The sequence below is a fragment of the Pinus tabuliformis genome, chromosome 3_2 (genome assembly GCF_031772625.1).
Source record: "Pinus tabuliformis cultivar Carrire ecotype Pingquan chromosome 3_2, CPIR1, whole genome shotgun sequence".
In the NCBI taxonomy this organism is placed as follows: domain Eukaryota; kingdom Viridiplantae; phylum Streptophyta; class Pinopsida; order Pinales; family Pinaceae; genus Pinus; species Pinus tabuliformis.
In genome coordinates this window covers 906,157,014-906,229,102 of record NC_142302.1, presented here as the reverse complement: position 1 = coordinate 906,229,102, position 72,089 = coordinate 906,157,014, and positions in this window count along the sequence as shown.

Sequence of the window (72,089 nt, the reverse complement as noted above, 5' to 3'; positions counted from 1 at the left end):
AATGTGTTAGGGAGGAGGAAGTCTTTGATATCCTCCTCACCTATCATGATGGGCCTTGTGGAGGTAATTTTGCAGTAAAAAGAACTGCCTTCAAGATATTGCAAGCAGGCTACTACTGGCCCACTCTTCATCAGGACGTGAGGAGATACACGAGCCAGTGTGATCAGTGTTAGAGGATGGGGAAACCCACTCCAAAGGATGAAATACCCATGCAAACTCAAGTGACCTTTGAGCCATTTGAGAAGTGGGGCATGGACTTTGTGGGGCCTATCAACCCCCCTTTCAAGCATAATCAATACATTATTGTGTGCACTGACTACCTGACAACGTGGGCAGAGACAAAAGAAATCAAATCAGCAACATAAGAAAAAGTAGCTGAGTTTTTGAGAGAAAACACATATTCTACAAGTTCGGGTATCCGAGAGAGTTGGTCATAGACCAAGGCAACCAGATCACTTCTAACCTAATCGAAGAATTTCTCACACATCATAAGATCAAGCACAGGACTTCCACCCCTTACCATCCACAACCCAATGGGCAAGTGGAGGTTACTAACAGAGCATTGGAAGGGTTCCTAACCAAGGCAATGAGCAGCAGTAGAAAATACTAGGCAGACAGATTAGTTGAGGCCACTTGGGCCTACAACACAACATGGAAGACCACCATCGGGTTCACACCCTATGAAATGGTCTATGGGAAGAAGGCTTTGTTGTTAATAGAGTTTGAATTCAATACCCTAAGGATGGCAGCTTATCTGGATTTAGACCTCATCCATGCAGAGAATGAGAGATTACTTCAGCTCAATGGATTGGATGAATACAGATTGCAAGCCCTTCTCCATACATAGGTAGTTCAACTTCAGAGGAAGATATGGAATGACAGAAACATCAGGGAGAAGAAACTCCAAGAGGGAGATTGAACACTACTCTATGATTCAAGAGACAAAGATTTCAAAGGCAAGTTGAGGACAAGATGGCTGGGACCCTACACTATGGAGAAATGAAATGACAATGGTTCAGTTCTGATCATAACCATTGATGATGAAGCCATTCCCATGCTTTTCAATGGACATCGATTGAAAGTCTACAAGAAACCCCTCTCCAAGCAAGAGTATATTGAATATTGAATAAAATAGTGATGGTAGTGGAGCATGTCTTAGCTTCCACTTCACCCACTCATTGAAGAAAAGAAAAAATAAAAAAATAAGGACTCAAGTGAAAATCTCCATGAGGTGCTTGAGTCCCATCCTTGGGTTGAAAACCTATTCTGAGGTGGCCCAGTGATGTCAAAAAAAAAAAGAGGAAAAAAAATAAGATCCCTAGGTGAAAACCTCCCTTGGAGGCACTGAGGGCAGGCAATTAAGGTGAAAACCTCTCTGAGGCGCCCTAGTTGTTTTCAAAAAAAAAAAATGATTTTCTATTACATTGTAGGTTTGCAGGAGGACTACAGGGAGCAGAAGAAGGTACCAAAGGAACCTTGACATTCATACCAACACCCATGTCATCTTCTCCACACCTTCCTCCATCATTTTTGGCATCTCTTTCACCCCACTGCACCTTTTTCTTCCAAAACTGTGTTTTCTACAGGAGGCTCTGTGTTTTCTACAAGAGGCTCCCTTAGGAATTATAGAGAGCCAAAAGTGTCTACAAAAGGCAGTTTGAGGGACAAAGAAGCTTCATGAGGAACCTATAATCCCTCTTACCACCTTCAAGCCTCCTTTCCATCATTTCCAAGCCTACATCACACCCCAAGCATCATTTTTTTTCCTGTCCACTAAAAAAACACAGAAAAAACAATTTTTCAGTTTTGAAAAAAAATAAAAATAAATGAAAGGAGAAAAGGCACCAATAACCTTACCTGAAGCTTACCTATTACCCCTCCATCATTTATCTACACCTTTGGCATCATTCTCGAGCTCCAAACACAAGATATAGTTGATGTTTCAAGGTGAGAAGAAGCTATAGGACCTCTTGTAAGAATTCCTGTAGCAGCTGATCTCATAGAAGTCCAACACCAACAGCAAGAGAGTGCACATCTGCAGGTTGAAAAGGCACATGCAGCTCAGCTCCAGCATAAGAAGAACATGCAAAAGTACACAACCACACATTAGCTAGCAGAGACAACATGCATGAAGGAAAGTGTAGGTAGGCAGCAGAGAAAGCCACAACACCTCACAACAAATACACTCGGATCACAGGCAAGTAACTAAATCACTCCTATATTTGCATTTGCGTAAATAGGAGTCATACGAAAGGCAACGAGATGGTTGAGATTGAACGAGGGAAAGGTGGCTAGTTAACTTGGCCCCTTTATTTAGTTGACTCTACTTATCTGAGATGTCACCCACACGTGCACAAAGTCAACTCAAGCACAAGATGCCAAGGACAGGTAGTGGGAGGAAGTGTGAACTCCGATGCAATAATGAGGGATGATTACGAGGAGGGGCCATGATGACCAAGTAGCTGGGGACCAACGGTCCGAATATGGCCAACATACACCTTGCCAGCTCAGCACTCATAACCGAAAATAGCCATAAAAAGCAATGAGCACTCCTCCCCGCACATTCTCACCACCTTTTCTTCATTTTCTCCTCGTAACTCAGCCACAGTAGTCTTCTTATGCCTCCACAGCCTCATAACCACCATTCTCCATCGACTTCTTTGCTATCTTTGCTCTCAGCGTTTTCTACACGATCACCTACAGGAAATCTACAGGAGAGACAACGGACTTCTATAGGAGGGGTAGTGATTCATTTTGAAGGGAGAAACCACGATTTTTGTCACAAATTCTAGTTTGGAGAGGTGGGATTCATACATGCCCCTTGTTGAATATCAATATATGAAAGAAGTGGTCTCAATTTGAAGATGAAATAAGTCTTTAGGAGGGCAGAAAATACATAAAAAATTTCTATTTATTTAAAAAAACAGTCTCCTCTGCTTTTTTATTTTTCTCAAAACTCTTTGTCTCCGCCCCCATATTTGGGTTTTTAAAAAAAGTACTAGTATGACAGGAGGGTTTATTAGAAAGGATCCCACTAACTCCACTAGGCTCCATGCACATCCTCAAGTGGTGGACATATTCACAAGGGCAAACTGGATGAATTTCTTTGAGAAATTTCGAGGGTTTGATGACGAAATTGCCCAAGAATTTTCTCTCTCTCTGGTCCCTCACACAAGAACTCATGCCATTGTAACCATTAGATGCCTCTCCATGGAAATAACCCCTGAATTCATCAGTAGGGTCACTGCCCTTCCTCTTGGGGTGCCTTGGACTAAATATGAGAAACCAATTGGCCAGGCTGCCAAGAAGAAATTTTTCCAAAATAATGAAACACTTGTTGAAGATAAAAATGGAATTAGAAGGGCTAGTATACCATATCCCTGGGATGAGGTTAGCTACCAAGTAATCAAATACATTTCCTGTGAGGGGAGGCACAACATTGTCTATGGATATCATTTCAGAATCCCCCATGACTTGAGGTGTGGCATGGATACTCCAGCACCTCAAAAGCTCAGTATCCCTTACTTTCTCCTTCAGTCCCTCATTGACTCTAGCACCAAAGTACAAGCAGGAAATTTAGGGCAGTTATCTCACCATGGCTTAATCAAAATCCTAGTAGAGGAAGCCCTTCATACCTTTACACTCCCTATAGCATGGGAAGTTTTATGAAATATGAAAGCTGAGGATGACATAAAATCATTAACCTATGATGTTAGTCCTACTGGTACTGAGGAGGAAGAACAAAAAGGAGGAGAAGATGAAGCCAGTGGTGACATAGCAGAGCAAGAGAGGAGGGAGGATTGAAAATAAATAGAGGAGGGAAAATTTGAAGAGACAGAAGAAGGAGAAAAGGAGGAGGAGGAGGCAGAGAAAGGAGAAGAGTCCCCTGAGACTTTGGAAAGAGAAACATCAGCTTCCCTCACTGCCCTTAGTACACCAATCAAACCATAGCAGAAGAGGAAAAGACAGACCTCCATGTATTTCAGGGCGAGGAAGAGCACAAGAATTAAAATAGGCAAACCTCAACCCTCTTCAAAAGTTCCCATTATCATTGAAGATTCACCATCTGCCAAGGTGAAAGAATCCCCCTCCAAGACACCTATAACATATGAAAGAGGGACTCCAAGATCTTCTACATGGAAGGGAAAGGCAGTACTACAGGATCCAAAACTAGACCTACAGGAGGCTCAGACAGTCCTACAGGAGACACTGTCCAAACTACAAGAGACCCAAAAGCTTGAGAAAGAGATAGAAGGATAGCCATAGGTGAAGGAGGAAGTACAAGAGCTACAAGAACCTGACCCCCAACCTAGTCTTGCCTCCTATTACAATCTACTTGAGGGAGGTAGGATGATCCCACAGAAATTTGTAAACACATAGGTAGATGCAGATAGCCAAATCCAATGGAGTTGATGATGTTGGCCATATGGAAAACAAGCTCGGGGAAATGGGCAGAGAATTGAGTGCTCTCAGAGACAGAGAAGCCATCACAAGGAGCCACCTTGAAAATGAGAATGAAATCCTAAGGAGGCGGCTGCAAGATAAAGAGACTCAGCTGGCATACATGGCCAACTTATCCATGGAAGCATTACAATGTGAACAACAGCCAAAGCTTATGGCCTCTATCTGAAGGACCAATGGCTTCAATTCCAAATAAATACTTTGGCACAAAGAGGCACAATGCCTTTCCAAGAATATAGGCAGTTCATGGAGTTGTGTGACCAAAGCACCTCAGAGGATAAGGTAAAGATGGCAGAGTTCTACCTACACAACATGGCTCTCACATACATGAATGTGTGGGACCCCAATGCCAAGCTAGGGTACTTGCAACTAATTGCCATGCCCTCATGGATGAACCATGAAGAATTGAGGGTAGAAGAAATGAAAAGATTGATGATAAAAGAACATAATGAACCATTAATGATAAGAGATGAGCCATTAGATCCCATGGCACTCATCAGCACACAGAACCTTCTTACCAATGACCTTCGGATTGCCCCTAGATATCTGGGCCAATCAGGCACAAGCCATTGCAAACTTTGAAGATATGGAAAGGCTACTTGGGGATGACTGTGTGCATGCATGCATGAGAAGATGGAACACCTTACCTCACAGTTTTTAGATCAGGGAATATCATTCCCCCATGAGGCGGAAGGAGGCATTAAAAAGAGTGCCAATGTACAAGTGCTCCATGCAAAAGCTGAAGGTCAACTGGATTGGCCTCAAACTGAGTCCTCCACTCCTATTAGGCATGCTGGAAGGTAGAAGAGAAGAAGAAGAGGAGGAGCAATGGAAGGACATAGACAAAAAGGTAGGAATTTATGGAGAACATGAGCAGACCATAGCAGAGGCCTGGGAGGCTAGGGAGGCCACCAGGGCCATAAAAGATGAGGAGATTGACTAGGTTACTCAGAGGATGAGCAGCACCTTTAGTAGGGGATGATGATGAGCCTCATAAATGGGTAATTATATGGGCTCATTTTACCTCAAAACCTAGTCAAATCAACCATTCTCTTAGCTTATTGTATGATTTTATGTTTATATTTATGCTTATAGAGTGAGTTGAGTTAGTTATCATGCCGTGTGGTCTAACATGTATTTAATGTAGATTATTGATGGATTTTGAGGTCAAAGTCAAGGATTTAATGACCAACGTGCAGCAATAACTCGAAGTAGATAGAGGAGAGGACTTATAGGAGGGAATCCCCCTCATTTATTACTCCTCACTTCGAAATCCCCTTCATTCAACTCGGAGTACAAGCATCTGAATCATGCACTAGAAGCCAACCGAGAAAGTGGTGGACCACTGATAGTTATCTCGAGTTTTGGGAGAAAATCCTCCCTAATTTTAAGGAAGATGTTGGTAGCTTCAGATGTATAAGTAGAGAGGCCTAGGGCCTCACTAGGGTTGGATTTTTTTTGCTTATGTAAACTCTGCTCAGATTTCGAGCTTATTATTTTGTGACAGTTTCATGTAATCTTGCTATTGTTTTGATAATGAAGATAGAATCCTTTTTGAGCTAGCACTAAGTTATGTTAGAGGGATAAAGCTCTTGGGTTAGGGCCCAATCCAAGCAGCCAAGCTCTCTTCACTTGTATTTGTATGCTCTACTTCAGTTTGTAGATTAATTTGCTGTTAGATGTATTTTTCTTTTATGGTTAAGAATAGGTTTCTTTTGATGATTTAGTAGTTTGCTTCCATTTGTGCTTTCTATAGCAGGTTAAGCAGTGATCAGAAAAGATTCAAAAGGCTAGCAATAGTGCCTTGGCCTCTCTTCCTCCCTTTGGGACCATGATTTGAGGCAAAGACTCTCTTGCTGCCCCCAAAACATAGATTTTCTCATTCTTAGGACTTCTAGTGTTTGCAGCTCTTTAGTAGGTTAATAGTCCAGTTTTTCTTTGCTTCAAATTTCCTTTATCATGTTCATTTCCTAATTTTCAATAGTCCTCTTTCATTATTTCTTTTCTTGCAGCATTTCTCAACATTTCCTTTCATATATCATAGTTTAGACCATTTTTATGCAAAAATCTATTTTTCCTAGATGCACTCATTTCATTTATTGATTTTTGTGGTTGACTGTCAGTTCCTTTGTAGCAGATCTCTTCCAGCAGTAGGCCAGCTTATCAGCAATTACATCCTCCAACTGATCCATGCCCTACAAGTCTCCCAAACTTCACCTCAATTCTACCCTATTTTCCTTTGCTTTCCATAGAACTTCTTCCTCTCTCCTTGAGCAAACCCAATCATCTCTCCCTCTCCTGGTGATTCATGGTAGACCCTAGGCATCCTAACACCTCATTCCAACCTTCATCCACCTTTTCCATCCACTCTCACACCCTAAAAATAGCGAAAATTTCTCTCGACCTCCTCCTGTAGGACTCCTATAGTTTCCCTGTTTTCCTCCTATAGTTTCCCTGTGTCCTCCTGTAGTTTTTCCTGTAGGAATTATTTTGAAGGATGAGTGTGAGAAAAGCCTCCAGAAGGCCACCTAAGACCTCCTAGTACCCATCCACACCATATTACATCCTCCCAAGCTCCAAAACCACCCTTTAACGCCACCTGTTCGCTGCCACACTCACACACAATAAAGTAGATGCATGTCAAATTCACATAAAAATACAAAAATATGTTTATTGCTTATTTAGTTCCAGAAATAGCATGGTTAGATGTTGTTTACTTTCTTGAGTAGGAATGGCATTTCTTTCATAGGTTTTTGTAGTGTTTTTGGCAAAAGCAGGATTAGCCTGTTAATTAGGGTTTACTAGGTCTTGCTTTACATTACAGTGTTTTTCCTTTCTGCAAGTAGAATAGCTTCTGTAGGGTAATATTTCTATCCTTTCATCATACATAAAGCTTCTTCTGAAATCTATAAAAGTTGGCTTGAGCTCCTAGTGATCTTGTGCCAGATGACCAAGTGACAACATGCAGTGAGAACTAGTACTTGTGCATACAACACCGACGCTTCCAAGTTTGTTACAAACTACCGGGTTGATAAAAGTAAAGTTGGCAGCCCAGGTAATCCCATGAACCAGCGCAGTGTTGCGTCCTTGAGAGTAGAAGGGAACAGTTTCAACATTTTCTCGTCTTCTGCATAGTCATAAGTTCGACATATGACAACAAACTCGAACAAGAAGGTGTCAGGATCTTCTGTAGTCAGACCATGGAAGTGAGGTAGGGCTGAAGGAATTATATTCTTCATTTTGGTGTCTCCATTGGTCTCCCGAATGGGAAAGGTACCCTATATTCTTTCTCCATTTCCCCTAGCATTTCTGTTTTCAGCCATTGGCTCCAGAGGAATGTTTTCTTCTTCTTCTTCCCCTGTAGGTTCTTCAAATATCTTTGGTTGTTCACCTAAGGGTTCTTCTTGATCACAGCCACCAAAGAAGAGAGAAGGTTAGCTGTGTGAAGCAGTGGGGATGTTGAGCAGAAATTTTCTTGAGTTATCTCTATTGCTACAAGGCATGAAAGGAAATCTTTTTGGTTGGTTTTTTGTTTCGTTTTCCCCACACTGATAGTACCTGCAGAAACTAAGATTGTGATTGAAAAATACAAATTGCAACTAGCTGAAATGAACTTGCTGAATGGAAATTTGTAGAATTGAAAAGGAAAGCAAGGAAATGCAGAACGAAAAGAAAGGAAATGACTAGTCTACTTTTGCCGAAACGAAATTTGTAGAATTGAAAAGGGAAGCAAGGAATGCAGAACTTGAAAGAAAAGAAATGACTAGTCTACTTTTGCTGAAATAAACTATTAGCACAATGTTACAATAGGAAATAGAAAAAATAAATAATCACAGAATACTCTAACACTTCCCCGGCAATGGTGCCAAAAAAATGGTGCACGCCCATATTGCAGCAAGAATTCTATAACTTTTGGGCTGGCAATTTTACTTTTATCAACCCGGTAGTTCGTAACAAACTTGGAAGCGTCGGTGATGTATGCACAAGTACTAGTTCTCACTGTAGGTTGTCACTTGGTCAGCCGGTGCAAGATCACTAGTAGCTCAACCGAACTTCTATAGATTTCAGAATAATCTCTATGTGTGATGAAAGGAAAGAAAGATTACTCTACAGAAGCTATTCTACTTGCAAAAAGGAAAAAGACTGTAATGTAAAGCAAGACCTAGTAAACCATAATTAACAAGTTAATCCTACTTTTGCCAAAAACACTATGAAAACCTATGAAAGAAATGCCATTACCTACTCAAGAAAGTAGAAAACATCTAACCATGCTATTTCTGGAAATAAATAATCAAAAAACATATTTTTGGATTTTTATGTGTTTTTATCTGAATTTGACATGCATCTAATTTATTGTGTGTGAGTGTCGCAGCGAACAAGTGGCATTAAAGGGCAGTTTTGGAGCTTGGGAGGATGTAAGATGGTGTGTATGGGTCCTAGGAGGTCTTAGGTGGCCTTCTAGAGGATTTTCCCACACTTTTCCTTTAAAAGAATGCCTACAGGAAAAACTACAGGAGGACACAGGGAAACTACAGGAGGAAAATAGGGAAACTACAGGAGGGCTATAGGAGGACGCTGAGAGCAATTTTCAATGTTTTTAGGGTGTCAGAGTGGGTGGAGAAGGTGGATGAAGTTTAGAATGAGGTGTTAGGGTGCCTAGGGTCTAATGTGAATAACCAGGAGAGGGAGATATGATTGGGTTTGCTCAAGGAGAGAGGAAGAAGTTCTATGGAAAGCAAAGGAAACCACCGTAGAATTGAGGTGAAGTTTGGGAGAGCTGTAGGGCATGGATCAGTTGGAGGATGAAATTGCTAATAAGCTAGCCTACTACTAGAAGAGATCTTCTACAAAGGAACTAATAGTCAACCATGAAAATCAACAAATGAAATGAGTGCATCTAGGAAAAATAGAGTTTTGCATAAAAATGGTTTAAACTATGATATATGAAAGGAAATGCTGAGAAATGCTGCAAGAAAGGAAAGCATGAAAGATGACTATTGAAAATTAGGAAATGAATATGATAAAGGAGATCTGAAGCAAAGAAAAACTGGACTATTAACCTACTAAAGAGCTGCAAACGCTATAAGTCCTATGAATGAGGAAAATCTGTGTTTTTGGGGCAGCAAGAGAGTCTTTGCCTCAAATCATGGTCCCAGAGGGAGGAAGAGAGGCCAAGGAACTATTGTTATCCTTTTGAATCTTTTTTTATCACTGCTTGACCTACTACAGAAAGCACAAATGGAAGCAAACTACTAAATCATCAAATGCAACCTATTCTTAACCATAAAAGAAAAATACATCTAACAACAAATTAATCTACAAACTGAAGTAAGGCATACAAATACAAGTGAAGAGAGGCTTGGTTGCTTGGATTAGGCCCCAACCCAATAGCTTCAGCCCTCTGAGGTAACTCAGTGCTAGCTCAAAAATGATTCCATCTTCATTATCAAAACAATAGCAAGATTGCATGAAACTGTCACAAAATAATAAGCTCGAAATTTAAGCAGATTTTACATAAGAAAAAAAAATCTGACCCTAGTGAGGCCCTAGGCCTCTCTACTTATACATCTGAAGCTACCAACAGCTTCCTTAAAATCATGGAGGCTTGGCTCCCAAAACTCGAGATAACTATCAATCATCCTCCACTTGCTTGATTGCCTTCTAGTGCATGATTCGGCTGCTTGTACTCCGAGCTGAATGAAGGGGAATTCAAAGTGAGGAGTAATAAATGAGGGGAATTGCCTCCTATAAGTCCTCTCCTCTATCTACTTCGATTTATTGCTGCACTTTGGTCATTAAATCCTTGACTTTGACCTCAAAATTCATCAATAATCTGCATTAAATACATGTTAGACCACATGGCATCATAACTAACTCAACTCACTCTATAAGCATAAATATAATTAGAAAATCATACAATAAGCTAAGAGAATGGATGATTTGACTAGGTTAGGAGGGGACATGATGACAAAGCAGGTGGGGACCAACAGTCAGAATATGGCCAATGTACACCTTGCCAGCTTAGCACTCATAACCAAAAATATCCATAAAGGGTAATGAGCACTCCTCCCCGCGCATTCTCACCACCTTTTCTTCTTTCTCTCCACGTAACTCAGCCACAACAGTCTTCTTGTGACCCCACAGCCTCGTAACCACCATCCTCCATCGATTTCCTCCATATTTTTTCTCTCGGCATTGTCTATAGCAATACCTATAGGAAATTTACAAGAGCACCTACAGGAAATCTACAGGAGGGAAAACGGGCTTCTACAGGAGGGGCAGTGAGTCATCTTGAAGGGAGAAAACTCGATTTTTAGCACGCATTTCAGTCAGGAGAGGTGGATTTCATGCATGCCCCCTAACTCCACTACTTGAGGATTTTCATGATTGCCCAATAATTTTCTCTCTCTCTAGTCCCTCACACAAGAACACATGCCACTATAACCATTGGAGGCCTCTCCATTGAAATAACCCTTGAATTCATCAGTAGGGTCACTACCCTCCCTCTTGGGCTGCCTTGGAGTAAAGATGAGAAACCAATTGGCCAAGCTGCCAAGAAGAATTTTTTCCAAAATAATGAAACCCCTATCGAAGATAAAAATGGAATTAGAAGGGCTAGTATACCATATCCCTGGGACGAGGTTAGCTACCAAGTAATCAAATACATTTATTGTGAGGGGAGGCACGACATTGTTTATGGATACCATTTTAGAATCCTCCATGACTTGAAGTATGGCATGGATACCCCAGCACCTCAAAAGCTCAGTATCCCTTACTTTCTCCTTCATTCCCTCATTGACTCTAGCACCAAGGTACAAGCAGGAAATTTAGGGCAGTTAGCTCACCATGGCTTAATCAAAATCCTAGTAGAGGAAGCCCTCCATACCTTTACACTCCCTATAGCATGGGAAGTTTTCTGAAATATGACAACTGAGGATGACATAAAGGCATTAACCTATGATGTCAGTCCTACTGGCAGTGAGGAGGATGAAAATCAAGGAGGAGAAGATGAAGCTAGTGGTGACATAGCAGAACAACAAAGGAAGGAGGAAGGAAAAGAAACAGAGGAGGAAAAGGTTGAAGAAACATAAAAAGAGACAGAAGAAGGAGAAAAAGAGGCACAAAAGGCATAGCAAGGGGAAGAGTCCCCTGAGACTTTGGAAAGAGAGGTAGCAGCTGCATAAAAAGAAGAGGAAAAGATAGACCTCCATGGATTTCAAGGCAAGGAAGAGCACAAGAATTAAAACAAGCAAACCTCAACCCTCTTCAAAAGTTCCCATTACCATTGAAGATTCACCATCTACCAAGGCGAAAGAATCCCCTTCCAAGACACCTATAACATATGAAAGGGGGACTCCAAGATCTTCTACATGGAAGGGAAATGTAGTACTAAAGGACCCAAAACTAGACCTATAGGAGGCTGAAACAGTCCTACAGGAGACACTTTCCAAACTACAAGAGACCCAAAAGCTTGAGGAAAGGATAGGAGGATAGACAGAGGTGAAAGAGGAAGCATAAGAGCTACAAGAACCTGACCCCCAGCCTAGTCTTGCCTCCTATTACAATCTACTTGAGGGAGGTAGGATAATCCCACAAAAATTTGCAATTCCACTGTTTTTCAAATTGGAGAAAGAAAGAGTGAGAACACATAGGTGGGTGTAGATAGCCGAATCCAAAGGAGTTGAGGATGTTGGCCATATGGAATCAAACTCAGGGAAATGGGAAGAGAATTGAGTGCTCTTAGAGACAGAGAAGCCATAACAAGAAGCTACCTTGAAACTGAAAATGAATTACTAAGGAGGCAGCTGCAAGATAAAGAGACTTAGCTGACATACATGGTCAGCTTATCCATTGAAGCATTACAATGTAGAACACCAGCTGAATCTTATGGCCTCTTTCTGAAGCATCAATGGCTTCAATTCCAAGTAAAAACTTTGGCACAAAGAGGCACAATCCCTTTCCAAGACTACAGGCAGTTCATGGACCTGTGTGACCAAAGCACCTCAAAGGATAAAGCAAAGAAGGCAGAGTTCTACCTACACAATATGGCCCTCACAGACATGAATGTGTGGGACCCCAATGCCAAGCTACGGGATCTGCAATTAATGGCCATGGCCTCCTGGATGAACCATGAAGAATTAAGGGCAGCAGAAAAAAAAAAAAAAAAAAAATAATAATATATATATTAATGATAAAAGAGCAGAATGAACCATTAATGATAAGAGCTGAGCCATCAAATCCTATGGCACTCATTAGCACACACAACCTGCTTGCTAATGACCCTCAAATTTCCCCTAAATATCTATCCAATCAAACACAAGCCACTGCACACTTTGAAGATATGCAAAATCTACTTGGGGATGACTGTGCGCATGCATGCATGAGAAGATGGAACACCTTACCTCACAATTTGCAGATCTGGGAATACCATTCCCCCATGAGGCTGAGGGAGGCATTGAAAAGAGTGCCAATGTACAAGTGCTCCATGCAAAGGTTGAAGGTCAACTAGATTGGCCTCAAACTGAGTCCCCCACTCCTATTAGGCATGCTGGAAGGCAGAAGAGAAGAAGAAGAGGAGGAGCAGTAGAAGGTCATAGACAAGAAGGCAGGATTTTATGGCACACATGAGAAAACCACATCAGAAGCCTAGGATGCTAGGGAGGCGACGAGGGCCATAAAAGATGAGGAGCTTGACTAGGTTGCTCAGAGGATGAGCAACACCTTCAGTAGGGGGGTGATGATGAGCCTCATAAATGGGTAATTATATGGGCTCATTTTGCCTCCTAACCTAGTCAAATCAACCATTCTCTTAGCTTATTATATGATTTTCCGATTATATTTATGCTTATAGAGTGAGTTGAGTTAGTTATGATGCCATGTGGTCTAACATGTATTTAATGAAGATTATTGATGGATTTTGAGGTCAAAGTCAAGGAGTTAATGACCAACGTGCGGAAATAACTCAAAGTAGATAGAGGAGAGGACTTATAGGAGGAAATCCCCCTCATTTATTACTCCTCACTTCGAATTCCCCTTCATTTAGCTCGACGTACAAGCAGCCGAATCATGCACTATAAGGCAACCGAGCAAGTGGAGGATGAATGATAGTTATCTCGAGGTTTGGGAGCCAAGCCTCCCTGATTTTAAGGAAGTTGTTGGTAGCTTTAGATGTATAAGTAGAGAGGCCTGAGGCCTCACTAGGGTCAGATTTTTTTTCTTATGTAAACTTTGCTCAAATTTCAAGCTTATTATTTTGTGACAGTTTCATGTAATCTTGCTATTGTTTTGATAATGAAGATGGAATCCTTTTTGAGCTAGCACTAAGTTACCTCAGAGGGCTGAAGCTCTTATGTTAGGGCCCAATCCAAGTAGCCAAGCTTCTCTTTACTTGTATTTGTATGCTTTACATCAGTTTGTAGATTAATTTGTTGTTAGATGTATTTCTTTCATGGTTAAGAATAGGTTTCTTTTGATGATTTAGTAGTTTGCTTTCATTTGTTCTTTCTGTAGCAGCTTAACCAGTGATCAGAAAAGAATCAGCTCAAAAGCTCTTCTGCTCTCTCTATACTCTAATGATAAAGCTCATGGACTACCTAGGCCTGAATATATAGGCTACACAAGTCATCCAAGCTCCTATTTCCTTGCACAGTTTTGATTGGGGTCCAATGGCATGACATGTGTGAATTAGCCACATTATACCTGTTGTAACCTCATGTCCAACTACGCAATCCATAAGGAATAATATTCCTTCTGCATGCAAGGAATATCCTAGCAACTGATAGTACATTGTCCCTCCATTTGATCTCAACTGGGTCTTTGTCTGAACTGACATGCTTGAGTTATCCATGAGTGAATCTTCAGTTATCTGAAAATACCAGTTGTTACATGCACCCCCATACTTAAAGAATTAACTAACTGAACTCTCATTAATTTAACAAACTGTTAAATTAATATAATTGGACTTGACTCAGTTAACTAAGCCAACTAATTACAACTCATAATTACAACTCATCCTCATCCTTTAACTGATGGTTAAATCCCTCAATCAAAGGAGAAACTATTGCATGTCCTCACACAGACTTCAAGTTCATAATTCCTTAACTAATTAACTCAAACTGAATTAATTAATTAATTTACAAACTGCTGTTAATATCAAATTCGAATTTTACTTCCTATTTTTAGTCCAGGGACTGACTAAAATGGGAATCCATCCTGAACTGCTAAAAATAGAATTTTATTTTTATCACTTCCATTTTTCATTCCCTGTTGCTTAATTCGGCACTGGTACCCAAACTTCTATTTTTAGCAGTGCTATTTTTAGCACTTCTATTTTTAGCATTTCTTGTTGCCATTTTTCAACACTCCCACTCAACAATAAAGTCTTCCTCTCAAACCCGGTCTTGTACCTTCAGAATGTTCTACATGCAACACATCTACCAAGTGTGGTTGCTCCAACAACTATCGAAAAAAAAAATCTCCCAACTGACCTCTCTGTTGGGCTAGAAACATACTTTGATGCTGAAGCTCTACCTGCTACTGACAAGTGCTCCCTCTCTGACCTCTACACTACTACAACATCTCCATGCATCTCGCACTATTGCACACCTCTTTGTGCTACCTTGCACTGGTGCAACTCACTTGTGCCTCTTGCATTGCTGCAGCCTGTTAGCTCTACCCTGTCCTGATATTTCCTGCACTGCAGCTCTCTCTTCCGCTCCATCTACATTTATCTCTACCCAATCAGTTAGTCCTGCTACTCCTCATCGAGGCTCCTGTAGCAAAGTCGAATCAAAGAGGTTGGGTACCTCAAGGATCATGCCCCTCCTCCTTGGGACGATCACTCCACATCACCCCACCTCCTACTTGGAGGTATGGCTGTATGTGATCCCTCTACCCACCTGGCTCGAAATTTCCCCCTTCTGGAGGTCTCTACATGAGTGGATGTCTCTACTCGATCTCCTCTTATCTTCCCCTGTTGTGGCTACTCCATAACCGCCTAAAGCTGCTACACCAATCGTGGCTCCTCCACAATCGTCTGAGACTTCTTCTGGCGCTGCATGTTGAGAGGTAATATACCCTCCCTCTCAACCACCAAGTCTCCATCAATTGCCTTGCTCCTCAAGGCTTTGCATGCATCTTGGACCTCAAGAGCATACAGGTTCTTGACCCGTGAACAGATTTGCTTCACCTGTCTAGTGATGATGTGTCTAAGGAAAACCTTTCCCTTACTAAAGACTACATCGTAGCCTCTGTCTTCCAGAATCATGATCGACACCAAGTTTCTCTTTAGTCCTGGTATATACTTGACATCAGTCAAGGTAAGGAAAGCTCCATGATCTCTCTGAAAAATAACCGTGCCTACACCTGAGACACTGTACTTTTCATCATTACCTATCGCTATGAGTATCTGGAGATCTTTCTCCTCCAAATTACTGAACAAACTCTTGTCGCCGGTCATGTGGAAAGAAGCTCCACTGTTAAGAAACCAACCAATTTCCACCATGGATGAAACCATGCATGCGAAGAGTGTGAAATCCAACTCGAACTGTGAAGAAAGTGCCTAACCTTCAGATCCTTCCCTGGATCCCTTCTTGGATCTCCTCAGTGGACAATTTGTAACAAAATGGCCCACCTCATGACAATGAAAGCATCACACTTTCGATTTTTCAAACTTCTTCTCACCATGGGAAGAACTGGACTCGGAAATAGAAACCTTCTCCTTCCCCTTCTTCTCCTTACTCGCTAAGGCACAATTTTCTTCATTACCCATGGATGAAGAACCATCTCTAGTGCTTCTTCTTATCTCCTCCTGCATCAAATCTAACCAAAGTCATTCCCAATCTGGCAGTTTATCTCTTCCATTAACCGAGTCCTGGTAGCTATGCCAGCTCTTAGGAAGACCGAGGAGTGCAAGACTCACCATGTCATCATCAGCTATCACAATCCCTACACTTCCAAGCTCATCCCTGCATGAGGTGAGCATGTTCAGATACATAGAGATCATGTCACCCTTTTCACACTTGATCTTTCAAAGTTTTTCCTTCTGTGCTAGCTTCCTCTGATCACTACTATTCTGATAAAGATCTTTCAATGTTTTCCACTTCGAAAACGGAGTCTCCTTCCCATGGAGGCTCGAGAAAATGTGATCTTGAACTCCCTCCAGGAGGATTATCCTAGCTCTAGCCACACACTTCTTCCATTCCGCCAGTTGAGTAGCATCAGTTGGCTTCAGGACTTCTTGATAAATGAAGTCCTTAAGGCCATTATCTTCTAATACTACCTCCATGCGATCCTTATAGGCAATATAATTCAAACTGCGATCAAGGGCATATTCGAGTCTCAAACCATAGAACGCCATCGGTGAAATAGATGTGATAAGAACTCAATTCAATATTCAGAAACCAGAAACTTCAACTTCTCCCTTCTTGTATACTGTTCTTCCTTGATCACCTGTGCTTTGATACCATGTAAAATTTTCTCTACAAATCAGCTAGCTCACTGATATCATGTAGAAATTTCCCCGGTAGATCAAAATGATATATACAATGTACTAAAGCATAATACTAGATCTACATCTACCATAAAATTTGCGGAAGCTAATCAACCATGAGCAACATCAAGCATGAACACATATAACTGATAAGAAGGAATCAATCACACATAACATAGAATAATTTATCCGGGAAAAGCACCAGCCTAAAACACCATCTCTGTATTATCAATCAAGTGGAAATACTCAACAACATACAAAAAGAACCAGCTCAAAAGCTATCCTGCTCTCTCTGTACTCTGATGATAAAGCTCATGGACTACCCAGGCCTAAATATTTAGGCTACACAAGTCCTCCAAGCTCCTATTTCCTTGTGTAGTTTTGATTGGGGTCCAATGTCATAACATGTGTGAATTGGCCACATCATACTTGTTGTAACCTCAGGTCCAACTACGCAATCCATAAGGAATAATATTCCTTCTGCGTGCAAGGAATATTCACAAGGAATATCCTAGCAACCGATAGTACATTGTCCCTCCATCTGATCTCAACTAGGTCTCCCTCTGAACTGACATGCATGAGTTATCCATGAGTGAATCTTCAGTTATCTAAAAATACCAGTTGTTACATGCATGCAAGCATTAACTAACTGAACTCTCAGTAATTTAACAAACTATTAAATTAATCTAATTGGACTTGACTTAGTTAACTGAGCCAACTAATTACAACTCATAATTACAACTCATCCTCATCCTTTAACTGATGGTTAAATCCCTCAATCAAAGGAGAAACTATTGCATGTCCTCACATAGACTTCAAGTTCATAATTCCTTAACTAATTAACTCAAACTGAATTAATAAATTAATTTACAAATTGTTGTTAATATCAAATTAGAATTTTACTTCCTATTTTTAGTCTAGGGACTGACTAAAATAGTAATCCATCCTGAACTGCTAAAAATAGAATGTTATTTTTAGCACTTCCATTTTTCATTCCCTGTTGCTCAATCCAACATTGGTACCCAAACTGCTATTTTTAGCAGTGCTATTTTTAGCACTTCTATTTTTAGCATTTTTTGTTGCCATTTTTCAACAAGATGTATTTCTTTCATGGTTAAGAATAGGTTGCTTTTGATGATTTAGTAGTTTGCTTTCATTTGTGCTTTCTGTAGTAGGTGAAGAAGTGATCAGAAAAGATTCAAAAGGCTAGCAACAGTGTCTTGGCCTCTATTCCTCCCTCTAGGACCATGATCTGAGGCAAAGACCCTCTTGCTGCCCCAAAAACATAGATTTTCCTCATTCATAGGACTTCTAGTGTTTGCAGCTCTTTAGTAGGTTAATAGTCCAGTTTTTCTTTTCTTTAGATCTTATTTATCATGTTCACTTCCTGATTTACAATATTCCTCTTTCATGCTTTCCATTCTTGTAGCATTTCTCAGCATTTCCTTTCATACATCATAGTTTATACCATTTTTATGCAAAACTCTATTTTTCCTAGATGCACTCATTTCATTGGTTGCTTGATTTTCTTGGTTGACTGTCAGTTTCTATGCAACATATATCTTCCAGCAGTAGGTTAGCTTACCAGTAACCACACCCTCCATCTGATCCATTCCCTACAGGTCTCCCGAACTTCACCTCAATTCTGCCTTAGTTTCCTTTGTTTTCCATATAACTTCTTCCTCTCTCCTTGAGCAAACCCAATCATCTTTCTCTCTCCTGGTGATTCATGGTAGACCTTAGGCACCCTAACACCTCATCCCAGCCTTCATCCACCTTTTTCACCCACTCTCACACCCTCAAAATAGTGAAAATTGCACTCGGCCTCATCCTATAGGCCTCCTGTAGTTTCCCTATTTTCCTCCTGTAGTTTCCCTGTGTCCTCCTGCAGTTTTTCCTGTAGGCTTTCTTTTGAAGGCCGAGTTTGGGAAAATCCTTCAGAAGGCCACCTAAGACCTCCTAGGACCCATCCACACCATCTTGCATCCTCCCAAGCTCCAAAATCATCCTTTAATGCCACCTGTTCGCTGCCACACTCACACACAATAAATTAGATGCATGACATCAAATTCACATAAAAACACATAAAAATCCAAAAATATGTTTTTTGCTTATTTTCTTTCAGAAATAGCATGGATAGATGTTGTTTAATTTTTTGAGTAGGTAATGGCATTTATTTCATGGTTTTCATAGTGTTTTTTTGGCAAAAGTAGAAATATATTGTTAATTAGGGTTTACTAGGTCTTGCTTTACATTATAGTCTTTTTCCTTTATGCAATTAAGATAGCTTATATAGGGTTATCCTTATTTTCTTTCATCACACATAAAGATTCTTTAGAAATCTATAGAAGTTGGCTTGAGCTCCTAGTGATCTTGCGTTGGCTGACCAAGTGACACTGCAGTGAGAACTATTACTTGTGCGTACAACATTGACGCTTCCAAGTTTGTTACGAACTAACGGGTTGATAAAAGTAAAGTTGGTAGCCCAGGAGTTGCAACATTCTTGCTGCAATACTGGTGCTCACCACTTTTTTGGTGTCGTTGCCAAGGAAGCTTCAGAGAATTCGGTGATTACTGCTTTCTTCTATTTCTTCTTGCAACATTCTGCTAATAGTTTATTTCAGAAAAAGTAGACTAGTCATTTCTTACTTTCAGTTCTGCATTTCCTTACTTTCCTTTACAATTCTGCAAATTTCATTTCAGCGAAAGTAGACTAGTCATCTCCTTTCTTTCAGTTCTACATTTCCCTGCTTTCCTTTTCAATTCCACAAATTTCCATTGAACAAGTTCAATTCAGCTAGTTGCATTTGTTTTGTTCACTCAATCTCAGTTTGTGTAGGTACTATTAGTGTGGGGAAAAAGAAACAAAAACCAACCAAAAAGATTTCCTTTCGTGCCTCATAGGAATAGAGATAACTTAGAAAAAAAAATTCCCAACACCCCCACTACTTCACACAGCCAACCTTCTCTCTTCTTCGGTGGTTGCGATCAAGAAGAATGCTTAAGTGAACAGCCAGACATATTTGAAGATCCTATAGGGGAATAAGAAGAAGAAAACATTCCTCTGGATCCAATGGCTAAAAACAGAAATGCTAGGGGTAATGGAGAGAGACTAGAGGGTACCTTTTCCATTCGGGAGACCAATGGGACACCAAAATGAAGAATATAAGTCCTTTAACCCTACCTCATTTCCATAGTTAGACTACAGAAGATCCTGACACTTTCTTGTTCGATTTTGCTGTTGTCTGTTGAACTTATGACTATGCAGAGACGATCAAAAGTTGAAACTGTTCCCTTCTACTCTCAAGGATGCAGTATTACGCTAGTTCATGGGATTACCTAGCAATAGCATCACAACTTGGGCTCAGATGCAGCAAGCCTTTAAGAACAAGTATTGAGACTATTGTAGGTCAAAAGATACTAAAGAGGAAATCTTCTAAGTGACTATGGGAAGTGATGAGTCTGTGGAAGACTATGAAGAGAGGTTCCAACTTAATTACAAAAGGGTTGGGGGTACACTTGACCCTGAATCTCTAAAGTTGGTCCTGCTCAGGGGAATTCGGGAAGACCTTCTAGACACCCTCCATCTACTGGCCGGGGGAGACATCTACCAACTAGCCTATGAGGACATAAAGACTATTTTTAGAAACCATTCTAGAGTAGCCAAAAAGAAAGTTAGGGGGAGTCAACCCATAGCTAGTGCCTCTTCTTCCAATTCGTCCATTAAAGATGAAATTGGAAACATGTTGGAAGACTTCAAAAGTGATATGCTGCAGAATCTTGCCATGCAAATGGATATCTTACATATCAAAAGGAAACAAGAGGAAGCAGAGAGGGCTTTGGCCATATTTTGTCCTAGATGCACCACGAGGCATCCTAGGAACGAATGCCCATTGAACTCTATATAGGTTTGTTCAGTTTGTGAAGAAAATCATTCTACAGTCAGGTGCCCTTCCTTGCCCGAACTTAAAGTTGTATACCAAGGGGCTGAAGGAGTCAATTAATAGATCTATTACGTAAACCAAAGAGGGCCACATGGACCTAGACCATACCAGCAGGGGATGCAAGGGACATCTAGGCATACTACAACCCCAACTAGGTCACCTCCATACCTTCTTGGGGCCGCTCTGCTCATCTTTCCTGGTCCACACCTCCTCCTTGGTCCTTCACATCTCAATATCATGCCAAAAAACCACCCATTCCTTTCAATCCTATGCTCAGCCACAACGTCAATGGAATGCAACTCATCAGGGGTGGAGGCCCCAAAACAACTCTCTTCCCGCTCTTCTACCTCCACCACCTGCCCAACCACAACCTTACCTTCTGCTCCACCAAGGCAACTGCAAATGCCTGCCTAGGCAAATCTGAACTCGAACAACAGACAGGCTTAGCTAGTGTATAGTGGGGAACCATCATGCCCAACTTATGCTGTGGAGATTCCAGAAATCAACTTGCGATATAGGAAAGTTCTCCCAGATAGCCAGCCTCCACCCAGGGAGGTTGAGGAAGATAAAGAGGAAAGTGAACCTAAAGCAAATCCACCTTTTCCTAAGAGATTATCCATGAGAATCCAGCCTACCCCAGAAGAGACTCAATTCCTGGGAGAATTGAAACACATATGTGTGAAGATACCACTTCTCCAAGCCATAAAAGATGCGCCTATCTACAATAGGTTGATCAAACAGAAGCGCTTTAGGCATCCAGGAAGGCGCAAGAGAGATGCTCCAACCATCAATGTCATAGGACAACTGCCTGACTTAATGTTGGGATAGATAATTTGTCCAAAATATTTGGATCCTGGAAGCCTAGTAGTTGATCTCCACATCAATGGCACCATGGTCCCACATACCTTTACTGATCTGGGAGCTGCCATTAATGTGATGACAAAGGACACAATGCTCAAACTTAACCTCCAGGGCTCCTTGAGGAAGACCACGATAGTTCTGCAACTCACAGACCGCTCCACCGTGACCCCTGAGGGGATTGTAGAAGATGTGATGGTCTCCATTGATTCTTGGGAATACCCTATTGATTTCTTGCTTCTCCAGCCAAAGGCAAAGCTCATTGGGTATCCTCTCATTCCAGGAAAACCTTGTTTGGCTACAGTCGATTCCTACATCAGCTACCGAGCTGGGAACATGACCATAAAGAATGGGCACATGTCCAAACAGTTAACCATATATCCTCCTACCCAACCCCTTCTAGAACATGATCTACCTCTCTGGTTGGAGGAGGAGGATGAGGATGAAGTTTATTCTACACCGCTTTGTGCATTAGAACTCGCCATGGGGGAAAAACCGCAAGATGAGGATGATATGATTGAAAATTTGATTCAAAATCCACCTCCTAGTGTATCACCATGAAAAGATATAGTAAGAAAAACCCAAAACAAACCCTCAACTGATCTCTATGTGGCGAAACCTACTTCTATCCATGCCAAAAATATAGATTTCGGCCCAGAAAGAACATTGAAAATCAATCCAGCCTTATCTACTTCCCAGGAGAAGGAACTATGGAACCTATTGAGAAAACATCTAGATGCCTTCGCTTGGAGTTATAAGGAGATGAAGGGAGTGCACCCTTCATTATGTACTCATCATATATACATCAAGGAAGATTGCAAGCTAGTCAGGCAATCTCAAAGGAGAATGAACCAAGCGCTTAAAGATATTGTTAAGGAAGAACTGCAGAAATTGCTTGATGCAGGGTTCATCTATCCCATCTCTGACAGTGAACGGGTCTCTCCTTTGGTGCCAGTGCCAAAGAAAAATGGTAAGTTAAGAATCTATGTCAACTATTGGGAATTGAACAAAGCCACTAAAAAGGACCATTTTCCTTTACCTTTCATTAATCAAGTGTTAGATGGTCTGGCAGGGAAAACGTTTTTCTCTTTCCTAGATGGGTTTAGTGGGTACAATCAGATTCAAAGCAGCCCGGAAGACCAAGATAAGACCACTTTCACTTGTCCTTGGGGTACCTTTGCATACTAGGTCCCTCCTTTTGGTTTTTACAATGCTCCAACCACTTTCCAAAGAGTAGTATTGAGTATATTTTCTGAACTAGTTCATGATGCAGTAGAAATATACATGGATGCTTTTAATCCTTATGGCTCTAATTTTCAAGAAGCTTTATCTAACCTAGGAAAAGTTCTGGATAAGTGTATTGAGATGAACCTGTCCCTCAATCCGGAAAAATGTGAATTTTTGATGACTGAAGGGACCATGCTAGGTCACGCAATATCTCAACAAGGACTGCAAGTGGACCCCAACAAAATTGCCATCATCCAAAGGGTCCCACCTCCTCAAAAGGTGAGAGATGTCAGAAGTTTCCTAGGCTTAGTTGGATATTATAGGAGATTCATTAAAGACTTCAACAAGGTAGCCTCTCCTTTGTCTGGCCTCTTAGGCAAAGATGTTGAGTTCATATGGTCGGAAAACTGCCAAGAAGCCCTAGATACCTTGAAGAGCAAGCTAGTGACTGTCCCAATTCTCAGTGGCCCAAACTAGGCCCTACCCTTTCACATTCACACAGATGCCTCGAACAAAGAAATAGGAGTAGCCTTAGGATAAATTGTTGAAAAGTTACCTTATGCCATATACTTTATAAGCAAAAACTTGTCAAAGGCAGAGTTAAACTATACAGTGACCGAAAAGGAACTCCTAGCTGTCGTGTGTTCCTTAAACAAAATTAGACATTATATCATAGGCTATCAAACCTTTGTGCACACTGATCATGCTACAATTAGATATTTAATGAACAAACTAGATGTAAATGCACACATTATTAGATGGTTGCTTTTACTGTAGCAGTTTGATTTGACCATTATTGATAAGCTTGGTAAAGAGAATGTTGTTGCCAACTTTTTGTCTAGAGTAAATTTGCCTGCAGGTGAAGAAGGAATGGTGGAGGACCAAATGGTGGATGAACACCTATTTGCTATATCAATACTCTCCCCATGGTTTGCTGATATAGAAAACTACTTGTTCTTAGCACAGTTCCCACCACACCTATCCTCAAAAGAGAAGAGCAAGATAGTAAGGAAAAGTGCCCCTTTCACCTGGATTGGAGGCAATCTCTTCAAAGTTGTCCCAAATCAGATCTTGAGAAGATGTGTCAGGGAGGAGGAAGTCTTGACCTTTCGTGACAGGCCTTGTGGAGGTCATTTTGCAGTAAAGAGAACCTCCTTCAAGATATTACAAGCAGACTACTACTGGCCCACTCTTCATCAGGATGTGAGGAGATACACGAGGCAATGTGATCGGTGTCAGAGGATGGGGAAATCCACTCCAAAGGATGAAATGACCATGCAACCTCTAGTGACCTTTGAGCCATTTGAGAAGTGGGGCATGGACTTTATGGGGCCTATCAACCCCCCTTCAAAGCAGAAGTAATATATCATTGTGTGCACCGACTACCTGACCAAGTGGGTAGAGACAAAAGCAATCAAAGCAGCAACAGAATAAAAATTAGCTAAGTTTTAAAAGAAAACATATTCTACAAGTTTGGGTATCCGAGAGAGTTGGTCACAGACCAAGGCAGTCAGTTCACTTCCAACCTGATTGAAGACCTACTCAAACATCATAATATCAAGCACAAGACTTCCACTCCTTACCCTCCACAAGCCAATGGGCAAGTGGAGGTCACTAACAGAGCATTGGAAGGGATCCTAACCAAGGTAGTGTGCAACAGCAGAAAAGACTGGGTGAACAGACTAGTTGAGGCCACTTAGGGCTACAACACAGCATGGAAGACCACCACCGAGTTCACACCCTATGAACTAGTCTATGTGAAGAAGGCTTTGCTGTCAATAGAATTTGAATTTAATACCCTAAGGATGACAGCTCAGCGGGACCTAGACCTTAGCCATGCACAGAAAGAGAGATTACTTCATCTCAATGGATTGGATGAATACAGACTACAAGCCCTTCTCCATACAGAGGTATTTTAGCTTCAGAGAAAGATATGGCATGACAAAAACATCAGGGAGAAGCAATTCAGCGAGGGAGATTGGGCACTACTCTATGATTCAAGATACAACGATTTCAAAGGAAACCTGAGGACAAGATGGATGGGACCCTACACTATGGAGAAATGTAATGAAAATGGTTCAGTTTTGATCAAAACCATTGATGATGAAGCCATCCCCATGCTTGTCAGTGGACATCAGTTAAAAGTCTAGAAGAAACCCCTCTCCAAGCGAGAGTTTATTAAATATTTGAATAAAACAGCCCTGGTAGTGGAGCATATCTTAGCTTCCACTTCACCCACTCACTAAAGAAAAGAAAAAATAAAAAAATAAGGACTCAAGTGAAAACCTCCATGAGGCGCTTGAGTCCAATCATTGGGTTGAAAACCTCTTTTGAGGTGGCTCAGTGATGTCAGAAAAAAAAAAAAAAAAGAGGAAAAAGAATAAGATCCCTGGGTGAAAACCTCCCTTGGAGGCACCCAGGGTAGGAAATTAAGGTGAAAACCTCGCTGAGGTGTCCTAGTTGTTTTCAAAAAGAAAAAAAGAAAAAAAATTATTGCATTACAGGTTTGCAGGAGGACTACAGGGAGCAGAAGAAGGTGTCAAAGGAACCCTGACATTCATACTGTTAGAAAATTATATATTATAGAGCAATTGAACACATAGAATATTACATAAATATAAACACTGAAAACGCATAAAACCAGAGAGACACAGATATACGTGGTTCACCTAGTTTGGGCTACGTCTACCCCGAACAACCAGTCCTTCCTTTCTATTATCCAGCAAAATGAAGAGACACAACCTACAACAGATCCGCTGTAATATCCTCTATTTTCTCTCACAGTCTCACCTCTCTATTTCTTGCTCAGAGAATACACATCTACTACACAGCCTCAATACAATGCCCTCATACAAAGAGAGGGGTTTCCTTCTAGGGCAAAAAACCCTAAGCTAAACATAAGTTCTACCTTTAGATCATCCTCCTAATGAATGGCATAGACTGACTAGAAATTACTATACTTTTACAAGGCAATTTTACATATGTTTTCAACTTCGGGGGCACTGCCCCCGAAACCCCCACCAGGGGACCTCTGGCCCCTAGACCCCCCAGTCGGGGGGGATGGGCCCCCCCAAACCCCCACGAGGGGGACAAGTCCCTCCCACACCCCCCCGCGTGGAGGGGTGTACAAACTTCCTGGGGTATACATCCGGCTGAAATAAATACCTTTAAATAATCATGCTCCACACCCAACACATACCAGCACCCATCTCATCTTCTCCACACCTTCCTCCATCATTTTTGGCATCTCTTTCACCCCACTCCACCTTTTTCTTCTAAAACTGTGTTTTCTACAGGAGGCTCCTGCAGGAATTACAGAGAGCCAAAAGTGTCTACAGAAGGCAGTTTGAGGGACAAAGAAGCTTCATGAGCAACCTATAATCCCTCTTACCACCTTCAAGCCTCCTTGCCATCATTTCCAAGCCTACATCACACCCCAAGAATCATTTTTTTTCCTGTCCAAGAAAAAACACAGAAAAAACAGTTTTTCAGTTTTGAGAAAAAAAAGGAGAAAAGGCACCAATAACCTTACCTGAAGCTTACCTATTATCCCTCCATCATTCTTGACACCTCTGGCATTATTCTCGAGCTCCAAGCAAAGGGAAAAGCTGAAGTTTCTAGGGGAGAAGCAGCTACAAGAGCTCCTGTAGGAATTCCTGTAGCATCTGATCCCATAGAAGCCCATCACCAGTAGGAAGAGAGTGCAAATCTGAAGGTTGAAAAGGCACATGCAACTCAGCTCCAGCAGAGAAGAACCTACACAAGCACACAACCACACATTAGCAAGTAGAGACAACATGCATAAATGGAAATGAAGGCATATAGCAGAGAAAGCCACAACACCTCACAACAAATACACTCGGATCACAGGTAAGTAACTAAGTCACTCCTCTATTTGCATTTGTGTAATTAGGAGTCATACGAAGGCAACAAGATGGTTGAGATTGAACGAGGGAAAGGTGGCCAGTTAACTTGGCCACCTTCATATAGTTGACTCCACTTACCCGAGATGTCACCCACATGTGTGCACAATCAACTCAAGCACAAGATGCCAAGGACAGGTAGTGGGAGGAAGTGTGAAGTCCGATGCAATAATGAGGGATGATTATGAGGATGGGCCATGATGACCAAGTAGTTGGGGACCAATGGTATGAATATGGCCAACGTACACCTTGCCAGCTCAACACTCATACCTGAAAATAACCATAAAAAGCAATGAGCACTCCTCCTCGCGCATTCTCACCACCGTTTCTTCATTTTCTCCTTGTAACTCAGCCACAACAGTCTTCTTCTGCCCCCACAGCCTCGTAACCACCATCCTCCATCGATTTCCTCCCTATCTTTTCTCTCAGCGTTTTCTACAGGAGCACCTACAGGAAATCTACAGGAGGGATAGCGGGCTTCTACAGGAGGGGCAGTGAGTCATTTTGAAGGGAGAAAACACGATTTTTAGCATGAATTTCAGTCTAAAGAGGTAGGGTTCATGCATGCCCCCTGTTGAATATCAAAATATGAAACAAGTGGTCTAAATTTGAGGATGAAATAAGTCTTTAGGAGGGAAGAAAATACATAAAAAGTTTTTATTTATTTTAAAAAACACAGTCCCCACTATTTTTATTTTTCTCATAACTATTTGTCTCCACCTCCATAGTTGGGTTTTTAAAAAAGTACAGGTAGTATGATAGAAATATTTATGAGAAAGGAGCCCACTAACTCCACTAGGCTCCATGCACATCCTCAAGTGATGGAGATATTCACAAGGGAAAACTTGATGAATTTCTTTGAGAAATTTCGAGGGTTTGATAATGAAATTTCCCAAGAATTTTCTCTCTCTGGCCCCTCACGTAAGAACTCATGCTACTGTAACCATTAGAGGCCTCTCCATTGAAATAACCCCCGAATTCATCAGTAGGATCACTACCCTTCCTCTTGGGCTGCCTTGGAGTAAAGATGAGAAACCAATTGGCCAGGCTGTCAAGAAGAAATGTTTCCAAAGCAATGAAACCACTATTGAAGATAAAAATGGAATTAGAAGGGCTAGTATGCCATATCCATGGGATGAAGTTAGCTACCAAATAATCAAATACATTGCTTGTGAGGGGAGGCATAGCATTTTTTATGGATACCCCTTCAGAATCCTCCATGACTTGAGGTATGGCATGGATACACTAGCACATCAAAAGCTCAGTATCCCTTACCTTCTCCTTCAGTCCCTCATTGACTGTAGCACCAAGGTACAAGCAGGACAGGAAATTCAGGGCAGTTAGCTCACCATGGCTTAATCAAAATCCTAGTAGACGAAGCCCTCCATACTGTTATCACTCAGGTTCTTCCCAAAAGTTGTAAGAAAGGGAACACGGCCGAGGTAACCACAGACCAATCTTTTAGACACAGATTCTAGCCAATCCGCATCCAGAGAGGGCTCTCTCTTTATAATTTATCTTTGTTTTGAATTATGTTAGGCTAGTTATGAAGTGCAATGGTTTTGTTTTATGTTTGGTTGGAGGGATGGAAATTCAACAGAACTGTGAGGTAAAACTGAAGAGTTCCAGTCCATTGGGCATGATGGAGTCAAATAAGGATGGCTTCCTGGATTGGGTTTCTTAACAGAGGAGGTATCATAGAGCAAGGTAATCAAACGCGGAACAATTTATAGGCTGAAATTGGGTGGAATGGAGTCAATGGATGAAGGGCAATCAAGAATCCTTCATCATGTTGACAGAGGGAAAATGGCTGAGTACCGCCAAGGAGAAATTAAGAATTCCTTAACAAGTATTCAAGATGTAAGAATCAAGGGAAACAGGAGCAACTAAGAATTCACTGTTTATGCTAATTCTAAAGAAAACATTGATAATAAAAAACACTAAACATAGAGTGCAATCAAGCAAATTCTGAGTTATTCTTTTTTCCAGTTATTTAGATTATGAAACATAGATGATATAATAAAGACAAAAACTGTAAAACATAAGTTAGAAAGACTTATTGATCCATTAGATGATTCAAAAATTCTGTAAAATAGTCCTTGGCATAAATTCCTTTCCCAGTAAACCAGACAAAATTGGTTCCAACAACTTTTATTCCTAAAATTCTTCATTATTACAGTCAAAATTCTGAACATTCACCATTAATCAACCAACCCCTAATACTTCATCTCGGGGGTATTTATACAGAACTGTCAAGATATTATACACAATATCTGATAGAAATAATATCTGCTGATAATTAATGCTTCTTTTACATAGACAGAAACAAACAGTCTCAGAAACAGGGAGACAATAAATACATGCAATAAATTCGTGCTGCGCTGGTTGATCCGAATTAAAGAGAAGTACTGGAGGTAGGTGCTGCAAGTTGGTCTCCCAGCTGTCTTCCACTGATCCTCTGTGTTGATATTTTTGCTTTGGCCAGAATTCCTTTAATGTTGATGTGATACATTTTGACCCACAGGACCATGGTTCATACCTGTTCTGCACATTAAAATAAATGGTGCACCATTTGCATTGATCAAAGACGAGTTTACAGGATTTCTAACATGCTCTGCCACCACTCTGGTCCTGGTATTTGATGTCTCTGTAGCTTCCTTAAACTCTCATCAACCTCTGTGTACCTAAAAAAATTAGGTGGGATGGTGAATAGATGCTTCACCTCATGCTCTATGTAAAAAAGATTTTTCAGGCTGTCATATAGGGACTGGCCAGATGGAAGTGTTTTTTTTGTTGAAGTACTTGAAGATGCACTGGCTTGACTGACAAAAAATGTTTTTAACTTTGTGACATAGTCCTTGTGCTTCATCAAATGATCATTATCTCCCATAGGACTTGGCAAACCCTTTTGATTCAGGACTGTAAATTTGTCTGTGAAAGAATCTATTTCTACCTGCATGTCCTGGCATCTTCTGTCCAGGTTTTGCATTAGCGTTCTCATGGTTAGAACTCTCTTGATGTCCAAAATGGTACCTTTTTTGTCTCTAATGTCCAGTGCTTCCAGTTCTTCACTGGTCTTGGTATTCAAAAAATGGATTAGCCTGTTAGCTTGCTCAGGCATTTGTCCCAATACGGCTCTTGTTTTCTGAACTTCTACTTGGGCTACTTTTATCAAATCAATCTGTTCATAAATGGTCTGAATATACCTCCATATCCCACTAAATGATTGAATGATGTTGGTCCACAAAATTCCTCTGATTTCTGCCAGAGGCTTATGCAGAGAGAGATCTTTTTCCAAGGCTCTTACCTTGTTTTCCAATGCTTTGACTTCTCTTGTTTTTTCTGCCACAGTCATTTTGGATTTATCATAGCTTTGCTCAATCTTTGCCAATTTTTCTTTGACTTGCTTCAATTCAGATAGCTAGAGTTTCAACTCCTCCATGGATTTTATTAATTGCTTTGTGGTCGTGGCTGTACTGCTGCCTGGTGCTGTTGATGTTGTTCCTGCTGTTGATGCTGAGACAGTGGGAGGCACTGCTGTTATAACTGTGGGAGGGGCAGTTGTGACTGTTGGAGCTATTTGAGATGGTTGGGAGGCCAACTCTCCCTGCTTTTCTTGTAGTGCGCTTTCCAATGCTTGCTCCGTCTCACTCAGTCTTTCATTCAACCTCATGAGTAGGTCCATCATGTCCTCCTCGGATTTCTGCTGCACAACATCTGTTGTTTGTGGATGCATAGAAGGAGGCATTTTGAGCTGTTTTCTGAGGGCAGCAATGTCATCTTCCTTTTTCTTCATTAGTGCTTTTATGCCTTTGGCATCTTTGGGATCATGTCTCAGTTCAATGATAATCTCTTCCAAGGATTTAATCCTATTTTCCTTAGCTAGAGAAGAGGCTTTCTCTAATTCTAGCTGAGCAGAGGTGTTTTCCAATGAGTTTTGCAATTTGTGAGCCAACATTGCTTTGTCAGCTAGTGTAGAATACACCATCTCTCCTGTCTGTTTGTGCAGCTCAATCTAGTCTATTGGATGAATGTCTTTCGCCAAGACCTCCAGATTTGTCCTGATATAATTAGCTGCCGATTTTGGTTGCTGCACCTTGGGCTTAAAATAGCTCATGATCATTTTCCCTTCTTTAATGTCATAGGCAGACATTAATCTTTGTTGTTTTGTGGGGGCCATTTTAAGATATTGGTCATAAATTTGCAACCTCAATGGATCATTTCTAGCCTTTATCTCTGTGAATGTTCTTTTGACATTAGAGGTCTGCTTACTTGGTGGTCTGGTGGATGAAACTTCCACACTATGCTGCCTTTCCAGCTCCTGCTGGTGTGAACTGATTGATGTGTCTGTCACTGGGGAAATATGTGGGCTGGTTGCCCTCTCATCTCTTAAGCTTTCTATCGTTTCTTCAATGATATCCTCTTCAGATAGAGGATTTAGTCTTTGTCTTTTTGCACCCGGCTGCTCTGTAGGTCCACTGATGGGTGTGGCTTCTTCTCTGTCCCTTTTCTTGCCCTTTTCCTCATTTAGAGGAGTCTGTAGTGCTGGTATTTCTGGTGCTTTGGTCTGTACTGGAGGAATTTGCTCCTGTTGATCAGTGATTTCTTGTTGTTATGTACTTGCCACTTCCTTGCCCTTTGAAGAACCTGAAACTGGTGTGTTGGCCTCTTGTATGGGTTGCTGTGAAGTCCCAGCAGAAGATGTATCCACTTCAACTTGTTGAGGCAGCTTGAAAGATACCTATCCAAAAGAATCCAGGTCAAGGGTCTTTTCTAAATCTTTCATAGCTTGTTCCATTTTTTCTTGCAGAGTAAGTTCTTCTATTAATGTACCCTCTATCCACTCATCCTGATTAGCATACTATTCTACTTCAGGGATCTTATGATGTATGTAAGTTGATAGCCGGTTTCTTACTCTTCTGTCACTTATAAAACTATTCGAGTTATATGGTACCCACCAGAAACTCTTCTTCAATTTAAGTTCTTCCCCTAATATCTTATCAACATCCTCCCATGCCTCCCTCGTGTTAAGGATAAAAGGGCCTAACTTATTTTTTGTTTTCAGCTGAGCCTTTTTCTTTACATTGAGAAAGTGAGTTAAATCTGAATTTATTAGTTGCCTGAAATATTCCATTGCAAACAGTCTCATAGGCACATACTTGGGCAGCTTATAAGGGCACAACTCACAGCCATATATGCTGATTTTAGTGTGATCCTGGTAAAAGTACCAGTCACCTATGAGAGCTGTAAAATCTTTTTTATGTCACCAGAGAGCCTAAGAGGAGGAGTTGCTATCAATAGAGTGGAAGCAAGATGTATAAACAAGTCAATGAATTCACAGTAGGTATAAGGGGATTCACCAATTCTGTGGAAGACAGAGTACCAAAAGATTACAGACCTCCTCTCTCCTTTGGAATCCAATTTCCTAATGGCAAATATAAAAATTTCTGGGTGGTAATACAAAAGTGTTGGCATTATGAGACAAGTGTTGTCCTTGATGGCAAATCACACTGATGACAAATCATGGTGCAGAAGGATAGCAGCAAGGAATTGATGATCAGTCTACAAGTATGAAGAAAAATATATACACACTGGTTCACTATATACCAAGTCGCGTATACGCAGGTTCGCTATATACCAAGTCACGTGTACACGCAGGTTGGCTTCATTAAAAGAGCGTGTATGTGGAAAACTTATCTTTGGTCCGTGGCGGTTATTCCTTGGAAGTTGTGCCTATGGTTTTGGACCATGGTATCTCGACGGACGTGTTGATCCCTAGTTTTGAAGTTGATGGTATTATGTTACTATGGTTTTGGCCCGTGGTATTGTGAAGGTCCTAAGGCTATATAAGGAGAAGATCATTAGGCAAAGAGGTATGCAAGGTGTGTCTGATGAAGTGAGAAGATCTGGTATTTGCTGGTTATCTGTTCGGGATGCTTGGCAAGGGTCGGATCTGATAGCGAAGGCATAAGTAATCATTTCTAGATCTGCACGCGAGTTGCCTTTGGAGAAAGCGCGTATACACGCGGTTTTGATACAGTGAAGTAGCGTATGCATAATAAGATTTGATATTTCAGGTTGCTGTTGATTCTGGTGGTTGTTGCAGAGTTCTGGGCTCTGGTTTGGGTTCTGTGTTCTTGATGACAGGGTTTCAGTGATTCAGTATTGGGTTGTTTAATGAATTATGATGCAAGTATAAGTTGATGATTGTATTGCAATAATGTTTGTTTTGTACTCTTGGATCCAGTCTGAAAATTGATGAAACGTGGTCCCTGAAAGAAAGAAGGTTGTAGGGTCAGCACCTACGTACTAGTAAATGGATCGGCTAGTACAAGAGCTTAGGGGGTTGTAGCTCCCTTCCAGAAGTAGTTGGAAAACAAGAGAAGGTTGAAGCCTTCAGCAGGTTGTAGCCTGCGTACTGGTAAAGGATTGCACCAGTACATTGTAAAAGAAGTTTCTTATTTGTTATCACTGAAAATGCTGTAGTAAAAAATTTTTAGCCTGGCTTAAAGACAGGGTGTTTTCGCAGCGCCAGAATTCTTTTGGAAGTTTCGCAGCGCTACCTGTTTAGCTGGTTTCGTAGCATGCTACGAAATTGGGAATTGGTTCGAGGTTTCAGTGAAGGTCCAAATCCTAGCATGCCTATTGTACAGAGTTCTACTTCCCTCCAGGAATGTTGATGAGAGCAGTGACAGTGTGTTCAAGGAGACACCCTATGATGATGCAGCTATTGTGGGATTGCCATCAAATACATTAAGGGAGTTATCTCTGAATTCTGGCTCATGGGTGATTGTGAAAGATGTACATACTAATGTGGGAGACTTGCAGGAGATTTTGTGTTGAATCCTCCAGACAAAGAATCTATTAAATTCCATAAGTCATAGAGTGTTTGACATTTGGGATTGTCTTTTCACAATCTGTAACCTCTTTCACAAAACAGGGCGCCACAATGGATTGAAAGATTTGAAAAATATTTATGATAAAGTTCATGTTCACACCTTGTTCAAGGATAAAGATAAGGATACTTCGGCGTTTCAATCTGAGGATGATTGATTTTTCTGTCATAGGTGACCTCTAAGATTGTCTAAAGCAGAGGTTTGAGCGCTTTGCCGTTGCATTGGAAGATGCTTCCAAAGATGCGCTACCTTTCTTAAAAGACAAAGCCTTGGAACTCTTGAATTCCTTGTTTTTGTTTCACTGCAAAATATGTCACTGCTGCACAGAAAAGGATATATGGGAACTGAAAGATCTAGGACATCAAACAGCTCAGAGGATTGTTCTGGTTTCTGATCCATTGCATTCTGTGCAAGAAATAAACCAAAATTTTCCAAATTTGGTTTCGTTTTGTCTCGGATGAAGCTTAATCAGTTAATCAAAGATGAAATTATTACCAATTAGCGCATGGTGCCTCCAGGAAAATCCCTGATAGCAATAAATGGAGATTTAGTAAACATCGAGAGCATTGATCTTTTCTCGTTGATGGGATTGGTTCATGGAGAATTGTCATTGGCGGACCAAGTAGCAAGGTTAAAGGTTCTTCGAAAGGATATGAAGATGCTATTATATACACCTGCGCCATCCGAACAGGGTTCTTTTCGTTTAGACTTCCGTTCTATCCACGTACACTATCTGAGCAATCTTAGGATAAAAGCTAATGTAATTTAAAGTGGACATAATGCACTTTTAAACAAGAACCGAAATTTCAGGTCGTTGGTTTGGCACCGACATGAGTCATAATACAGATGGCGCTGAAGGAGTTAGGTTTGGCCTTTTGGCTGATCTATATACGTCCACATACTCGGTATCATGCTAATGGATGAGCGTCTATATGAAGAACTCACTGTTAAGGATCAAATAAATGATGGTCTGCATCATACTAAAAGTCCATTTTTGATTCCCATGATGCAATGACACCGCCTCTATTTTCTCACGGGTTTCTCTATATTTGTTGACATTAAATGAATTCCAGACAAGTTTCGGTAAGCCAAGGAAGAAGTTTGGATCCATGAAGGCCAAGCGATGGCAGTAGCGGCCAAGGCGTTGGCTTACTAGAATACAGAGTATGTAATTGGCTAAACTTGTACATGTCCCCAAAGCTAGGACCATTTCTGCGTGGGAGCAATCCTATTCGCACATTTAAACGGGGTTTTGATTTGGTAGCTTTTGATGAATGTACCCGATTCCTGGCTTTATATGATGCACAAGTATCCAAGGTTTTAATATACAGATTTGATGAATCATTCCGGAATATAGACTGGACAGGTGTTGAAATTATGTTGGAATTGTTTTCTGGGAGTACAAGTATAATATGGATGCAGTGTATTCCTGGGAAAGCAGAATTGCTTCTAGTTGATGACATGAACAGGGTTAGGGTGGTAGAACTTCATCATCAGCCTTTGATGAAACCGAAAAGTCTACAATGTGTTCAGACCGCAAAAAGGAGATTTTCTCATCCTCTTCTCAAGAAACTTCTCAAGCTGAAAGCAAGGCTTCATCAGAATTTGAGCTCAAAGTTTACATGCTAGGTGATGCCATGTCCTTTTTGAAGAACATTTCCTTGGATAAGATCGCTGAAGATGTTGGTGATTTCCAGCCACAGAAGTTTTGGAGTTTAAAGAATTACCAAAGCACAAGTCAAATTCAGAGGGAGATTGTAAATATTCCAAGAACCATGGCTCTCAGAAGACTTGCGCTACATTAGATTACATTTATTACATTTTTGATAAGTATGCTGTTAGTTCTGCACTCTGTAGCGGAAGTATTAGGCATCTTACCTTCCATGTTTTGTTGAACTCAAGAAATACGATTGGAGAAGATGATGAACAAAGAAAATGTAAAGAATACTTGCAGCTTCTGATTGAGCAGTTAGAAAAAGAAAAAGGAAAGGATTTTTCAAATCTCGGGATTCAGTTTCAAGTTATCATGTCTGAAAGCTGGGACTCAAATGTTGTAGATGTTTTGTTCTCTTCTTATAAAAAGAGGCCTTTGGGAAACTGGATCTGTCAACTTATTTGTCTTGTACTCATCCAAATAGCCCGGGCTGAAAACAATGGACTACATCCTTTACTTGATGGGCTTCAGATACCTCCCCATCACACTTATGCAGACAGCATATCTCTAGCAAAGGTGAAACTGAAGATTGGCAACATCAGCTATTCAATTTTGTGAGAAGTTTAAAGGAAGACTGTGGTTTATTTAAATCACACAGCAGTTTCGTAGCGCGCTACGAAACTGCTGTAGGTGATGATTTTAAAGCGCAGAGCAGTTAGTGTGATATTGTGAGCGGGAGTTGTGGAAGAGAGATATCTGTTTATCAATACCATCTACAGCACATTTAAAAACATGGTAGTATTTCATACCTGGGGTTGTTAAAAGATTTGGGAACATGTTGCTACACTTTAGGAGAATGTTGGGAGACAGAAGCCGTGAAAACAGAACACCTTCCTTGGTTAATTAATGAAGCCATCTACGTGACTGGAATCCAAGGCCAACTCATTTAGTGTACTTTCCTTCAGTCATCTCAACTCAAGCAGCAAAAGGACATGTGTCAAGAGCCAGAATAGCATCATGCTACGAGGAGCAAAGATTGTGGATTTTGATTAAATGAAAACCATTTGTAATTTCAGTTTAGTCATTATGTAATTAATAAGTTAGTTATGCACTAGATAGGGATAGTCAATAGTCACCTTCGAGGCTCCCCTCATGCTGGAGGAGGAAGCTCGAGGTGGAGAAGTTTGTTTGCCTATAAAGGGATCAGATTAGAATGTAGAAAGGGTTGGACATTTTATAGAAAAACAGAGTTGTTTTGGGCCATTGTAAGACTTGTGACAGTAATAGTAAAACAGTATTGATTTCTTCTCAAGATTCTCGATGGATTATTGTGGTCAAATATAAGGATGGTGTTTTATATTTTATGTTCATTTACAGCCTTGTTGTAACACAATCACTCAGAATTCATAATCTTATGCTCTGACTTCCTGTGTGTTTAGCAAGCTGTGGTTTTGATGGAGTATGTTTGACACTTAATGCAAAGAGCCTTGACTTCTATGAAATGATTATGTTTTTCTTGTTTACTTAGTGTATGAGACTCCATAGCCCAATGAGAACCAGTTTGATATGTTTCCAACCAGCTTTGCTTTCATGAATGAATAAAGAGTTAGCCATCTATTGTAGTGAAGGATTTTATCAAGAGTTTGTGAGAGAGCCCTCTCTGATCAAAGAGGCTAATCTTTGGTCTAAAATTAGGTTGAAAGAGTTACATGAAATCTTGCTTGGTTGCAGCCCTCAGTAGTGATTTTGTGATAACATTATTAAAGAAGAAAGAGACGAATTGCAGCAGGTGGTTTTCACCCACATTGGGTTTCCACCTTATATCATGGTGTTCATGTGTGTGGCTCTTGTGTGATGTTCTGTTCTGTTATACTGCACCTGTTTACTGTTAATATGCTTAATAATGTTCTGATGCATTTACTGAAGATTAAGCTAACTGAATTATAAGATCTCTGGATATACGCTAGTTGCATTAGACACAGTAGCGTGTACACGCAGGTTCACTTAATTGAAGTAGCGTATATGTTTCTAAGTATGAAATTGGAAAGGTTTTACTGATCTGATAATACTGATTCACCCCCCCTCTCAGTATTATTTCCAACAATTGGTATCAGAGCAGGTCCTTCAAAGGAAGCTTGATCGCTTGAAGGAAAAGATCCATCAAAATGGCTAATCCAGAAAGAGAGGCACACATCAGGCCACCAGTCTTTGACGGGAACAATTTTACTCATTGGAAGATAAGAACCACTGCATATCTACAATCACATGGAGCAGAAATTTGGGGAATCGTAGAAGGAGGATACAAATTCCCATCAGCAACTCCTACAGATCCAACAGAGAAAAAGCAGTATGAGCTCAATGCCAAAGCTGTTACTGTCCTATTAAGTAGTTTGACACAATCAGAATTTATGAAGATCATGCACTTCAAATCAGCTAAGGAAATATGGGACAAAATCATCACAAGCTACAAAGGAGATGATCAGGTAAAAAGAGCAAAGCTTCAAACTCTCAGAATCCGGTATGAAACTCTTAAGATGCATAGTAATGAAAGCATAGCTAATTATTTCCTGCGTATGGATGAGATTGTGAATTGTATGAGGGATCTGGGTGAAGAATTTGAGGAAGTTGTCTTAGTTGAAAAGGTTTTGAGATCCCTGTCTGCTAAATTTGATTCTAAAGTATCTGCCATAGAAGAAAAGGAGAATGTGCAGAAAATCACTATGTCACAGCTTCACGAGATCTTAACTGCTTTTGAAATGCGACAAGAGGTACCACCAGAAGCCGCATTCGAAGTATCAGAGAAAGAATATGAGGTAAATTTTGTCAAGAATCTTGAACGGGGAACTGGACGGTTCAAAGGTAAGCTACCTTTCAAATGTTTTCTATGTGGTAGAGTTGGTCACTATGCTGCTAGATGCCCTCATAACAAAGGAAAGATATCTGAAGAAGATGGTAGAAGTTATTATACCCATATTAAAAGTTCATTCAATGATAGTGAAGATATTAGAAGTCTCATGGCACATGAAAAGAAGAATGCAGAAACTGAAGAAGTTACCAAATTAAATGAACAATTGGAGACAGTAACCAGGGTAAGGGAGAAATTGCAGGATGTAGTAAAGGATCAGAGCATAACTATTCAAAGGCTTGAATCAAAGATCCTCTCTCTAAAAGAAGATCTTGAAGATCAAGAACATGAAGTGATCAAACTAAAGCGACAAGTGGAAGAAGGAAGAAGAGCTGAAGAAGACCTAAGGAATCAGTATCTGAAAAAGGAAGAACAACATCAAGTTGAGGTAAATATCTTGAAAGGTAAACTAGAAGAAAAGGATAAGCTTTTACGATTTCAAGATAGTACTAAAGTCTTGGATGATATTCTTAATAGCCAAAGGTCTCCCGCTATCAAGACTAGTCTTGGTTTTCATGAATATGTTGAAGGTGAATCTAGTTCACAAGGTGAGGCAAGAAACTCTAATGAGAAATCTGAAATGCTCAACAAGGAACAACCAAGGAAAGAAATTCCTCAAGGAAGATCCTTTACTTCTAACTATGGACGTGATAGACGATTATTTCCTCCACTGAATAATGTTGAATGTTATGTATGTCATAATCTTGGACATGTTGCAGCCAGATGTAGAAGTAGAATGGTTCAAGACCATTACAAAAGATCATCGCATCCCAGGTACTTCAGAGGATATTGCTTTGCCTGCAATGCATATGGACACAAAGCAATTGATTGCGATAGAAGGAACATGAAATATGTAAGATGTTATACATGCAACAAATATGGACATATAGCAAGGGAATGCAGGAGTAGATTTCAAAATTCAAAACAAGAGGACCATACATCATCACAGTTCCAGGAATTGAAGAAGACAGAGACAGAAAAGTGTGGCATAACTCAGTCAGCTGACATAACAGACACATGGGAATATGAAAGTGATGAATTTCAGTATTCCTTGCATACACTGATATAATGAAGACAAGTCGCGTATATACGCGAGTTACAGGCTGCAAAGTTGCGTATATGAAGAAAGGGCAGCAGAACAGACCCAGGTTCAGTCATGGTTGGCTCAAGCTCAGGGGGAGCAGAACAGACTCAGGAAATGGTTCAGTCATGGTTGGCTCACACTCAGGGGGAGCATATACTTCAAATAATTCATTGTTGGCATTATGGTTAGAAGTTGCTGATGAAACTAAATGATATATCTTGTTGTTTGATCAAAGGAATAGTATTGCAGACTGATGCTTATGGTACAGATCTGAATGGATGATCTTAGAACCTGCATCTGCTCAGGGGGAGCATCAATAGATTGGTACACTTTGGCATATACAAAGGGGGAGCCAAATCAGAAACTTCAGCATGTACTCAGGGAGAGTATGGACAGCAGTATGGACAGCAGAAGGTATACCAAAGAAGAAAATATCTTGGTCCACCCTTTGCCCTTGATGTCAAATGGGGAGAGTGACTTGGTGTGGTGGTTGCCATCAAGTCCAAAGGGGGAGATTGTTGGCATTATGAGACAAGTGTTGTCCTTGATGGCAAATCACACTGATGACAAATCATGGTGCAGAAGGATAGCAGCAAGGAATTGATGATCAGTCTACAAGTATGAAGAAAAATATATACACGCTGGTTCACTATATACCAAGTCGCGTATACGCAGGTTCGCTATATACCAAGTCGCGTGTACACGCAGGTTGGCTTCATTAAAAGAGCGTGTATGTGGAAAACTTATCTTTGGTCCATGGCGTTTATTCCTTGGAAGTTGTGCCTATGGTTTTGGACCATGGTATCTCGACGGACGTGTCGATCCCTAGTTTTGAAGTTGATAGTATTATGTTACTATGGTTTTGGCCCGTGGTATTGTGAAGGGCCTAAGGCTATATAAGGAGAAGATCATTAGGCAAAGAGGTATGCAAGGTGTGTCTGATGAAGTGAGAAGATCTGGTATTTGCTGGTTATCTGTTCGGGACGCTTGGCAAGGGTCGGATCTGATAGCGAAGGCATAAGTAATCATTTCTAGATCTGCACGCGGGTTGCCTTTGGAGAAAGCGTGTATACACGCGGTTTTGATACAGTGAAGTAGCGTATGCATAATAAGATTTGATATTTCAGGTTGCTGTTGATTCTGGTGGTTGTTGCAGAGTTCTGGGCTCTGGTTTGGGTTCTGTGTTCTTGATGACAGGGTTTCAGTGATTCAGTATTGGGTTGTTTAATGAATTATGATGCAAGTATAAGTTGATGATTGTATTGCAGTAATGTTTGTTTTGTACTCTTGGATCCATTCTGAAAATTGATGAAACGTGGTCCCTGAAAGAAAGAAGGTTGTAGGGTCAGCACCTACGTACTAGTAAATGGATCGGCTAGTACAAGAGCTGAGGGGGTTGTAGCTCCCTCCCAGAAGTAGTTGGAAAACGAGAGAAGGTTGAAGCCTTCAGCAGGTTGTAGCCTATGTACTGGTAAAGGACTGCACCAGTACATTGTAAAAGAAGTTTCTTATTAAAGAAGAAAGAGACGAATTGCAGCAGGTGGTTTTCACCCACATTGGGTTTCCACCTTATATCATGGTGTTCATGTGTGTGGCTCTTGTGTGATGTTCTGTTTTGTTATACTGCACCTGTTTACTGTTAATATGCTTAATAATGTTCTGATGCATTTACTGAAGATTAAGCTAACTGAATTATAAGATCTCTGGATATACGCTAGTTGCATTAGACACAGTAGCGTGTACACGCGGGTTCACTTAATTGAAGTAGTGTATATGTTTCTGAGTATGAAATTGGAAAGGTTTTGCTGATCTGATAATACTGATTCACCCCCCCTCTCAGTATTATTTCTAACAAACAGCAGATGGTATATGAAACTTGTGTATTTAAACACTCCTTCTCTTTCCAAATTCATAAATTGACCATGGATTTTGTCAGCAATGAAGGAGGCATAGTCATACTTAATAGCAGGGGACTTCCCTGGAGTAAAGGTGGATAGCAGAACCAGGACCATCTCATCTACATATTCACTAGACCTGAATCCCAAGATTACTAATATCATGTCAAGAATAATTCTCCCAGTCTCATTGATCCAGACATATAAATAAGGAGGTGGGCCTTGGGGCTGGTACTTTGGTTCCATGAATAACTTAGCAATCTGGGCTATTTCTGCAGTGGAAAATTGAGAGCCCTACTCCAGCAAATATCCCATGGAAAGAGGAGCAAGAGGCTGAACTGGATGGAATTGTAGCATTTCATTGATAGACTCAGCAGTTATGAAAAATAGAATAGTTTGTGATGGAATCATAACTGCTTTATTGACGGGGTCATAATTGGCACAACAGTGGCGAATAATATCTGGGAATATATTGACCAAGGGAAGGTAATACTGTTGAGTCCCTATAATACTAGTGATTACCCCATTACTATTGTAGTTGTATCCCTTATTAATATTGTTGTGCCCCTATTGCCCCCATATTGTTATTACTGTGCCCCATAGAATCCCTCTATTATTATTTTTGTGGCTTTATATTATTATTGTTAGGTCCACTGGGTTATATTGTGACTCCTTAGACTCCTATATATATAAAGGAGGTTTTGTCGTTTGAATCATCCAAGAATTGTTCATTTATGTAATGTAAAGGAGGTTGCCCCCTCGAAGAGGCTGAATTCTAAGGCGTGGATCTATATTTTCTATCTTTTTCTTGAGCTGGTTCATAAAAAATACCTAGGGAGATTGGATTCCCATACTCCATAGATATCAGAGTTGTTCAAATGATTGTTTGTGAATAGGCAGAAGGTATGAAGATGACTTTGGCAACTAATCGGGTCTTCTATTTTGAAATCTTTGTCGGCTAAGGGTAAATGATACTCGTCTGTATGAGCTGCATTGAGAGGTGCGACATTGAGGGCCGCAGGGGCTTCCATTGTTCAATTGTCTGTGTTTTTAACTGGAAGGTTGAATTTCTGTGGAAAAAAGGCAAGAGAGCAGTCTTGGATGGGCTGGTATGCCAATTATGGACTGTTTTGGGTTGAATTTGGTCCTTACAGGCACAATTTTGCAGCGGAAAACTAAAAACACAGGTTCGGGAGGTAGGACGGGGTAAATACCTGTGTTTTTAAAGTGTGTGAGTGCAATTGGAAGGTTAATTGACGAGTTGAGCAGGAGACTAGTCTTTGTTGGTAGGGGTGGTGGACTGGAGCTCGCGCAGCAGCTTGGACGTTAATTTATATGCAACAGTATTGCAGAAACAGTGGACGAAAATGAGTGAAAATGACACTTTCATGGGTTTTTTAACAAAATTTTGGCTTTGGCAGGCTTTTAGTGCTTTTTGGTCAGATGACATTAGCATGATGGGATGGTTTATCGCATAGCGAGGGTACGGAAGGGCGACGTGGCGATGACATGGTTGTGACGTCAGCGGGGGGGGTCAGCGGGGGTGGTAAGTGGTTTGGGCCTGCACCGCTTATGGGCCAAGGTGGTATCGGGTGGGAGGGCCGCGAGCATGCCGGGAGGGCACCACGTGTCTCACGTATGGAGGAAATACCGACGGCTCCCCGGGCAGTAAAGATCAGTGGGGAAAGGAGTTGCGATATAACCGTGGGCCTTCCAATCGACGGGCCCAGATCCAACGGCTGGCGCAGATCTGAGGTGGCGACAGGCTACGTCGCAGGGCCCAATCATAATAAACATGGATTTAAATGTATCGGGAACAGTTTGATTGGCCGTCGGGGTATTTAATAGTTAATCAACCTGATGTCAATTAACCTTAGAACATTTGTGTGCGAGGAGGTTTTTAATGCATTCCGAGTGAACCATTAAACCCTTGTTTTATAGTGTTATGGTTATATATTAACCAAGGGCGGGATACTTCAATTTTTTGGGGTTTTTCATATGTTTTACATAATACGGGGGGGAGGAATATAGGGATTTATATAGTAATGTTAAGAGTTAATATGGGTTTATGAAGGGTAGGTGCCAAGTTATAAAGTCCAATAACTTTAGGCTTCGGAGAAAACATAGGTTTTACACAAGAAATGTGGTTTCTTTTTCAAAGCAAGACTGTTATACTTCTTAGGATTTTTCATGAAATGGAGTGATGTAAGAGTATTGAGCAGATCTCAATATCCTTGGGGGGAAGGTTAGTAAGTGTTTTTGGGAGAAGTGTGAGGGGAAGTTAGACATGCATCACTTGACTTGTAACCAAACAATTGCTATTGTACTTATGATATCAATAAGATGAACCTCTTGAGAAACAAAAATTAATCATAAGCATGCTTCTGCAACAACAAAACTGCCTACCCAGTCTATAGTACCTAACATTTTTTCTTCATTTTTCCTTGGGTTCATTTCAACTAGCAAACCCTTACTCTCTTCTTTTCTTTTAACTGCAATTCTATCTAATTTTGTCATTATTTCTTCCAAGGGCTCAGATTTAACAGTTGAGCTCCTTTGCTTCTCTACCTAACTATTTATCTGCCAAGCTTGAACTGTTTGGGCAGATTTTATTCTCTATCTCTAAAAAAAAATAAAATTGAAACATGAACTGGCCAAGATTAAGCTGTTTGGCCATCCATCAACTGTGGCAAGAGTCAACCAATTGCACACAATGAGATTCTTTGTAAAAATAGAATAGTAGTGGCATTTTGGACTAGCACACTTTCCTGGTCTTCTTTTTTTGGGGTTCATTTCTTTTCTTTTTTCTCTTGACCATTTCATTCTTTTTCCCTTTGATCTTTCTTTTAGGGCATACCTTCTTTTAATTTTTTGGTCTTTTCAAAATATGGAAACCTTAGCAGCAGGGGAAGGATGAACATATTTGGGATTTTACCAGTCAATCATCAAATATGACACCTATTGGTATAGGAGCATAACACTGGCTCCACTCGGGGATGGCTTTTTCTGGTGAAAAGTCAAGAACAACAGGTCAGATGGCCTTATGTACAATTCTTGCTGCATTTTGAAATTTGCCTTTGTTGTAAACAAACAAACTGTATAAGGGACCATGTGAAATATACATATCTCTTATGAGCTGATCCAACAATTACACCTCTGTTTTGGAATACTTTGTTTTGAGTGTTTTTTCTTATATTTTCAACTCCCAAGTCTTCTTTTTCAACTTCTGTTTGAACTAAAAAAGGTAACACAAAAAGGTGGTAAACTTCCTTGATTGTTCCTCAAAATTTTCTACACATTCCTTCCCATTCTTACTACTGTAATAAACTACAGAAACTAAACATTCCTATGTACAAGTTAGAGTCCTGACATATCAACAAACTAGATAAAAATAATATTTCAGCATCCGACCATTAACTGGTCCATCTTGTGTTTCTGTACCATCCAGGCTTTTCAAAAAGTAGGTATTATTTCCCTGTGAGCCCTGAATAATAAAAGGTCCCTTCCATAGGAAGTCAAATTTCCCATGTTTTCCTTTATCTTCTCTTATAGAATCCCATTTTAGTACCTTGTCTCCTATGAAGAAATCCTCTGTCTTAGTCCTCTTGTCAAATATCTTCTTAAGTTTTTCTTGAAACACTTGAGACCTTTGATATAGCTCTTCTCTAGTCTGCTGCAAATGTATAGTCTGATTTACTCTTCTCTTGATGCCATTGGGTTGTACTTGAACTTCTTGCAATAATTTCATTACAGGTATTCCCAAGGATGAAGGAAATACAACCTCCATACCGTATACAAGCTCATAGGGACTAGTTCCAATGGACCTCTTGGTAGTTAACATGTCTGCCCATAGTGCATTCATAAGCTTCTTATGCCAATTTTTCTTGTTTTCTTCCAATACTTTCTTAATGATATTCATGAGGTTTTTATTGGATGATTCAGCCAGACCATTACCTGGGGGTAATAGGCTGTGGAGTGGCCTAAGGTAATGTGGTATTTATGACAAAAATTGATCATTATTTTGGATTTAAATGCAGCAGCATTGTCTGTTATAATTTTTTCAGGACAGCCAAATCTACACAGGATGTTGGTTTCTAAGAATTGGATAATCACTAAACCATTGGCCTGTCTACAAGGGATGGCTTCTATCCACTTGGTGAAGTAGTCTGTGGCAGTCAAAATCCATTTATGCTGGCCACAAGAGGGAGGGTGAATTTACCCAATGAATCCTAAACCCCATTGTTGAAATGGCCTTTTAGTGGAAATTGGTTTCAGGGGTAGAGGCATAAGTTTCCTTTTTCCTTCAAAGATTTGACATGTGTGGCAAGAAGTAAAAAACTTTTTGACATCAACAAATAAGGTGGGCCAGTAAAATCCAGCCCTTAGGATTTTATCAGCAGTTGATTTCCAATACAAATGTCCACCACAGTCCCCTGCATGAAATTCTTTAAGTACCTTGTCAGTTTCATCTTTTATTAGACAATTTAATAGAACACCTTCATGATTTTTCCAAAAGAGGGCACCATCTAAAATACAAAACTTTGAATCTTTCATTTTTATAAACCTTTTCTTTGTTCTGGATAACCCCGGAGGACCCTGCAGGTTTAACAATACATAACATATATCAACATACCAAGTTGATTCAAGGAAGACCTGGCTGATTTGTAGAGTCGCCATCTCCTTTTCATTATCCAGTTCATTAATATCTAGGGCTTGGCAATTGGTTTCAGTCATGAGTTTAGCCAATCCCTGTCCTTTTATAAGCTTTGTAGGTTTTATTTCAATATCATACTCTAATATAGTAGCAATCCATTTACCTCTTTTGCCTTCAATCCCTTCTTGGGTTAGGATATCTTTGACCACAGTGCTTGGCACATAAGCTATTATATGAGAGTATAGTATGTAGACTCTGAAATCTTTGATGGCTTTCACAAGTGCATAAGCTTGTTTTTCCATAATTGGGTATTTTAAAGGTGCATCCCTGAGTGCTTTGCTAAATAAGGCTATTCATTTTTCACATTCTTGATCATCTTTCTGTAGTAAAACAACAATAGTAGTGTGTTCTGATGCAAATGAGAAGATTATGAAGTCTCTATCAAATTTTGGGTTTGTAAGGACTGGTTTTTTAGTCAAAGCTATCTTCATTTCTTCAAATGCTTGCTTAGCTTCTGCTGTCCATTTAACCTTGGAATCGTTTTTCAGCATATTATTCAACAGTCTAATTATTTCAACCAGGTTTGGTATGAATATTCTTAAAAAGTTAATTTTCCTCAGGAAGGCTTGGAGTTCTTTGATGTTTCTAGGGTGAGGTATTTGTAAAATGGATTGTATTCTGTCAGGGTCAATTTTAATGCCATCTTTTGAGATTATGTGACCTAACAGTTTGCCTTCTTCTAGGCCAAATAATGACTTCTTTGTATTTAGTGATATGCCATATTTTCTACAGGTTGAAAACACTTGTCTCAGATGATCTAGGTGCTGTTGATCTGATTTGGAAAACACAGTGAGATCATCTAGGTACATGACCAGGAAATCATGAATTTCTTTAGCAAAGGCTATGTCCATTGCACATTGGAAGGTCGCCCCTGCATTCTTGAGTCCAAATGGCATTTTCACATATTGGAAAGTTCCCCATGGAGTTGTAAAAGCAGTTTTTTCTTGATCATCAGGATGAACTAAAATTTCGTTGAAGCATGAAAACCCATCTAGCAGAGAAATTTTAGAGGCACCTACTACTCTTTGTAAAATGTGGTCCATCTTAGGTAAGGGGTAGTGGTCTTTCAAAGAAACTTTATTTAGATTTCTTAAATCCACACACAGTCTTATTTCTCCTGTTTTCTTCTTAGTGGGCACTAAATTAGAGACCCATTCTGAAAACCTAATGGGTGCAATTATCCCAGCTTCGTACATTCTTTTAACTTCTTTTTCAATTAAAGGGAGAAGTACAGAGTTGACCCTTCTAAATTTTTGCTTGAAAGGTTTTTTATTTTCTTTGAGAGGTATTCTGTGCTGAATCACAGAAGCATCATAAGATTTGAGATCTTCATAGCTCCATGTAAAAACGTCCTGAAATTATTTGAACAGTTCAACATATTTAAGCTTTTGGTCAGGAGGCAAAGTTTTGGACAATTTTATCATTTTAGGATTTTGTTCAGTCCCTATATTACAGTCTTCAATATTTGTGTTTAATGGCTGCATTTTTGGTTTTCTTGGGACATCATTAGAATAAAAAATGTCTTCCAAAGGAGTTAATCCTGTGGGTAAAAAATTGTCTTTTAAATCGATAACTTCAGTTTCTCCTCCAACAGTTTCATCAATGTCTATTTCCTTGAGCTCTTGCAATGCTTTGCTGGTAAATTTTGTTGGATGTAGTATTTGAGTTGTTGTTTCAGCTGAAATGTGTGTTTCAACTTTGTTTATTTGGTCATCTTCACAAATAGTGCCTGTGTCTATATTTGTGCTGGAAAATTCTTCTTTTAAGGTCAGGAAATTTTTAATCTGAGTGTCATTGTCAAACACTTGCCAGTTTTTTACATTGTCAGGTATAGTTGGCCTGTGTTTAATCTCAGCTGTAAAATGATGATTAGGCTCAAATGGAAGTTTACAAGTGCTGGAAAATGTTGCCAAACTATGAGCATGCAAGTTGTGTTTCCTTGGAATTTTGGCAAGCTGAGTTTCAAGAAAGGTATTAAGTATTTCAATTGTTTCCCCTCTATAAGATCTTAATCTGAAATCATTTGTAAGGAAGTTTCCTTTCATTTGTTGGATAACCAAATCAGAGTCTCCCAAAATTGATACTCTAACTGCCCCTAAGCCTTTGATCAATTTAAGTCCTAGCAAGAGGGCTTCATATTCAGCCATGTTATTTGTGCATCTAAAATTCAACCTGTATGCATGTCCTTCAGCATGATCATTTTCTATATTATGTATCCAAATCCCTGCCCCTGCTCCCAATTTATTGACTGATCTATCAAAATCTAGATACCATAGGATTTTTTGATTACAGCTAGTATCAGGGGTCTTAGAAATTTTCTTACTAGGGAGATTTGGATCTTCAGTTTCATGAGGTTTCCCTTCTGTGTCTGTTGTATCATTGGTCACAGAAATCTATTGAATCTGAACACTAGATTTTTCATTTATGACTTTTTCTTGTGCTGAAGCTAAAACCTTGACATCAGTTGGGGGATAAGTTCCAGCGTTGTATAGGATGAAGGAGTCCATATCAGAATGCATGGAATAGATGGAAAAATTTTGGGGTTTCTCCTAGCTGCTGACCACATATTTCATCAAAGTTTCTTTGTACAATCTCTTTGGCTGACCAAATACTGAAATGGTAGCATAGGACATGTCCAACTGTAAAGATCCTTGGAGCTTTGCACCCCAAGATCTGGACAACAACATGCCATATTTTGGTGTAATGTCAGCTACCACTACATCCATTAAAATTGTCTTGGCAGGGTATTGAACTAATGATACACATAAATCTTTGATCAATCCTAGACATCTGACCTGGCTTGAATCAAAAGAGAACAAGTCTTTGCATGGCTTGGTGATATCTACATCCAATTTTTCCATTACAGATTTGGGCATTAAATTATGGGAAGCTCTAGAATCAAACATTGCATTGTGAAGTACTTTGTCATGAATATTCAGACTTACATAGAAAGGAGGAACTCCTCCATCTACTGATTTGTCATTTACTTAATGGCCAAAAATTAATTCTGGCTGGTCATCAAGGACATTTACTGCATCTCTGTTTTCTGAAATTTGAAGTGATCTGCTGATTTGTTCTCTATAGACATCATGCTTGGCCAATTCCGACAGTGGAATGGCTATCTTTAATTTCCTTATCTCGGTCTCAAGGTTGAAAGGTTTTATGTTTGAATTTTTGCATTTCGGGCAGCAAGATTTTCTTTTTCTACTATGTTTTCTTTTTTTTCAGGAGTAGTGTTATGAGCTGAAGTTGTTTCTATGTGAATTTCTGGAGGCTCTTCCACAGTTCCTTTGAGAGGAATGGAAGTTGAAGGATGTTCGCTAGTTTGTTGTTGGTCTGATATATCTTCAACTATTGGATGATTTGGATTATGAATTGTTTTAGGAAAGGTTTGTACAAGAGTGTTTTTAGCCTTGGCTTTGGTAGGTTGCTTGGTTTCTTTCTGCTTACTGGCTTCAGGGACATCTATCCTTCTGCCTCTCAGATTGTATTTCTTGTGAACCTCATAGATGGTTGTATCATATCCCTCCCTAAAATCGAATGATTCACCTGATTGGGTTTGGAATTGATTAAAAATATGAGCTTCTTGGTCATCCTGGGTCAAAAAAATTTGCTGTTGACTATTGAGACCCATTAAGTTAATTTGAGTATCCTTTATTGGTTCAATAGAAGTTGAAGCTTCAGCATAATTTTCTTGGAATGGAGGTCTAATGCTTTTGTCAGGACCAGCTTTTCCAGCATTAGGGTTCTGGTTTTTTCCGAAATTTAGATTTCTCCTAGTGTTGCTCAGTTGACCATCCCAAGAGGATTTTCTCTCAATTGTTTCTACTCTATCACCAAGTCTATCCATTCCTTTAATAATTGCATCTAGTTTTTGTTCAAATGCTGAGGGTTCTTCTTTGAAGGGTGTCCTCCTTTCAGCTCTAGCTCGAGCTCGTTTAGAAATAAGATTGGCCTCTACACTGACAGCTATACTCTGCATGTCTTCTAAGCTTGGAGGAGCTCTTTCCCTAAGCTGGTAAGCCATGTCAGGGTCAAATGCATCAGGGAATTTTATCAAGGAAAAATCAGGAGGAGGTCTAAGATTCTGAGGAATAGCATTATATACATTATTAAATCTGGTACAGTAATCTTGAACAGTTTCTTGTGGGCCTCTTTTCAGGTTCTCATTTTCTGATAGGATGTGTAAAGGGTCTTTCTTCTTTTCCCATCTGTTAAAGAATGTTTGATAAAGGGCATCTGGATCAGCAATAGTGTTTACAAAGAGTGCCCTAAACCATGTCCTAACATCACCAGTTAAACTTTGAACAAAGATCTTCATTCTTACATTATCAGCATCAATCTCATAGTTTTCAAAATAATCTGTCATTTTCTTGGTATGTTGTTGAGCTGTATAAGTGCCAGTACCATCAAAATAAGTAATTTTGCTTTGAGAATCTTGAGGCATAGCCCCTGTATTTGCAGGTAATTGTAGAGGATCATATCGGTTTGCCATATTTGCAGAGATAAGTGTAACAGCTGGAAGAACAGGGATAACAGTGGAAATATATGTTGTGGATGGGGGAGTGGAAAAGATGGCTTGAAGTGTTGATGGTGAGCTTGAAGAAGCTACAGTAATGGCAGAATGGACTTGTGATTTTCTAGAGCTAAGCTCAGTCCGGATAGGGTTTTGTTGTGGTGTGTCAAGGTGTGAGCTAGCAGAATGTTCTTGACTTTCTTAGCTTCTAAGGTTCTTAGGGATCAAATTAGGATTTTCAAAGATAGGTGGGGGATTTGGATCTGGATTTGATCTGGTGTAACGGATCCTTTTCTTTGGAGCCAACTTCTGAGTATGTTTTTTGGTTCTTCTTGAAATATTTAAAGGATACAACTTGTGACAGTGTCTTCTAGGAAGTTTTAAGAGTTTTGAACTTTCCTAAGGACTGATTGAAAAAGAGCAACTGATCAAGTATTTGGACCTAATGTCTACAACATAAACTAGATTGGAGATAGACTGAAGCAGCATTTATTTACTTCTGCAATTGCAAAACAAAAGTGGTTTCAAAGGCTACCTGACTGACTTCAGGCTCCATCTGTAACTTATGAAATAAACAGCAGTGACAAACAATTATTCAGATCCCTAGTGGAGTCGCCAATGATGTTATCACTCAGGTTGTTCCCAAAAGTTGTAAGAAAGGGAATACGGCCAAGGTAACCACAGACCAATCTTTTAGACACAGATTCTAGCCAATCCGCATCCAGAGATGACTCTCTCTTTATAATTTATCTTTGTTTTGAATTATTCTAGCCTAGTTATGAAGTGTAAGGGTTTTGTTTTGTGTTTGGTTGGAGGGATGGAAATTCAACAGAACTATGAGGTAAAACTGAAGAGTTTCAGTCCATTGGGCATGATGGAGTCAAATAAGGATGGCTTCCTGGATTGGGTTTCTTAATAGAAGAGGTATCACAGAGCAAGGTAACCAAACGGGGAACAATTTATAGCCTGAAATTGGGTTGAATGGAGTCAACGGATGAAGGGAAATCAAGAATCCTTCATCATGTTGACAGAGGGAAAATGGCTGAGTACCGCTAAGGAACAATTAAGAATTCCTTAACAAGTATTCAAGATGTAAGAATCAAGGGAAACATGAGCAGCTAAGAATTCACTATTTATGCTAATTCTGAAGAAAACATTGATAATAACAAAGACTAAAGAGAGAGTGCAATCAAGCAAATTCTGAGTTATTCTTTTTTCCAGTTATTTAGATTATGAAACATAAATGATATAATAAAGACAAAAACTATAAAACATAAGTTAGAAAGACTTATTGATCCATTAGATGATTCAAGAATTCTGTAACATAGTCCTTGGCATCAATTCCTTTCCTATTAAACCAGACAAAATTGGTTCCGACAGCTTTTATTCCCAAAATTCTTCAGTATTACAGTCAAAATTCTGAACATTCACCATTAACCAACCAACCCCTAATACTTCATCTGGGGGGTATTTATACAAAATTGTTAAGATATTATACAAAATATCTGATAGAAATAATATCTGCTGATAATTAATGCTTCTTTTACATAGACAGAGACAAACAGTCTCGGAAATAGGGAGACAATAAATACATGCAATAAATTCGTGTTGTGCTGGTTGATCCGAATTAAAGAGAAGTACTGGAGGTAGGTGCTGCAAGTTGGTCTCCCAGCTGTCTTCCACTGATCCTCTGCACTGATATTTTTTCTTTGGCTGGACTTCCTTTAATGTTGATGTGATACATTTTGACCCACAGGACCATGGTTCATACCTGTTCTGCACATTAAAATAAATGGTGCACCATTTGCATTGATCAAAGATGAGTTTACAGGATTTCTAACATGCTCTGCCACCACTCTGGTCCTAGTATTTGATGTCTCTGTAGCTTCCTTAAAGTCTCATCAGCCTCTGTGTACCTGAAAAAATTAGGTGGGATGGTGAACAGATGCTTCACTTCATGCTCTATGTAAAAACAATTTTCCAGGCTGTCATATAGGGACTGGCCAGATGGAAGTGTTTTTTCTGTTGAAGTACTTGAAGATGCACTAGCTTGATTGACAGAAAATGTATTTAACTTTGTGACATAGTCCTTGTGCTTCATCAAACGATCATTATCTCCCACAGGACTTGGCAAACCCTTTTGATTCAGGACTGTAAATTTGTCTGTGAAAGAATCTATTTCTACCTGCATGTCCTGACATCTTCTGTCCAGGTTTTGCATTAGATTTCTCATGGTTAGAACTCTCTTGACGTCCAAAATGGTACCTGTTCTGTCTGTAATGTCCAGCGCTTCCAGTTCTTCACTGGTCTTGGTATTCAAAAAATGGATTAGCCTGTTAGCTTGCTCAGGCATTTGTCCCAATACGGCTCTTGTTTTCTGAACTTCTACTTGGGCTACTTTAATCAAATCAATATGTTCATAAATGGTCTGAATAAACCTCCATATCCCACTAAATGATTGAATGATGTTGGTCCACAAAATTCCTCTGATTTCTGCCAGAGGTTTATGCAGAGAGATATCTTTTTCCAAGGCCCTTATCATGTTTTCCAATGCTTTGACTTCTCTTGTTTTTTCTGCCACAGTCATTTTGGATTTATCATAGCTTTGCTCAATCTTTGCCAATTTTTCTTTGAATTGCTTCAATTCAGATACCTGGAGTTTCAACTCCTCCATGGCTTTTATTAATTACTCTGTGGTCATGGTTGTACTGCTGCCTGGTGCTGTTGATGTTGTTCCTGCTGTTGATGCTGAGACAGTGGGAGGCACTGCTGTTATAACTGTGGGAGGGGCAGTTGTGACTGTTGGAGCTATTTGAAATGGCTAGGAGGCCGACTAACCCTGCTTTTCTTGTAGTGATTTTTCCAATGCCTGCTCCGTCTCGCTCAGTCTTTCATTCAACCTCATGAGGAGGTCCATCATATCCTCCTCGAATTTCTGCTGCACAACATCTGTTGTCTGTGGATGCATAGAAGGAGGCACTTTGAGTTGTTTTCTGAGGGTAGCAATGTCATCTTCCTTTTTCTTCATTAGTGCTTTTATGCCTTTTGCATCTTTGGGATCATGTCCCTGTTCAATGATAATCTCTTCCAAGGATTTAATCTTGTTTTCCTTAGCTAGAGAAGAGGATTTCTCTAATTCTAGCTGAGCATAGGTGTTTTCCAATGAGTTTTGCAATTTGTGAGCCAACATTGCTTTGTCAGCTAGTGTAGAATACACCATCTCTCCTGTCTGTTTGTGCAGCTCAATCTGGTCTATTGGATGAATGTCTTTGGCCAAGACCTCCAAATTTTTCCTGATATAATCAGCTGCTGATTGCGGTTGTTGCACCTTGGGCTTAAAATGGCTCATGATTATTTTCCCTTCTTTAATGTCATAGGCAGACATTAATCTTTGTTGTTTTGTGGGGGCCATTTTAAGATATCGGTCATAAATTTGTAGCCTCAATGGATCATTTCTAGCCTTTATGTCTATGAATGTTCTTTTGACATCAGAGGTCTGCTTACTTGGTGGTCTGGTGGATGAAACTTCCACACTATGCTGCCTTTCCAGCTCCTGCTGGTGTGAACTGATTGATGTGTCTTTCACTGGGGAAATATGTGGGCTAGTTGCCCTCTCATCTCTTAAGCTTTCTATCGTTTCTTCAATGATTTCCTCTTTAGATAGAGGATTTAGTCTTTGTCTTTTTGCACCCGGCTACTCTGCAGGTCCACTGATGGGTGTGGCTTCTTCTCTGTCCCTTTTCTTGCCCTTTTCCTCATTTAGATGAGTCTGTAGTGCTGGTATTTCTGGTGCTTTGGTCTGTACTGGAGGAATTTGCTCCTGTTGATCAGTGATTTCTTGTTGTTCTGTACCTGCCACTTCCTTACCCTTTGAAGAACCTGAAACTGGTGTGCTGGCCTCTTGTATGGGTTTCTGTGAATTCCCAGCAGAAGATGTACCTACTCCGGCTTGTTGAGGCAGCTTGAAAGATACATGTCCAAAATAATCTAGGTCAAGGGTCTTTTCTAAATCTTTCATAGCTTGTTCCATTTTTCTTGCCAAGTAAGTTCTTCTATTAATGTACCCTCTATCCACTCATCTTGATTAGCATACTGTTCTACTTTAGGGATCTTATGATGTATGTAAGTTGACAGCTAGTTTCTTACTCTTCTGTCACTTATAAAGCTATTTGGGTCATATGGTACCCACCAGAAACTCTTCTTCAATTTAAGTTCTTCCCCTAATATCTTATCAACATCCTCCCATGCCTCCCTCTTGTTAAGGATAAAAGGGCCTAACTGGTTTCTTATTTTCAGCTGAGCCTTTTTCTTTACATTGCAAAATAACTTAAATCTGAATTTATTAGTTGCCTGAAATATTACAATGCAAACAGTCTCATAGGCACATACTTGGGCAGCTTATAAGGGCACAGCTCACAGCCATATATCATAATTTCAGTGTGATCCTGGTAAAAGTACCAGTCACCTATCCTTTAGCTTTTGGAGAGTTGTAAAATCTTTTTTATGTCACTAGAGAGCCTAGGAGGAGGAGTTCCTATCAATAGAGTGGAAGCAGGATGTATAAACAAGTCAATGAATTCACAGTAGGTATAAGGGGATTCACCAATTCTGTGGAAAAAAGAGGACCAAAAGATTACAGACCTCCTCTCTCCTTTGGAATCCAATTTCCTAATGGGAAATATAAAAATATCTGGGTGGTAATACAACAGCATATGGTATATGAAACTTGTGTATTTAAACACTCCTTCTCTTCCCAAATTCATAAATTGAGCATGGATTTTGCCAGCAATAAAGGAGGCATAGTCATACTTAATAGCAGGGGACTACCCTGGAGTAAAGGTGGATAGCAGAACTAGGACCATCTCATCTACATATTCACTAACCTGAATCCCAAGATTACTGATATCATGTCAAGAATAATTCTCCCAGTCTCATTGAACCATACATATTAATAAGGAGGTGGTCCTTGGGGCTGGTACTTTGGTTCTATGAATAACTTAGCAATCCAGGCTATTTCTGCAGTGGACAATTGAGAGCCTTGCTCCAGCAAATATCCAATGGAAAGAGGAGCAAGAGGCTGAACTGGATGGATTTGTAGCATTTCATTGATAGACTCAGCAGTTATGTAAAACAGAATAGTTTGTGATGGAGTCATAACTACTTTACTGACGGGGTCATAATTAGCATAGTAGTGGCGAATAATATCTGGGAATATATTGACCGAGGGAAGGTAATACCTGGGGAGATTGGATTCCCATACTCCATAGATATCAGAGTTGTTCAAATGACTGTTTCTGACTAGGCAGAAGGTATGAAGATGACTTTGGCAACTAATCGGGTCTTCTATTTGGAAATCTCTGTTGGCTAAGGGTAAATGATGTTGGTCTATATGAGGTGCATTGAGAGGTGCGACATTGAGGGCCACAGGGGCTTCCATTGTTCAATTGTCTATGTTTTTAACTGGAAGGTTGAATTTTTGTGAAAAAAATGCAACAGAGCAGTGTTGGATGGGTTGGTATGGCAATTATGGACTGTTTTGGGTTGAATTTGGTCCTTACAGGCACAATTTTGTAGCGGAAAACTAAAAACATAGGTTCGAGAGGTAGGACGGGGTAAATACCTGTGTTTTTGAAGCGTGCAAGTGCAATTGGAAGGTTAATTGACGCGTTGAGCAGGAGATTGGTCTTTGCTAGTCGGGGTGGCAGACTGGAGCTCGCTTAGTAGCTTGGACCTTAATTTATATGCAACAGTCTTGCGAAGATAGTGAACGAAAATGAGTGAAAATGACATTTTCACAGGTTTTTTAACAAAATTTTGGCTTTGGCTGGCTTTTGGCACTTTTTGGTTAGATGACGTTAGCATGACGGGATGGTTTGTCACGTAGCAAGGGTACGGAAGTGTGACGTGGCGATGACGTGGTCGTGACGTCAGCAGGGGGGCCAGCGGGGGCAGTAATTGGTTTGGGCCCGCACCGCTTATGGGCCAAGGTGGTATCGGGTGGGAGGGCCACGAGCATGCCGAGAGGGCGCCACGTGTCCCACGTACGGCGGAAATACCGACGGCTCCTCGAGCGGTAAAGATCAGCGGGGAAAGGCATTGTGATATAATCGTGGGTCGTCTGATCGACGGGCCCAGATCTAAGGGCTGGCGCAGATCTGAGGTGGCGGTGGGCTATGGTGCGGGGCCCAATCATAATAAACGTGGATTTAAATGTATCGGGAATAGTTTGATTGGTCGTCGAGTTATTTAACAATTAATCAACCTGATGTCAATTAACCTTAGAACATTTGCGCGCAGGGAGGTTTTTAATGCATTCCGGGTGAACCATTAAACCCTTGTTTTATAATGTTATGGTTATATATTAACCAGGGGCAGGATACTTAAATTTTTTGAGGTTTTTCATATGTTTTACATAATACGGGGAGGAGGAATACAGGGATTTATATAGTAATGTTAAGAGTTAATATGGGTTTATGAAGGCTAGGCGTCAAGTTATAAGGTCCAATAACTTTAGGCTTCAGAGAAAACAGAGGTTTTACACAAGAAATGTGGGTTCTTTTTCAAAGCAAGAATGTTATACTTCTTAGGATTTTTTCATGAAATGGAGTGATGTAAGAGTATTGAGTAGATCTCAATATTATTGGGGGGAAGGTTAGTTAAGTGTTTTTGGAGAAGTGTGAGGGGAAGTTAGACATGCATCACTTGAATTGTAACCAAACAATTGCCATTGTACTTATGATATCAATAAGATGAACCTCTTGAGAAACAAAAATTAATCATAAGCATGCTTCTGCAACACCAAAACTGCCTACCCAGTCTATAGTACCTAACATTTTTTCTTCCTTTTTCCTTGGGTCCATTTCAACTAGCAAACCCTTACTCTCTTCTTTTCTTTTAACTACGATCCTATCTAATTCTATCCTTATTTCTTCGAAGGGCTCAGATTTAACAGTTGAGCTCCTTTTCTTCTCTACCTAACTATTTATCTACCAAGCTTGAACTGTTTGGATAGATTTTATTCTCTATCTCTAAAAAAAAAAAAAAAATGAAACATGAACTGGACAAGATTAAGCTGTTTGGCCATCCATCCACTGTGGCAAGAGTCAACCAATTGCACACAATGAGATTCTTTGTAAAAATAGAATAGTAGTGGCATTTTGGACTAGCACACTTTCCTGGTCTTCTTTGTTTGGGGTTCATTTCTTTTCTTTTTTCTCTTGACCATTTCATTCTTTTGCCCTTTGATCTTTCTTTTAGGGCATACCCTCTTTTCACTTTTTAATTTTTTGGTCTTTTCAAAATATGGAAACCTTAGTAGCAGGGGAAGGATGAACATATTTGGGATTTTACCAGTCAATCATGAAATATGACACCTATTGGTATAGGAGCATAACACTGGCTCCACTTGGGGATGGCTTTTCCTGGTGAGAAGTCAAGAATAGCAGGTCAGATGGCCTTATGTACAATTCTTGCTGCATTTTGAAATTCGCCTTTGCTGTAGAAAAACAAACTGTATAAGGGACCATGTGAAATATACATATCTCTTATGAGCTGATCCAACAATTACACCTCTGTTTTGGAATACTTTGTTTTGAGTGTTTGTTCTTATATTTTCAGCTCCCAAGTCTTCTTTTTCAACTTCTGTTTGAACTAAAAAAGGTAACACAAAGAGGTGGTAAACTTCCTTGACTGCTCCTCAAAATTTTCTACACATTCCTTCCCATTCTTACTGTAGTAATAAACTACAGAAAATAGACATTCCTATGTACAAGTTAGAGTCCTGACATATCAACAAACTGGATCAAAATAATGTTTCAGCATCCGACCATTAACTGGTCCATCTTGTGCTTCTGTACCATCCAGGTTTTTCAAAAAGTAGGTATTATTTCCCTGTGAGCCTTGAATAATAAAAGGTCCCTTCCATAGGAAGTCAAATTTCCCATGTTTTCCTTTATCTTCTCTTCTGGAATCCCATTTCAGTACCTTGTCTCCTATGAAGAAATCTTTTGCCTTAGTCCTCTTGTCAAATATCTTCTTAATTTTTTCTTGTAACACTTGAGACCTTTGATATACCTCTTCTCTTGTCTGTTGCAAATGTATAGTCTGATTTACTCTTCTCTGGATGCCATTAGGCTATACTTGAACTTCTTGCAATAATTTCATTACAAGTATTCCCAAGAATGAAGGAAATACAGCCTCCATACCGTATACAAGCTCATAGGGACTAGTTCCAATGGACCTCTTGGTAGTTAACATGTCTGCCCATAGTGCATTCATAAGCTTCTTATGCCAATTTTTCTTGTTTTCTTCCTATACTTTCTTAATGATATTCACGAGGCTTTTATTGGATGATTCAGCTAGACCATTACCTTGAGGCGGTGGAGTGGCCTAAGGTAATGTGGTATTTATGACAAAAATTGATCATTCTTTTGGATTTAAATGCAACAACATTGTCTGTTATAATTTTTTCAGGACAACCAAATCTAGACAGTATGTTGGTTTCTAAGAATTGGATAATCACTGAATCATTGGCCTGTCTACAAGGGATGGCTTCTATCCACTTGGTGAAGTAGTCTGTGGTAGTCAAAATCCATTTATGCTAGCCACAAGAGGGAGGGTGAATTTCCCCAATGAAATCTAAACCCCATTGTTGAAATGGTCTTTCAGTGGAAATTGGTTTCAGGGGTAGAGGCAGAAGTTTCCTTTTGCCTTCAAAGATTTGACATTTGTGGCAAGCAGTAACAAACTTTTTGACATCAGCATACAAGGTGGGCTAGTAAAATCCAGCCCTTAGGATTTTATCAGCATTTGATCTCCAATACAAATGTCCACCACAGTCCCCTGCATGAAATTCTTTAAGTACCTTGTCAATTTCATCTTTTATTAGACAATTTAATAGAACACCTTCATGATTTTTCCAAAAGAGGGAACCATCTAAAATACAAAACTTTGAAGCTTTCATTTTTATAAACCTTTTCTTTGTTCTGGATAACCTCGGAGGAGCCTGTAGGTTTAACAATATATAACATATATCAACATACCAAGTTGATTCAAGGAAGGCCTGGTTGATTTGTGGAGTCGCCATCTCCTGTTCATTATCCAGTTCATTAATATCTAGGGCTTGGCAATTGGTTTCAGTCATGAGTTTAGCCAATCCCTGTCCTTTTATAAGCTTTGTAGGTTTTATTTTAATATCATACTCTAGTATAGTAGCAATCCATTTACCTCTTTTGCCTTCAATCCCTTCTTGGGTTAAGATATATTTGACCACAGTGCTTGGCACATAGGCTATTATATGACAGTATAGTATGTAGACTCTGAATCTTTGATGGCTTTCACAAGTGCATAAGCTTGTTTTTCCATGATTGGGTATTTTAAAGGTGCATCCCTGAGTTCTTTTCTAAAGAAGGCTATTGGTTTTTCACATTCTTGATCATCTTTCTGTAGTAGAACAACAACAATAGTGTGTTCTGATGCAAATGAGAAGATTATGAATTTTCTGTCAAATTTTGGGTTTGTAAGGACTGGTGTTTTAGTCAAAGCTATCTTAATTTCTTCAAATGCTTGCTTAGCTTCTACTGTCCATTTAACCTTGGAATCCTTTTTCAGCATATTATTCAACAGTCTAATTAGTTCAGCCAAATTTGGTATGAATCTTCTTAAAAAGTTAATTTTCCCTAGGAAGGCTTGGAGTTCTTTGATGTTTCTAGGGTGAGGTATTTGTAAAATGGCTTGTATTTTGTCAGGGTCAATTTTAATGCCATCTTTTGAGATTATGTGACCTAACAGTTTGCCTTATTCTAGGCCAAATAATGACTTCTTTGGATTTAGTGATATGCCATATTTTCTGCAGGTTGAAAACACTTGTCTCAGATGATCTAGGTGCTTCTGATCTGATTTTGAAAACACAATGAGATCATCTAGGTATATGATCAGGAAATCATGAATTTCTTTAGCAAACGCTATGCCCATTGCACGTTGGAAGGTTGCCCCTACATTCTTGAGTCCAAATGGCATTTTCACATATTTGAAAGTTCCCCATGGAGTTGTAAAAGCAGTTTTTTCTTGATCATCAGGATGAACTAAAATTTGGTTGAAGCCTGAAAACCCATCTAGCAGTGAAATTCTAGAGGCACCTACTACTCTTTGTAAAATGTGGTCCATCTTAGGTAAGGGGTAGTGGTCTTTCAGAGAAACTTTATTCAGATTTCTTAAATCCACACACAGTCTTATTTCTCCTGTTTTCTTCCTAGTGGGCACTAAACTAGAGATCCATTATGAAAACCTAATGGGTGCAATTATCCCAGCTTCGTACATTCTTTTAATTTCCTTTTCAATTAAAGGGAGAAGTACAGGGTTGAACCTTCTGAGTTTTTGCTTGAAAGGTTTTTGATTTTCCTTGAGAGGTATTGTGTTCTGAATCACAGAAGTATCATAAGATTTGAGATCTTCATAGCTCCATTCAAAAACATCCTGAAATTCTTTGAACAGTTCAACATATTTAAGCTTTTGGTCAGGAGGCAAAGTTTTGGACAATTTTATCATTTTAGGATTTTGTTCAGTCCCTATATTACAGTCTTCAATATCTGCATTTAATGTATGCATTTTGGGTTTTCTTGGGACATCATTAGAATCAAAAATGTCTTCCAAAGGAGTTAATCCTGTGGGTAAAAAATTGTCCTTTAAATCAATAACTTCAGTTTCTCCTCAAACAGTTTCATCAATGTCTATTTACTTGAGCTCTTGCAACACTTCGCTGGTAAATTTTGTTGGATGTAGTATTTGAGTTGTTGTTTCAGTTGAAATGTGTGTTTCAACTTTGTTTATTTGATCATCTTCACAAATAGTGCCTGTGTCTATATTTGTGTTGGAAAATTCTTCTTTTAAGATTAGGAAATTTTTAATCTGAGTGTCATTGTCAAACACTTGCCAGTTTTTTACATTGTCAGGTACAGTTGGCCTGTGTTTAATCTCAGCTGTAAAATGATGATTAGGCTCAAATGGCAGTTTACAAGTGCTGGCAAATGTTGCCAAACTGTGAGCATGCAAGTTGTGTTTCCTTGGAATTTTGGCAAGCTGAGTTTCAAGAAAGGTATTAAGTATTTCAATCGCTACCCTTCTATAAGATCTTAATCTGAAATAATTTGTAAGGAAGTTTCCTCTCATTTGTTGGATAACCAAATCAGAGTCTCCCAAAATTGATACTCTAACTGCCCTTAAGCCTTTGATCAATTTAAGTCCTAGCAAGAGGGCTTCATATTCAGCGATGTTATTTGTGAATCTAAAATTCAACCTGTATGTATGTCCTTCAGCATGATCATTTTCCATATTATGTATCCAAATCCCTGCCCATACTCCCAGTTTATTGACTGATCCATCAAACTCTAGATACCATAGGATTTCTTGATTACAGCTAGTATCAGGGGTCTTAGAAGTTTGCTTACTAGGAGATTTGGATCATCAGTTTCATGAGGTTTCCCTTGTGTGTCTGTTGTATCATTGGTCACAAAAATCTCTTGAATCTGAACACTAGATTTTTCATTTATGACTTTTTCTTGTGTTGATGCTAAAACCTTGACATCAGTTGGGGGATAAGTTCCAGCATTGTATAGGATGAAGGAGTCCATATCAGAATGCATGGAATAGATGGGAAAATTTTGGGGTTTCTCCTGGCTGCTGACCACATATTTCATCAAAGTTTCCCGGTACAATCTCTTTGGCTGACCAAATACTGAAATGGTAGCATAGGACATGTCCAACTGTAAAGATCCTTGGAGCTTTGCACCCCAAGATCTGGACAGCAACATGCCATATTTTGGTGGAATGTCAGCTACCACTACATCCATTAAAATTGTCTTGGCAGGGTATTGAACTAATGATACACATAAATCTTTGATCAATCCTAGACATCTGACCTGGCTTGAATCAAAGGAGAACAAGTCTTTGTATGGCCTGGTGATATCTAGGTCCAATTTTTCCATTACAGATTTGGGCATTAAATTATGGGAAGCTCCAGAATCAAACATTGCATTGTGAAGTACTTTGTCATGAATATTCAGACTTACATAGAAAGGAGGAACTCCTCCATCTACTAATTTGACATTTACTTCAGGGCCAAAAATTAATTCTGGCTGGTCATCAAGGACATTTACTGCATCTCTGTTTTCTGAAATTTGAAGTGATTTGCTGATTTGTTCTCTATAGACATCATGCTTGACCAATTCTGACAGTGGAATGGCTATCTTTAATTTGCCTATCTCAGTCTCAAGGTTGAAAGGTTTTTCTGTTTGAATTTTTGCATTTCGAGCAGCAAGATTTTCTTTTTCTGCTGTGTTATCTTCTTTTTTAGGAGTACTGTTATGAGCTGAAGTTGTTTCTATGTGAATTTCTGGAGGCTCTTCCACAGTTCCTTTGATTGGAATGGAAGTTGAAGGTTGTTTGCTAGTTTGTTGTTGGTCTGATATATCTTCAACTATTGGATGATTTGGATTATGAATTGTTTTAGGAAAGGTTTGTACAAGAGGGTTTTTAGCCTTGGCTTTGGTAGGTTGCTTGGTTTATTTCTGCTTACTGGCTTCAGGGACATCTATCCTTCTGCCTCTCAGATTGTATTTCTTGTGAACCTCATAGATGGTTGTATCATATCCCTCCCTAAAATCGAATGATTCACCTGATTGGGTTTGGAATTGATTAAAAATATGAGATTCTTGGTCATCCTGGGTCAAAAAAAATTGTTGTTGACTATTGAGACCCATTAAGTTAATTTGAGTATCCTTTGTTGGTTCACTAGAAGTTGAAGCTTCAGCATAATTTTCTTGGAATGGGGGCCTAATGATTTGGTCAGGACCAGCTTTTCCAGCATTAGGGTTCTGGTTTTTTCTGAAATTTGGATTTCTCCTAGTGTTGCTCTGTTGACCATCCCAAGAGGATTTTCTCTCAATTTTTTCTACTCTATCACCAAGTCTATCCATTCCCTTAATAATTGCATCTAGTTTTTGCTCAAATGCAGAGGGTTCTTCTTTGAAAGGTGTCCTCCTTTCAGCTCTAGCTCGAGCTCGTTTAGAAATTAGATTGGCCTCTACACTGACAACTATACTCTACATGTCTTCTAAGCTTGGAGGAGCTCTTTCCCTAAGCTGGTAAGCCATGTCAGGGTCAAATGCATCAGGGAATTTGATCAAGGTCAAATCAGGAGGAAGTCTGAGATTCTAAGGAATAACATTATATACATTATTAAATCTGGTACAGTAATATTGAACAGTTTCTTGTGGGCCTCTTTTAAAGTTCTCATATTCTGATAGGATGTGTAAAGGGTCTTTCTTCTTTTCCCATCTATTCAAGAATGTTTGATAAAGGGCATCTGGATCAGCAATAGTGTTTACAGGGAGTGCCCTAAACCAAGTCCTAACATCACCAGTTAAACTTTGAACAAAGATCTTCATTCTTACATCATCAGCATCAATCTCATTGTTTTCAAAATAATCTGTCATTTTTTTGGTATGTTGTTGAGCTGTACAAGTGCAAGTACTATCAAAATAAGTAATTTTGTTTTGATAATCTTGAGGCATAGCCCCTGGATTTGTAGGTAATTGCAGAGGAGCATATCGGTTTTCCATATTTGCAGAGATAAGTGTAACAGCTGGAAGAACAGGGATAACAGTGGAAATATATGTTGTGGATGGGGGAGTGGAAAAGATGGCTTGAAGTGTTGATGGTGAGCTTGAAGAAGCTACAGTAATGGCAGAATGGATTTGTGATTTTCCAGAGGTAAGCTCAGTTTGGATAGGGTTCTGTTGTGGTGTGTCAAGGTGTGAGCTAACATAATTTTCTTGACTTTCTTGGCTTCTAAGGTTCTTAGGGATAAAATTAGGATTTTCAAAGATAGGTGGGCGATTTGGATCTGGATTTGATCTGGTGTAACAAATCCTTTTCTTTGGAGCCAGCTTCTGAGTATGTTTTTTGGTTTTTATTGAACATTTAAAGGATACAACTTTTGACAGTGTCTTTTAGGAAGTTTTAAGAGTTTTGAACTTTCCTAAGGACTGATTGAAAAAGAGCAACTGATCAAGTATTTGGACATAATGTCTAGAACATAAACTAGACTGGAGATAGAATGAATCAACATTTATTTACTCCTGCAATTGCAAAACAAAAGTGGTTTCAAAGACTACCTGGCTGACTTCAGGCTCCATCTGTAACTTATGAAATAAACAGCAGTGACAAACAATTATTCAGATCCCTAGTGGAGTCGCCAATGATGTTATCACTCAGGTTGTTCCCAAAAGTTGTAAGAAAGGGAATACGACCGAGGTAACCACAGACCAATCTTTTAGACATAGATTCTAGCCAATCCGCATCCAGAGAGGGCTCTCTCTTTATAATTTAGCTTTGTTTTGAATTATGTTAGGCTAGTTATGAAGTGCAAGGGTTTTGTTTTGTGTTTGGTTGGAGGGATGGAAATTCAACAGAACTGTGAGGTAAAACTGAAGAGTTTCAGTCCATTGGGCATGATGGAGTCAAATAAGGATGGCTTCTTGGATTGGGTTTCTTAACAGAGGAGGTATCACAGAGCAAGGTAATCAAACGCAGAACAATTTATAGGTTGAAATTGGGTGGAATAGAGTCAATGGATGAAGGACAATCAAGAATCCTTGATCATGTTGACAGAGGGAAAATGGCTGAGTACCGCTAAGGAGCAATTAACAATTCCTTAACAAGTATTCAAGATGTAAGAATCAAGGGAAACAGGAGCAGCTAAGAATTCACTGTTTATGCTAATTCTAAAGAAAACATTGATAATAACAAAGACTGAACACGGAGTGCAATCAAGCAAATTCTGAGTTATTCCTTTTCCAGCTATTTAGATTATGAAACATAGATGATATAATAAAGACAAAAACTATAAAACATAAGTTAGAAAGACTTATTGATCCATTAGATGATTCAAGAATTCTGTAACATAGTCCTTGGCATCAATTCCTTTCCCAGTAAACCAGAAAAAATTGGTTCCAACAACTTTTATTCCAAAAATTCTTCAGTATTACAGTCAAAATTCTGAACATTCACCATTAACCAACCAACCCCTAATACTTCATCTGGGGGGTATTTATACAAAACTGTCAATATATTATACAAAATATCTGAAAGAAATAATATCTGCTAATAATTAATGTTTCTTTTACACAGACAGAGACAAACAGTCTCGGAAACAGGGAGACAATAAATACATGCAATAAATTCGTGCTGCGCTGGTTGATCCGAATTAAAGAGAAGTACTGGAGGTAGGTGCTACAAGTTGGTCTCCCAACTGTCTTCCACTGATCCTCTGCGCTGATCTTTCTGCTTTGGCTGGACTTCCTTTAATGTTGATGTGATACATTTTGACCCGCAGGACCGTGGTTCATTCCTGTTCTGTGCATTAAAATAAATGGTGCACCATTTGCATTGATCAAAGACGAGTTTACAGGATTTCTAACATGCTCTGCCACCACTCTGGTCCTGGTATTTGATGTCTCTGTAGCTTCCTTAAAGTCTCATCAGCCTCTGTGTACCTGAAAAAATTAGGTGGGATGGTGAACAGATGCTTCACCTCATGCTCTATGTAAAAAAGATTTTCCAGGCTGTCATATAGGGACTGGCCAGATGGAAGTGTTTTTTCTGTTGAAGTACTTGAAGATGCATTAGCTTGACTGAAAGAAATGTATTTAACTTTGTGACATAGTCCTTGTGCTTCATCAAACGATCATTATCTCCCACAGGACTTGGCAAACCCTTTTGATTCAGGACTGTAAATTTGTCTGTGAAAGAATCTATTTCTACCTGCATGTCCTGGCATCTTTTGTCCAGGTTTTGCATTAGAGTTCTCATGGTTAGAAATCTCTTGACGTCCAAAATGGTTCCTGTTTTGTCTCTAATGTCCAGCGCTTCTAGTTCTTCACTGGTCTTGGTATTCAAAAAATGTATTAGCCAGTTAGCTTACTCAGGCATTTGTCCCAATACGGCTCTTGTTTTCTGAACTTCTACTTGGGCTACTTTAATCAAATCAGTCTATTCATAAATGGTCTGAATAGACCTCCATATCCCACTAAATGATTGAATGATGTTGGTCCACAAAATTCCTCTGATTTCTGCCAGAGGCTTATGCAGAGAGAGATATTTTTCCAAGGCTCTTACCTTGTTTTCCAATGCTTTGACTTCTCTTGTTTTTTCTGCCACAATCATTTTGGATTTATCATAGCTTTGCTCAATCTTTGCCAATTTTTCTTTGACTTGCTTCAATTCAGATACCTGGAGTTTCAACTCCTCCATGGCTTTTACTAATTTCTCTGTGGTCATGGCTGTACTATTTCCTGGTGCTAGTGATGTCGTTCCTACTGTTGATGATGAGACAGTGGGAGGCACTGCTATTATAACTATGGGAGGGGTAGTTGTGACTGTTGGAGCTATTTGAGATCGATGGGAGGCCGACTCTCCCTACTTTTCTTGTAGTGCTTTTTCCAATGCTTGCTCCGTCTCACTCAGTCTTTCATTCAACCTCATGAGGAGGTCCATCATGTCCTACTCAGATTTATGCTGCACAACATCTGCTGTCTGTGGATGCATAGAAGGAGGCATTTTGAGCTGTTTTCTAAGGGCGACAATGTCATCTTCCTTTTTCTTCACTAGTGCTTTTATGCCTTTGGCATCTTTGGGATCATGTCCCAGTTCAATGATAATCTCTTCCAAGGATTTAATCCTGTTGTCCTTAGCTAGAGAAGAGGCTTTCTCTAATTCTAACTGAGCAGAGGTGTTCTCCAATGAGTTTTGCAATTTGTGAGCCAACATTGCTTTGTCAGCTAGTGTAGAATACACCATCTCTCCTGTCTGTTTGTGTAGCTCAATCTGGTCTATTGGATGAATGTCTTTGGCCAAGACCTCCAGATTTGTCCTGATATAATCAGTTGCCGATTGTGGTTGCTGCACCTTGGGCTTAAAATAGCTCATGATCATTTTGTGGGGGCCATTTTAAGATATTGGTCATAAATTTGTAGCCTCAATGGATCATTTCTAGCCTTCATCTCTGTGAATGTTCTTTTGACATCAGAGGTCTGCTTACTTGGTGGTTTGGTGGATGAAACTTCCACACTATGCTGCCTTTCCAGCTCCTGCTGGTGTGAACTGATTGATGTGTCTGTCACTGGGGAAATATGTGGGCTGGTTGCCCTCTCATCTCTTAAGCTTTCTATCATTTCTTCAATCATTTCCTCTTTAGATAGAGGATTTAGTCTTTGTCTTTTTGCACCCGGCTGCTCTGCAGGTCCACTGATGGGTGTGGCTTCTTCTCTGTCCCTTTTCTTGCCCTTTTCCTCATTTAGAAGAGTCTGTAGTGCTAGTATTTCTGGTGCTTTGGTCTGTACTGGAGGAATTTGCTCCTGCTAATCAGTCATTTCTTGTTGTTCTGTACTTGCCACTTCCTTGGCCCTTGAAGAACTTGAAACTGGTGTGCTGGCCTCTTGTATGGGTTGCTGTGAAGTCCCAATAGAAGATGTACGCACTTCGGCTTGCTGAGGCAGCTTGAAAGATACCTATCTAAAAGAGTCCAGGTCAAGGGTCTTTTCTAAATATTTCATAGCTTGTTCCATTTTTTCTTGCCGAGTAAGTTCTTATATTAATGTACCCTCTATCCACTCATCCTGATTAGCGTACTATTCTACTTCAGGGATCTTATGATGTATGTAAGTTGACAGCCAGTTTCTTACTCTTCTGTCACTTATAAAGCTATTCGGGTCATATGGTAACCACCAGAAACTCTTCTTCAATTTAAGTTCTTCCCCTAATATCTTACAAGCATCCTCCCATGCCTCCCTATTGTTAAGGATAAAAGGGCCTAACTGGTTTCTTATTTTTAGTTGAGCCTTTTTCTTTACATTGCAAAAGTGAGTTAAATCTGAATTTATTAGTTGCCTGAAATATTCCAATGCAAACAGTCTCATAGGCACATACTTGGGCAGCTTATAAGGGCACAACTCACAGCCATATATCCTAATTTCAGTGTGATCATGGTAAAAGTACCAGTCACCTATCCTGTAGCTTTTGGAGAGTTGTAAAATCTTTTTTATGTCACCAGAGAGCCTAGGAGGAGGAGTTCCTATCAATAGAGTGGAAGCAGGATGTATAAACAAGTCAATGAATTCACAGTAGGTATAAGGGGATTCACCAATTCTATGGAAGATAGAGGACCAAAAGATTACAGACCTCCTCTCTCCTTTGGAATCCAATTTCCTAATGGGAAATATTAAAATGTCTGGGTGGTAATACAACAGCAGATGGTATATGAAACTTGTGTATTTAAACACTCCTTCTCTTTCCAAATTCATAAATTGAGCATGGATTTTGTCAGCAATGAAGGAGGCATAGTAATACTTAATAGCAGGGGATTGCCCTGGAGTAAAGGTGGATAGCAACACCAGGACCATCTCATCTACATATTCACTAGACCTGAATCCCAAGATTATTGATATCATGTCAAGAATAATTCTCCCAGTATCATTGAACCAAACATATAAATAAGGAGGTGGGCCTTGGGGCTGGTACTTTGGTTCCATGAATAACTTAGCAATCTGGGCTATTTCTGCAGTGGACAATTGAGAGCCCTGCTCCAGCAAATATCCCATGGAAAGAGGAGCAAGAGGCTGAACTGGATGGAATTGTAGCATTTCATTGATAGACTCAGCAGTTATGTAAAACAGAACAGTTTGTGATGGAGTCATAATTTCTTTACTAATGGGGTCATAATTGGCACAGCAGTGGCGAATAATATCTCGGAATATATTGACGGAGGGAAGGTAATACCTGGGGAGATTGGATTCCCATACTCCATAGATATCAGAGTTGTTCAAATGACTGTTTCTGACTAGGCAGAAGGTATGAAGATGACTTTGGCAACTAATTGGGTGTTCTATTTGGAAATCTCTATCGGCTAAGGGTAAATGATGCTGGTCTGTATGAGGTGCATTGAGAGGTGCGATATTCAGGACCACAGGGGCTTCCATTGTTCAATTGTCTGTGTTTTTAACTGGAAGGTTGAATTTCTGTGGAAAAAAGGCAACAGAGTAGTCTTGGATGGGCTGGTATGGCAATTATGGACTGTTTTGGGTTGAATTTGGTCCTTACAGGCACAATTTTTCAGCGGAAAACTAAAAACATAGGTTCGGGAGGTAGGACGAGGTAAATACCTGTGTTTTTGAAGCACGCAAGTGCAATTGGGAGGTTAATTGATGAGTTGAGCAGGAGACTGGTCTTTGCTGGTCGAGGTGGCGGACTGGAGCTCGCATAGCAGCTTGGATGTTAATTTATATGCAACAGTCTTACGGAAACAACGGACGAAAATGAGTGAAAATGACACTTTCACGGGTTTTTGAACAAAATTTTGGCTTTGGCAGGCTTTTGGCACTTTTTGGTCAGATGACGTTAGCATGATGGGATGGTTTGTCGCGTAGTGAGGGTACGGAAGGGTGACGTGGTGATGACGTGGTCGTGACGTCAGCGGGGGGGGGTCAGTGGGGCTGGTAAGTGGTTTGGGCCCACACCGCTTATGGGCCAAGGTGGTATCGGGTGGGAGGGCCTCGAGCATGCTGGGAGGGCACCGCGTGTCCCACGTATAGTGGAAATACCACCGGCTCCCCGAGCGGTAAAGATCAGCGGGGAAAGGCATTGCGATATAATCGTGGGCTGTCCGATTGACGGGCTCAGATCCAATGGCTGGCGCAGATCTAAGGTGGAAGCGGGCTATGGTGCAGGGCCCAATCATAATAAACGCGGATTTAAATGTATCAGGAACAGTTTGATTGGTCGTCGGGGTATTTAACAGTTAATCAACCTGATGTCAATTAACCTTAGAACATTTGCACGCGGGGAGGTTTTTAATGCATTCCGGGTGAACCATTAAACCCTTATTTTATAGTGTTATGGTTATATATTAACCAGGGTTGGGATACTTAAATTTTTTGGGGTTTTTCATATGTTTTACATAATATGGGGGGGGAGGAATATAGGGATTTATATAGTAATGTTAAGAGTTAATATGGGTTTATGAAGGGTAGGCACCAAGTTATAAAGTTCAATAACTTTAGGCTTCGGAGAAAACAGAGGTTTTACACAAGAAATGTGGGTTCTTTTTCAAAACAAGAATGTTATACTTCTTAGGCTTTTTTCATGAAATGGAGTGATGTAAGAGTATTGAGCAGATCTCAATATTCTTGGGGGGAAGGCTAGTTAAGTGTTTTTGGGAGAAGTGTGAGGGGAAGTTAGACATGCATCACTTGACTTGTAACCAAACAATTGCCATTGTACTTATGATATCAATAAGATGAACCTCTTGAGAAACAAAAATTAATCATAAGCATGCTTCTGCAACACCAAAATTGCCTACCCAGTCTATAGTACCTAACATTTTTTCTTCATTTTTCCTTGGATTCATTTCAACTAGCAAACCCTTACTCTCTTCTTTTCTTTTAACTGCAATCCTATCTAATTCTGTCCTTATTTCTTCCAAGGGCTAAGATTTAACAGTTGAGCTCCTTTGCTTCTCTACCTAACTATTTATCTGCCAAGCTTAAACTGTTTGGACAGATTTTATTCTCTATCTCTAAAACAAAACAAAAAAAATTGAAACATGAACTTGCCAAGATTAAGCTGTTTGGCCATCCATCAACTGCGGCAAGAGTCAACGAATTGCACACAATGAGATTCTTTGTAAAAATAGAATAGTAGTGGCATTTTGGACTAGCACACTTTCCTGGTCTTCTTTGTTTTGGGTTCATTTCTTTTCTTTTTTCTCTTGACCATTTCATTCTTTTGCCTTTTGATATTTCTTTTAGGGCATACCCTCTTTTAATTTTTTAATTTTTTGGTATTTTAAAAATATGGAAACCTTAGCGGTAGGGGAAGGATGAACATATTTGGGATTTTACCAGTCAATCATGAAATATGACACCTATTGGTATAGGAGCATAACACATACCTTTACACTCCTTGTAGCATCGGAATTTTTACGAAATATGAAAGTTGAGTATGACATAAAGGCATTAACCTATGATGTTAGTCCTACTACCAGTGAGGAGGAAGAATAGGAAGGAGGAGAAGATGAAGCCAGTGGTGACATAGCAGATCAATAAAGGAAAGAGGAAGGAAAAGAATCAGAGGAGGGAAAAGTTGAAGAGACAGAAAAAGGGACAGAAGAAGGAGAAAAAGAGGTAGAGAAGGCAGAGCAAGGAGAAGAGTCATTTGAGACTTTGGAAATAGAGGTAGCAGCTACCCTCACTGCCCTCAGTACACTAATAAAGCCAAATTAGAAGAGGAAAAGACAGACCTCCATGTACTTCAGGGCAAGGAAGAGAACAAGAATTAAAACAGGCAAACCTCAACCCTCTTTAAAAGTTCCCATTACCATTGAAGATTCACCATCTACCAAGGGGAAAGAATCTCTTTCCAAGACACCTATAACATATGAAAGGGGGACTCCAAGATCTTCTACATGGAAGG